Raw genomic sequence first — 72089 nt, forward strand, 5'->3', positions numbered from 1 at the left:
CATCATCCATATACCATCTCATAAACACAAAAAGGAGTGCGTGTCAAATGGCGCCACTACCGTTTTAACTTGTTTATGTTTAACGTTTTCTTTCAAGATTAGAACTTTGGGTCTTGAGGTAATTTTAGCCGGATCATCCATCCTTTTGAGAAAGAGAGAAGCTTGAAGGACATCTTGAAGACAAGATCTACCATCCAGGTTAGTCGAATCTTCATTCTTTTTATTTCATTCTTAGTATAGTTGCATCGTAGTTTAGTTTATTGCTTTTTAGTATAGTTGCATCATAGTTTAGTTTTATTGCTTTCTTAGTATAGTTGCATTGTAGTTTAATTTTATTGCTTTCTAGTATAATTACATTTAGGACCTTTTCAACAATTGAAGTTGTAAGCCAACACAGCGAAACATCAAACTCTAATGTTTTTTGTCTGAATCTTGACAAACGGACTATCATCTGTAGGTCGTGGTACTTAAGCAATCTAAGTGATTCACCATAACCCTAGAAGAGACAACTTTAGACAACGGGCGAGATACTAGCTGCAAAACCCAACCCAGTTGAAGGAAAGTAGTTTTACATGTTAGTATAATTTAGAATAGTTACATATTATTCAAGCATTGTAGGATAGTTTTTCGTCATTTTTCACATAACATTTTCTAGTGTATGCCCCGTCGTCCATATCATCGTCCGGTAAGAACACAACAGTGGACAAGGTTTAAGAACCGACTCACAAGAATACTAGACGAGATTGATAGAATGGCCGCATGCAATGATGGAGGTGTTATAGACACCAATAATCCTGAAGCTATCCCACCCATGCAAGCACAGCAGAGGAAGAAGCTGAGCGATTTCTATTCGCCAATCATTGGAGACCCACCTAGCAGTATTATTTTTCCAGAGACAGAATCTAACCAGTTTATACTGGGGACCTAGGGAGCGACTTCGTTTATACTGGGAAGATGGGGAAGAAGCGTGCAGTGAAACGATCTGACTGCAGCTTTGGGTCGCCACTCATAGCTAATTGTCTCCTGGAAGGGATTGTCTTGGAAGGTGATAAAGAGGGATTGTCTTGGAAGGTGATAAGGAAGAGCTAGAATGCCAAGATTTGGACAAGACTTTGAAGAACATGAACATGGCTTGCTGTTTGGTAAGATTTTAATCTTCTCTGGTCTCTTTCTATCTTATTGGCGAGAGTAACATTGCTGTTTCTATTTGTAGTTTCTTGCTGGATATCAGAAATTGAAGCACACGGCCCAAGTTATGGAAGCTGAGGAAAACGATGTGGGCAAGGTAAAGAAGGAACTGAAGGTTTTGAGAAAAATGCATCAGGATGTTGTATCTGAAAGGATGTCGATGGTTAGTTTGATGCTTGAATTGTAGGAAAGACTGAGTACAGTAACGGAGTACACCAAGCACTGCAAGTTGGTTGCATGAAAAGCTCAGCAGGCATATGACTGAGTGTGCCCAAATTATTTGTTGCTGGAGGAAACATACTTTCACTTGAAAGAAGAGCGTGAACGTGGGGCTCTAGGTACAAGTGTACTTGTCGTACCTGGAGATGCTAGTAACGTTCCGTCTACCAGTAATGTTCCTGCTGAGCGAGCTGATGTGCCTGGGAATGATAAGCATGTTACTCCTGGTGCTTGACCATTGCTTTTGGATATCTTCTTCCTTTGTGTAAGTTGTGAGGTTTTGAATATTTCTCTCTAGTTTCAGATTTGTAAGTGGTTGTAAAACAATAGAACTGGTTTTCTGGGCTTGCCTAGGCAGTTCACTTTTGAAATGGTTGGGGGGTGGCCCAGATACATTAAGAGCTGATACCCTGGCGAAACCTGGGCAGTTCGCGTTATTGATAACGTAGCAAACTGGTGTCCACATAAGTGGCCGTTCAGTTATTTTGAAGAACTAGTTTCCTGAGTGTGTTTAGGTAGTTCGTTTGCTTTAATTTGCACGTGATGGAATGCATGATGTTTACTTTCATCTGAATGCTTGTTGCATATTGTTTTAACATTTTCGCAGGAATTTGTCCTAGAAATATATATCCCGTTGTCTAGGAAGACATAGGATGCTATGAAGCATTTGAGCTCGATTGAGCGTACTGCTCAGGAGAGCGGTTTGACTGTTCTAGAGAACGTTCTACACTAAGTTGATCCTAGAGTTCTATATATTCAACTAGTGAGAAATGTTGGAGCTACGAAGCCCTTGAGCTCGAGTGAGCGTTGTAGCTTAAGTAAGCATGCTGCTCTTAGAGAGCATTCTACACTAAGTTAATCCTAGAAATGTAGGTTTTGAACTAGTGAGAGGTGTGTGAGCTATGTAGCCCTAAGCTCGAGTGAGCGTTTGGTCATTCATAACGTTTGATCTTTGGAGAGCATTTAAGTTCGTTTGAATATTTTGCTCTTAGAGAGCGTTCTGCACTTAGTTAACCCTAGAAGTATAGGTTTTCAACTAACGAGCAGTGTTAAGGCTAAGTAGCATGTTAGCTATGTAGCCCTGAGCTCGAGTGAGCATTTTGATGTGGAGAACGTTTAAGCCCTATAGAGCATTTTAGTTCGAGTGAGCGTTCGCTCTTAGAGAGTGAGTTTTGCGTCGACTTGATAACACTGAGGGATTGCAGTGCATTGATGCAAGAAAAAATTATGTGTATAAATACTAAGAGTAAGAACTCATGGAAATGAAATTTTTTATTGATAAAATTTCTTTAACAAGAAAGTATTCCACGGACGTGGAAGTGCCTGTCCATAAGGGCATTCCCATGTTGGTGCCAATTTCGAGTCATCTTTAGTCTTTTTCAATACTAGGTCGCCAGGTTGAAAACTTTGAGGGTTAACTCGCTTGTTGTATGTCTTCCTCAAAGTATCTTGGTAGGATGCCACTCGAATGGCTGCTAGGTCGCGGTGTTCTTCCAGTAGGTTGACTTCTCTTGCGAGAATGGCATCATTCTGATCAGTTTCAACGATCTTTGAGCGGGCTATTGTAACTATCAGTTCAGTAGGGATGACGACCTCAGTGTCGTAGCATAGTGAGAATGGTAACTCGCCTATACTAGAACGAGTTATCGTTCTATGGGCCCATAGAATGTTTTCTAGCTGCATTGGCCACTTGCTCTTGTTATTTTCGATCTTCTTTTTCAAGTTCTCCAACTTTTGCTTGACCATTGCTCTGAACGTACTGGGGAGTGGAGAATGCGTGAATGATCTTCCACTTAGCCAAGAATTCTTTAACTATTTTTCCTTTGAATTGGGAGCCATTATCCATCACCAGTGTGTGGGGGAGGCCAAATATGGTAATGATGTTAGTCTAAATGAAGCTTCTGACATTAGATTCTTTGACATAAGCCAAGGGAATGACTTCCACGCATTTGGTGAAGTAGTTTGTTGTGGCTAGGACGAACCGAAAGCATGTGCTTTTCTGTGGAATGAATGGACCCATGATGTCCAAACCCTACATGTGAAATGACAAAGGGCTAACAATGTTGATCAGTTCACGAGCTGGCTGGATGATGTTGTGGCCAAATGTTTGACACTTAATGCATTTGATGACATACTTTTTGGCATCGATTTGCATTTTTGGCCAGAAGTATCTTTGTGAGATCGCTTTGTGAGCCAGAGAGTGACCTTCTGTGTGATTGCTACATTCGCCTTTATAGATCTCTGCGTAAATCATCTGACCTTGTTTTGAGCTTATGCACCTCAAATGAGGTCCTCTGACGGACTTTCTGAACAGTTTGTCATTTACTAGGCAGTAGCAACCTGACTGGTAGCGAACTTGTCTGGCCTTGAGTCGATCTTCTGGTGCTTTGCCTAGTTTGACATAGTCTATGATAGATTGCATCCATGTTTGGCTCATCTGAGTTTCAGAGAGTGGGCATAGGTCACTGACTTCCAGGACGTGCTCAATTTGGTAAGCGGGTCTATCGATTACTTCGATGAGTACCTTTCTAAGGTCACAGTTAGGTGATTGGGTCGCTAGGTACGCTAGGCTGTCCGCGTGGAGATTCTCTTCCCATAAGAAATGGTGTATGGTGACTTTCTTAAAAGAAGGCAGTATTTGATTCACAATTTGAAGATATTTAGAAAGGTTACCTTCATTGGTGGTGTACTCGTTGGCGACCTGGCGAACGACCAGTTGTGAATTGCTAAAGACCTTCAACTCCTGGACATCGAGTTCCAACGTCGTGCGAAGCCCCATAATTAGGGCTTCATATTCAGCTTCATTATTCAAGGTCACAAAATCAATGCGAACTGATTTTTCCACCATGTTGCCATATGGTGACACTAGGACTACACCCACTCCGCTGCCACCTGGGTTGCTTGTTCTATCTATGAAAAATGACCATATAGATGCGTCCTGTTGTTTAGAGGTTGGGATGTCGGCCGGTGGTTCCCAGTTGAGATCGTCGACTGGGAAATCGGCTAAGAAATTTGCAACAACCTGTCCCTTCTGTGACGTTCTCGGGGTGAACTCTATGTGGTGCTCCCCGAGTTCTTCTGCCCACATTGCAATGCGAGTTGTTTTGTTGGCTTTAAGAAGGATCTTCTTCAGAGGTAGATCAGTCAGAACTTTGATTGGATACGCCTGGAAGTATGGCCTGAACTTTCTTGCAGAATAAAGTAGTACCAGTACTGCCTTTTCAATTGTAGAATAGTTTTTTTCATCTGGTAATAGCGTCTTACTAGTGAAGTAGATCGACTTTTCAGCGTTCTGTTCCTCTTTGAAGAAAACTGAACTGATGACGAAGTCAGAGACGGCCAAGTATAGCCCCAGCGTCTCTCCATCAATTGGTTTTGCTAGTACGGGTGGTGTTGTGAGGTAGTCTTTGAGAGTGGAGAACGCGTGGTGGCATTGCTCATTCCATGAGAATTGTTCACCCTTTTTGAGAATCTGTCGAAAGGGTCGGCATTTTTCAGATGCTCTTGATATGAATCGGTTTAGAGCTACTACCATCCCAAACAATTTCTATATCTGCTTCTTTGTTTTTGGATCTGGCATATCCAAGAAAGCTCAAATCTGATTTATATTTGCTTCTATCCCTCATTAAGATACCTGATATCCAAGAAATTTCCTGGAGGAGGACGCTCCGAAGAGGCATTTCTCGGGGCTGAGATTCATTTGAGTTCACCACAGTCTTGAGAATGTTTGTTCGAGATGACCCAAGTGATCTCCAGCTTTCTTGCTTTTTACCACCATGTCATCTATGTAGACCTCCATGGTATCTCCTAATATGTCTTGGAACATATCGGTGACCAATTGTTGGTAGGTCTCTCCAGCGTTCTTTAGGCCGAACGGGAGGGCGTTGTAACAGTAGATGCCTTGCTCTGTTACGAATGAGGTTTTTTCTTGGTCTTCTACTGCCAGTAGGATCTAGTTGTAGCCACTGTAGGCGTCCATGAATGACAGGAGTTCGTGGCCAGCGGTTTGGTCCACGAGTTGGTCGATTCTTGGTAATGGGAAGGCATCTTTAGGGGTTTCTTGGTTAACATTGGTGATGTCGACACATAGACGAACTGTGTCATTCTTTTTTGGGACTGCTACAATGTTAGAAATCCACTCGAGGTATTCCACTTTTCTAATGAAGTCTAAATTTTTTAGATTGTCGATCTTGTCGCTTATTGCTTTTTTGAACCTAAGAGAGAGTTTCCTAGGTCGTTGGTGAACTGGTTTAGCATTTGGGTTAACATTTAACTTATGATATGCAATATTATGGTCAATTCCAGGCACATCAATGTACGACCAAGCAAAAACAACTTTATTTAATGATAAAAAACTTACAAGTTGTGCCTTGAGAATATGATCAAAGTTAGCTCCTACATAAACGAACTGCTGGTCATCCTCAGTTCCTAGATTGACCTTTTGCTTCAGCTCGGTCTGAGCAGCCGCCTCAGTGGGCTGAGCGACCTCTGGGGTCTTAGCTTCTGGAGGGACGTTTTGGACTGAGCCCCTAGTGTTCTCCTTTGTTAGTTTGCTTCGGGGGGCCTTGGTCAGGGTCTTGACCTCAGAGATGAAGTCTTCTGCCAGCTTAGCTTTAGCGATCTCTCCCTTGTTTTTGAGTGAAACCCCAGTAGGCTTGTTGACTGAGAGGACCTGGTTGCAATTGTGGGCATCGAGCTGGTTGCTTCTGAGCTCCATCATGCCTCTGGGGCCAGGGAACCATAAAACCTGATGGAGTGTTGATGGAACTGCTTGCATCTTATGGATCCAACGTCGTCCTAAAATAGCAGTATATGATGAGTTGGCATCCAGAACGCCGAAGTGCGTGTTGATGCGGACCTTGTCTTCGTGCGACCCAACTGAGACAGGTAGAATGATGTCTTCTATTGGGTCGGCTCGTGAACCGTTGAAGCCATAAAGGGGGGCTATTGGATCTATCATGACTGACCTAGGCATGTTCATCTCCTTTAGAGTTTGGTAGAATAATATGTCACATGAACTGCCTGGGTCTATTAGGACGCACTTGACAGTCCAGTTGCTGATCTTGACATGAACCACTAAGGCGTCAATGCGTTACTGTGTGGGAGAGACACCTTGTTGAGATCGGCCTAAGTGAAAGTGATATCTCCTGAGTTACAGGCTGTTGCATGTGGGGCAGGAGCCGCTTGGGAGGAGAATTGGTAGACCTCATGCAGAGCGCCTACTCATCTCCTTTTCTCCTTGGAGGATGCGACAGAGTCATCTTGGAATATGATCATGTTGATTGTTCTGTGATTCTCCCTGTCAGAAGAGTGTTGGCAGCGTTCATGGTGAGAACGCTCATTGGAGCGCCCTCTAGCGTGTGAACGAGGTCGTTGGTGGTGGCATGGAGGAGATCGGCTTCGCTCTCTGCGAGCCATGTGCTTATGGTGCAGGTCGGCATCGGCTATATCAATATAGTGCTTGATATGGCCTACCTCAATGAGGTCTTGGAGGTAATGCTTGAGTCCGCAGCAGTCGTTGGTCTCATGGCACTTTGCTTTGTGGAAAGCGCAGTATGGCTTTCCTAGTGTGTCTTCTAGCCGCTTTACCTCAGGTCGGTAATAGGCCACTGATTTTATTTTCTCTAGTATGTAGCTTCGAGATCTTGTCAACACAGCGAACTCGCGCTTCGTGTGCATCCTGGTACCAAACTTCTGTCCCTGAGGTCTGGGTCGTTTGTTTAAGGACGGGGCAGCGTCTGAGATTGCTGCGACTTCCTTTTGTTCACCATCGTTATCTAAAGCTTCCTGTAGCTTTATATATTTGTACACGCGAATGTAGAAGTCTTCCAATTTTTCAGGACGCTCCTTCATGAGCGACCTGTATAGCCTGGTGCTTTTTCGTATTACCTTGGTGAATGCCAAGGTTTCAAAGGTGTCACATCCCAAATTTTGACAAAATTAGAAAAACAATACTTGTTCTCGACTCTTCGATTTTCGAGGTGTGATGCACTCTCCACTTCCAAAAACCCATCATCTATTTAATTACTCTAATAATTTGAAACCAATAAAATTTTTAAATAAACAAAAGTCCTCTTCATTACCAAAAACTCACAAAGATGATTAAATTACAAATCTCCTTTCAACAACTCTTTAATTATAATTACAACTGAAAATACTAAACAACATTTCCTCAATATCTCCTCTATTGCACCTCAAGGGAAAACAAAACATATCCTGTAATGAGACACTACGCGAACCACAAGCATCAATCAACCTTCTTCAACACTAATCATGTTCATTTTATGAACACACCCGACAAGCAAACATGCAAATCGGGTCAGCATTATAAACAATGCTGGTATGAGTAGCCCTAAAATACAAAATATACTTATACATATAAATACACCATCCATAAGGCAGTTAGTTCCTCCACCGAGGCGCCTTAACTTCCAACGACTAATACAACATTCTTAATTACAATAATTAAGGCAGGTAGTTCCTCCACTGAGGCGCCTTAGCTTCCAACTCAATAATAATAAGGCATTTAGTTCCTCCACCGAGGCGCCTTAGCTTCACACCGTACTAGTTCAACTGCATCTAATAATAAAATAACAAAACTAAAACTTACTTTATACTTACACTGGTGTAAGCCTAATTACAGAGTGGGTCACACCTACATAACTAATCAATTCAACCTACCCTTCTGCAGAATCATTGTGAATGCAACATAAATTACAATAAATCATTTATTAGAGATTTTATGTACACTTTGTTATATCATCACAATTATTGTTTAGAGTTTCTTCAAGTGTCTCTAGAATCACGTTGTCTGTATGTCTTACCTAGTTTCCCTGGCTACCACAATCGCTACCCAATGCCGAACATGTACATCCACATGCCTCCCATCATATAATAAACTACTCCGTTCGTAGTTACCCTAAGCGGGATATCGCATACCAGGTAACCCTCACACAAAAGCCATTATGTGAGTACTACCACTATTCGACATAAAATATCGCGCGTCTCGTTCTAATATTGCGAACGAGATAATCAAGCCACTATTCGGCTACGCCAGAAGGGCCATTCAGATTTACTAAAACGCCAGAAGGGCCATTCAGATTCACTGAAATGCCAGAAGGGCCAATCAAATTACACACGCCCTACACAGGGGATAATCACATGAGTTGTGGTAGCTAGGTTCTAGGATTTTCGTTACGTAATTTATTCAAATGTCATACATTAGTATCTCATAACCATTTCACTCTATCAAGTGCCAAATAAATTATTGCACTAAGTCACCATATTTAGAAATATCTCAATACATCTCATAACAACTTTCATTCTTTCACGTGCCAAATAAATTATTGCACTGAGCCACAATCCCGTGGGAAATATCCACAAATATTATACTACCTCATAGTAGCATCTCACAGATATAATGATGGAGCATTTACATTTATTTCTCAAAGATATTGCCTTTAATAGATATCTTAACATATGATATCATTTAACATAACAACAATTTCGACATACCACATAACGTCACAATTGCTCCAAACGTACCGCATAACATTTTTATAGCGTTTTAGGAAATATCATGTCTCTTAAAATTTCTATCTCATCATGTGTCAAAAATTGCACAATATCAATGTCAAATCTTTCTTAGATAATGACAACCAAATTTATATAAACTTCCACAGCATTCTACTATTGGATTAGTCCATAAAATTTAATATATCAAAATGTAACACAATAAGTAGTCAACAGTCAACGGTCCTAGACCGGTGGTCAACCAGGTCCTAACCCAAACTCATGTTTAAAACAGTTCAACCCATTGTCCTAATCCAATTAAACAAGACAAAGCCCCAAAACCAAGGCCCAAAAGTCTAAACACTTAAAGGCTCACCTTGAGCCATTCTAATTTATATGGACAGGCCCAAAATAAAAATAGAACTGGCCCAAATAAAAGAAATAGAAATTAGCCCAAACAACTAATGTGGTCCGGCCCAAACAACTAAAATGAAACTGGCCCAAAGAAACAAAACTTAGTTCCGGCCCAAAGAAACAAAACTTAAACACTTTGGCCCAAAGCCCAACTGAGGCCCAACTAAGAGGAACAACATTGCCACCACCTCTTTCTTCTTCCTCCAGCTCCCCACCTCCACCAAATCAGCCACCACAAACCTCCACACACCCCCATACAAAAACCAATCGAAATTAGTTAGGGTGAAAAACCACACAACTTTAATTCACCAAGAAACTCCAAATTTTAAGTTTCGAAATCACTCCCCCAACCATGGATCTGGATTCTCGACGCCATTAATGCATCTTCAAGCTCCCAACAGCCCCTATTCGACAGCCCTCACACACACTACACTACCCCACTATAACCAATCATCAATTAACCAACACAATCAACAAAATAACAGTTCAAACTATTGTACATGATGATGTTTGGGCGAGCCACCATTAACACTTCCTTCAAGCTCCAACAGCCCCCTCTCTCCAACCAACAACCAAACGTCAAACCCTTAATCCCCCGACATCAACCATACAATCAACCAAAACAAACTATATACAAGTTCAAATCATTTACAGGACGATACTTTCTTTGGGTTTTAGCCGCCATTAACGGCCCACAAAGCTTCGACAGTTCAATCCCACAGTTTCACAGCCGGCAAAACAATATGCTAACATCTACCAAGTTTAACAATAACGACAGGACGAAGAATAATGAAAGAAGAATGAACAGTAAAAATGAGCGAAAACATTGGACAATAAAGTTGTTTCTGTATGCAGGTGAAGTAGAAAAACTAACTACTCACCTTCGTATCACGAGAAAAAAAATATAGAGAATATGAAAGAAAAGCGTTCCCAAGCTAGCTAGAAGACGCACGAATCCGCCATGAAAATCCATATCACCAAGCAATAGAAATACTTCATGTATTCATTCTCTCTTTTTCTTTTTCTTTTTTTTTTTTCTAAAACAAACACAAAACATTTCCATATTTTCTCCCATAAATTACGGAATTATTCTCTCCATGTTTCCTTATTAATAAAATCTCCACACATTATTTTAAAACTTAAAAACTTTCCTATTAAATCATTTTCAAACCAAACAAACTATTTTCTCTCTTTTTTTCAAAAAGTCAAGCCCACATTTAATAGCCTGTTGACCAAGAAATAAATATCAAATTCCAAAATACTAAATATTGTTATGAAATAATGTAAAAATAATTTGGGGTCTTACAAAAGGACTCTTAGAGGTCGCTTTGTATGGACAGGAGGTCAGTCTTGAATCGCCCTAAGAAGGAGCGAATTGACTCGTCTTTCTTCTAAGACAACATGAAAAGTTAGTCTACATTGGTTTTCTTAGCTCTGTTGTGGACGTAATGGTTAGCGAATTGATCAGTTAGCTTTTCAAAGCTATCGACAGAGTTCGATTCTAACGAGTAGAACCAATCGAGAGCTCCTTTTTTCAGACTTATAGGAAATAGGTGGCACTGTAAGTAGTCGAACTCTTGCACACTATATAGTGCGAGGCTTTGGATGTAGCGAGCTACGTGTTGACCAGGACACGAAATTTCATTATACATTGTGAAGCACGACTGTATAAAATCGTGCGGGGAGGGTTTACTGAGTATCTTCAGTGTGAATGGGATGCTCAATAAGTTTTTAACATCTTCTGGATGATATGAGTGGCGCCCTTCTTCACAGCACTCTGGTCAATTTGTTGGGACAGCTCGTTGATTTGCTGATTTACTTCGTTAATGTCGTCTTTGGATGTGACTCCGTTGGGATTCTGGGCTGCCACCTGAGTTTTCAGTGCAGCATTCTCCTATCGTAATAGGGTGATGTTGTCATTCATGGCTGCCATCTGTGCGGCCATGACGTTCATTTGATCTTGGAGGCTTTCCATGCTTCGTGGGCTTGAAAATTAATGATTCTAGGAAGATGGTTGGAAGAAATGGAAATTTTGAGTAGATGAATTTTCAAGTAATTCGATCCACAGACGGCACCAATGTAAAGGATGTTTTTGGTGATCCTTACAAATGTAGTTTTGATCAAGGGATTGGGATGATTGGATTGAATTTGACCGAGTTCGTATGGACGAGTTGCCTATGTATCAAGTTCTCTCTCTCTAGGGGGGAACTTTAATCAAGTCAGACGTAGTTCTTCATTCTCTTTATATAGGCAAGGTGCATGCACCTCTCGCCTTCCTGCATCAGGTCAGATCTAGGTCTTCAGGTCACTTATGAGCCATGATAGCGAGTTATGAAGAACCAATGAGCTGCGTGCCTGAATCTTTGGTCTTGATGGTTGTAATAAAGACATACGTTACGAGCTGTTATGGAGCGAGAGGAGTGAGCGCTGTGGAGGTCGCTTCTTGGCGAGATCGTCTACTTGACTTGAGTCACTTTGAAGCGAGCTCGCAGGTCGAGTACTAGAGATCGGTTGGTGGTGACATCGCTTTGGACGTGAGTTAAATAGGTTTCTTACCTTAATCGAGTCACTATGAAGCGAGCTCTGAGGATGAGGACACGAGGTTGGTTGTTAACTCTACTGTGCTGGACACATGTTTAATATTTACTGGAAATGTATATTACTCCCTCACAGTGGTAAAACTATAAACCAATTGAACTATTATTTTTTTGCTTGAAACTTGTATTTTATATTTTGTACAACTGATTTGGATTGTGATTTTGATTATTTTACTAGCTAAAATGGTGAACACACTGGAGAAATACTTAAACAAATGGCAAGCAACCATTGATCAACAAACTGTTAGGGTTTATACCAATACCAATCGATTCCCCCACTACACATATAACTTATATTTGAACACAATTCAACTCCAGACAAATTCTAAATATCAACTACAACCTATACTAACATGGCCAACTCGCTAAATTAAACAACTATTAACAATAAATAATAATGTAAAGCAGAATTAAAGCAAACCACAACACAAAGATATACCATGGTTCGGCCAATGGTGCCTACTTCCACAAGAGCTAATTCTTTATAAAGTGGGAAAGAAAATTGCAATCTCTCTTTTCAGTCTCTCACCTTACTAGATCACTCTTATCTCTTTACAGGGTTGTCTCTCTGTAAAGGTTATCTCTCAATCTTGATAGCTTTCAAGTTTGGGTTTTCTCTGACTTTAATTTGTGCTGCCTCTCGTGTGTTTGCTGGGTGTTAGGTTTTGCCAAAAACTCTAACTCTTATTGCAAACTCGCAGTCCCAATTTTCTTCTGAAAATAGACTTGGAGTGCGGTCGGCCTGGGCATGACCAAAGTCGGCGCAGTCTCGGCCGGTTCTTGGAAGTCTTCCACGGCATGAGCACGGGTCGCGCCTTGGTCAAGACCAATCTGAGCGCGGGTCGCACTCAAACATTTCCACGCATAATGAAATCCTTTCCACCTCATGTGAGGGATAAAGCCAACAATCTCCCCCTCCCGAACAGTGAGGGGGGCTTCCTCCATGCAATTTCCAAATCAACAGGAGGAGTATGCTGCCATTCTAGAAATAGCACAATAAACATCAAACTTACCTTTCGGTAAGACTTTGGTCATCATATCCGACCCGTTCTTGTCGGTATGGATCTTCTCGATATACAAATGCTTGTTTTCGAGTACTTCTCTAATCCAATGATAACACACGTGTATATGCTTGGATCTAGAATGGAAACTCAGATTCTTTCTCAAATGGATGGCGCTCTAACTGTCACATGAAACTACAAACTATTTCTGCTTTAGCCCTAGTTCGTCGAAGAACCTCTTCATCCATAGCAACTCTTTGCAACACTCAGTGGCTGCAATATACTCGGCTTCTGTAGTGGAGAGGGCAACACACTTTTGCAACTTTGATTGCCAAGAAACTGCTCCCCCTACAAAAGTAACCAGATAACCGGAGGTAAACTTCATCGAGTCAACATCACCTGCCATGTCTGCATCAGTGTAGCCTTCAAGTAAGGGCTTATTTCCACCAAAGCACAAACATGATTTGGAAGTGCCTTTGAGATATCTCAATATCCACTTAACACCTTCCCAATGCTCCTTCCCCAGATTTGACAGAAATCGGCTTACAACGCCCACGTCGAAAGCTATATCCGGTCTTGTACACACCATTGCGTACATCAAGCTGCCCACTGCGGATGCATAAGGAATCTTTTCCATCTGACTCTGCTCATGCTCACCCTTTAGACACATCTCTTTGGTCATGCAGAACTGGCCACCAAGCGGACAACTGACTAGCTTTGCTTGATCCATGTTGAATCTCTTCAACACCTTCTCAATGTAGCTTTCTTGAGAAAGCCACAACTTCCCACTCTTTCTGTCACGAGTGATCTGCATCCCAAGTATTTGTTTTGCTTGACCTAAATCCTTCATCTCAAAGGACTTACTCAAGTCTTTCTTCAGCTTGGATATCTTGTTGATGTTTGGGCCAACTATCAACATATAATCCATATACAGTAATAGCACTATGAAATCCCCATCTGGAAATCTCTGAACAAACACACAATGATCGGAAGCAGACTTCTTGTATCCTTGCTTCGTCATAAAGGAATCAAACTTTATGTACCACTGTCTCGGTGCTTGCTTCAACCCATACAAGCTCTTTATCAGCTTGCATACTAAGTGCTCTTTGCCTTTGACCTCAAACCCCTCTGGCTGGTCCATGTAGACATCTTCTTCAAGGTCTCCATGAAGAAAAGCTGTCTTAACATCTAGCTACTCAACCTCTAGGTTCATACTTGCGTTCATACCCAATACCACCCGGATAGAAGTCATCTTCACTACAGGAGAGAAAATCTCATCAAAGTCAATCTCTTTCCTTTGACCGAATCCCTTCACAACAAGGTGAGCTTTGTGCCTTGGGTGAGGATTGTTCTTCTCATGCTTGACTTTATATATCCACTTATTCTTGAGAATTTTTCATCCTTGCGGTTTCTCAACTAACTCATAAGTGTGATTTTTATGCAAAGAATCCATCTCATCATGCATGGCCTTCAACTACTTTTCTTTATCTGTACCCCCAAGTACACCTTGATAGTACATTGGTTCTCCACCATCCGATAGTAGCACGCACATATGTGGTGGATACCTGGTTAAAACTAGTCTCTCTCTGTCTGACCTCCTTGCCCCATCTGCTGGTGCCTCAGGAGGATGCACTTCTGCTTGCTCTGGTGGTGGTTCATACATCTCATCTGCATCTTCTATACCAATAGGTTCTATCCCATCATGAGCAATAGGATTCTCATCATGAGCTTCAAGCTCATAGTTCTCTGTATTCTCAATGCCTTCTGCACGTTCCACACTAGGAACTTCTGGTTCTGATTCAACAAGATCATTGGTGAACGCCTGTAGCTTCTCACCCTCCTCAAAGTCTACTATGGTTTGGTCTTCCAGGAACATAACATCTCGACTTCGGATTACCTTCTTGTTAATTGAATCATAGAGTTTGTAACCAAACTTTTCATCTCCATAACCCAGAAAAATGCACTGCTTGGCTTTGTCATCAAGCTTGGATCACTCATCTTTCGGAATATGCACAAAGGCCCTACACCCAAATACTTTCAAGTATCCATAATCAACATCTCTACCTGACCATACTCTCTCTGGATAGTCACTATTCAGAGGCTTCGACGGCGATAGGTTGATAACATGCACGGCTGTAAGCATTGCTTCTACCCAGTAGGTTCTAGGTAGCTTAAAGTGAGACAACATGCATCTCATCCTCTCTACAATGGTACGGTTTATTCTCTCTGCAATTCCATTCTGTTACGGTGTCTTGGGAACGATCTGCTCATGACGAATCCCATAACTCTGGCAATACTCTTCAAATGGCCCAATGTACTCACCCCCATTATCTGAGCGAATACACTTCAACAACTTCCCAGTCTCTCTTTCCACCATGCTGTGGAATTTCTCAAACATGCCAAGTACTTCATCCTTGGTCTTCAAACTATAGGCCCATATCTTTCTTGACGCATCATCAATAAAGGTCACAAAGTATGAAGCTCTCCCGTGGTACTTCACTTTTATAGGACCACATAAGTCTGTGTGCACTAGTTCAAGGACACTATCCTTTCTATGAGACGGGAATCTTTGGAAAGACACCCTGTGTTGCTTTCCTACCAAACAATGAGTACATGTATTTAAATGTGTACCTTTAATGTCTGGCAAGGCCTTTTGCTTAGCAAGAACTTCCATCCCTTTTATGCCCATGTGACACAGTCTCTTATGCCACAGTTCGGAGGAAGCTTCTTCTTCTGCCGCACTCACTTCTGCTTTACACAAACTAGCCTGTGTTTTGTAAAGAGAGCAAGTTTTCTTCCCTTTGGTTGTTACAATGGAACCTCTGCTCAGTTTCCATACCCCGTTACCAAACGAGTTTACAAAGCCATCGTCATCTAACTTTCTAACCGAAATTAGGCTTAACCGAATGTCAGGGACATGTCTTACATCATTGAGTGTTAAGGTGTAGCCGACATTGGTTTCTACATGAACATCTCCAATGCCTATAATCTTCGAGACGCCACTATTACACATCCTCACTTCACCATATTCACCACAGCTGTAGGTAGTGAAGAATCTCATGTGCGGTGTGACGTGATAGGATGCTTCTGTATCTATCACCCACTCTGTATCCTGACATGAGGTACTAAGACAGCACACACCACAATCTGACACAATTCCCACTAGGTCGTCGACTAATGCGGTAATATCTCTGCCTGTATTTCCGTTCCTCTGCACCATGTCTTCATGAACACAGTTATTCTTCTCATCCGTCTTCAGTGTTCTACACTCATATCTGAAGTGGCCCTTGGTGGCACAATAGTAATATTGCCTCTCTGCCTTAGGAGTTCTAGCTTCACCCCTAGATTTACTTCTGTCATCACCTCTAGAACGATATGGTTTTCTGTATCTACCTCTCCCCCGTTTCTCTGTGACAAGGATCTCTGAGTGTAAGGAGCTGCCTTTTGAACTCCTTCTAGTCTCCTCATTCAACAAAGACGTGGTAGCCATTTCCATGGTAACGATTTCATCCTTGGCTTCTCCGTGTAGAGAGACTACTAATGTCTCCCAACTTTCGGGTAGAGAGCCTAATAGAAACAAAGCCTCAACTTCGTCTCCCAAATCAATCTTCATCAAATGCATCTGATTGATGGTATTCTGTAATTCGTTAAGATGCTCAGACATTGAAGAACCTTAATTGGTACTTCGTGTCGGCAAACTTCTTAACGACCAGCACTTTGTTTCCACCCGACTTCCTCTCATAAAGGTTTTCGAGTTTCTTCCACAAGCTGAAGGTTGTAGTCTCTTGGGACACATGGTGAAAGACACTGTCGTCAATCCATTATCGAATGTATCCAATCGCTTTTCTGTCAAGCTTTTTCAACTCAGCCTCATCAGTCTTTTCTGGTTTTACTCCCCCATTCTCAATGGGTAGTGTCAAGTCCTTGTAGTATAGCAAGTTTTCCATCTCGGCTTTTCAGATGGTGTAGTTCTCCCTATTCAGACTCGTCATGCGAGTGTTCATGGACTTGTCCATCTCTACAAGTTATTTAAACTCAAATCTTCTCTCAGGAGTTTTGTCAAACACCTTCCAACCAAGATTTGGATAACACCCTAGGCTAATCTAACCAAGGCTCTGATACCACTTGTTGGGGTTTATACCAATACCAATCGATTCCCGCCCCCACTACACAGATACCTTGTATTTGAACACAATTCAACTCCAAACAAATTCTAAATATCAACTACAACCTATACTAATATGCCCAACTCGCTAAACAACTATTAACAACAAATAATAATGTAAAGTAGAATTAAAGCAAACCACAACACAAAGATATATCGTGGTTTGGCCAATGGTGCCTACTTCCACAAGAGCTAGTTCTTTATAAAGTGGGAAGGAAGATTACAATCTCTCATTTCAGTCTCTCACCTTACTAGATCACTCTTATCTCTTTACAAGGTTGTCTCTCTGTAAAGGTTATCTCTCAATCTTGATAGCTTTCAAGATTGGGTTTTCTCTGACTTTTGTGCTGCCTCTCGTGTGTTTGTTGGGTGTTAGGTTTTGCCAAAAACTCTAACTCTTATTGCAAACTCGCGGTCCCAATTTTTTTCCCTCGAAATAGAGACTTGGGGTCGCCCTCCAAGACCAAGTCGAAAAGGGTCGCCCGACCGGTTTGGAAGTCTTCCACGAAATGGGCGCGGGTCGCGCCTTGGTCAAGGCCAATCTGAGCGCGGGTCGCGCTCAAGCATTTCCGCGTAGAATGAAATCCTTTCCTCCTCATGTGAGGGATAAAGCCAACACAAACTCCTAGCACATCAAGAGATATATGGAAGCGGTGAAGCTCAACTTATTCCCAAGCGAACTCACAAAAAAATTGACTTGTTGAACCGTGCCATAGATCCTGGGTTGCGATACCCATGTATGGAGTGGTGGTTTCGAGAGACCATATGATTATGAAAGAAAAAAGAAAAATGGGTAGGAAGAGGAACTAAAAAAAAATGAAGAGAGAGAAGATTATGATAGGAGCGCCATTTTAGTTAGCATGGCTAATGGTGGTGGTGGAGAGGAGGAAGAAGACGTTGGAAAGGTAGCCAGTTGCATAGGTTGTTTTCCACGTGGAGCCTTTTTATTGCCTTGTGTCACATTTGGAGTGTAACACATTGTAAGTGTAAATGTGTTACACTATAATAATTTCCCGTTGATTAATATTACCACCAAAGTGGTGGGCTGTGCAACGGCGCCATATCAGACCATTCACTTAATTAGCTCAACTCACCCATGCCAATAGAACACTTGGCGGACAAGTCAAAAGATTATGGAACAATTATAAGCTCAGTGACAAAACGATTAAGATGCTATGCCATACTACTGTAGTTCTTTTAAAAAAATTGAATTGAATCAATTGAATTTGAACTGCTCTGCAGTTAAACTTGGTATATCACTACAAAGAATGCCTAATGTTTATTCGTAGTTTCGTACATCATATTCCTGTGTATTCAAATGTAAAAAAAAAAAAAAGTATAGGGACAAATCTTGCTTGGGGTGTGCATGGTATTATTGACTATAGAGCTTGGAACCGAGACGTGGGGTGAGTAGCACTTGCAATGGAGTTCCCTTGTAATTGGTAACACTAGAAGTTTCGGTCATGTCAACTTTAGCATTCATTGGTGTCGCCAAATCGAAGCTATGAAGGAGACGAGCAAGCACCAAATGGATGACATTTAGGGCAAACAATAGCCCAGGACACATCCTTCTACCAGATCCAAAAGGAATGAGCTCGAAATGCTGACCCTTAACGTCCATTTTCGAGTTGCCATGGAGAAATCTTTCCGGTCGAAATTCTGAAGGATCAGACCACAAGGTTGGGTCTTGTTGCACCTTCCAAATGTTGACTAGTAATCGACTTCCTGCTTTGACATGGTAGCCACCAATATTGCAATCTTGTGTGGCCTCACGTTCAATAAGAGGCCCAACTTGGTATAGACGCATCGATTCTTTTACAATGGCTCCAAGGTAAACCAAATTGTTAATATCTGAGTCCTCAACATTTCTATCCTTACCAACATGTTGGTCTAATTCATCCTGGGCCTTCTTCAGAATATCGCGATTGTTTAGTAGTAGAGAAAGGACCCATGTTAAGGCCACTGAAGTTGTGTCGCTCCCCCCAAGGATCACTCCCACGCATATAGATTTGATGAAGGTTTCAGGATCAGTGCCATGGAGCTGAATCTCTTCCATCATCGACAAAGTAAGATCGATAAAGTCTTGTTCACCATTTTCGGTATTGCCAGACACTCTCTTTCTCTTTTGTTGATGCTCGTCCACCCAGGAACCGAATATGGAGTCAAGTTCCTTGGCTGTCTTTTTTCATTGCACCAACATGACCAAGCATGTAATCCAACCATCCAAGTGATGGAAATATATCTGAGATCACGAGGTTTCCCATGAATTGAGCGGCATCATCAATCACTTTTTTGAAATGCCTGGCCTCATCATCACCTCGCCGTGCCTTGGTCCCATAGTTCTGTTTACCAGACACCATTCTAGTCACCACATTTAGTGTCAATTCTTCAAACCATTTGTTCATCTCTACCATGACCGAACCCTGCCCAACTTCATGACCAATAGCACCATCAGTAACAGTACATGTTGTGTCGTTTGAAGTTGAACAGAGTTGGTATAGCTCATTGAAGAAAGCGTCCACTTCAGAAGCTCGGACTTGCTTTTGCATCTGAATCCTTTGGCTAGTGAGAAGATTAGACTTAGAGACCTTGCGCATTTCAACCCAAAGAGGTCCATAAGGTGCAAAGCCAACTGATGCTTGGTCATAGGTCAAGAGCTTCATTGCCATGTTGCTGGGACGATTCGTGAAATATTTATCGTTGGTAGTGAAACACTCCTTTGCCAGCTCCCAGCTACTGACTACGAGTTCTGGGTGTGGTCCTATTCGGATCATAAAGGCTGGTCCATACTTATCGGCCAATTTTCCAAGAACATGATGAGGCAGTTCACCTCCCATTAACATTTGGAGATGACCAAGAATGGGCTTTGCGCCACCAGCTACTGGTGCTACATTCCTTCTTTTGTAATTGGTAGTGCTACTTTTGCTTGGTGCTGATTTATACCAAAATTTAGTATAAAGAACAAATATAGCAAGAAAGGCTAATACAAGTTGAAGAATCATGTTGGAGAATTCGATTAGTTGAACTTTTGTGGTGAAATACCTAGACTTGATAATAAATGTTCTAAGATGAGAATAATGAATATGATTGTGATTCAAGTGAAAAAGATACTAGGAATGAATTTGAATGTGGTTGAAGTACTTAGTTTGATTGGTTTATATAGAGGTGTATCAATGTATCATGCATGCTTTCAGTCAATAAAGAAAATGGGAATAAAATAATCAGGGTTAAATAATAAATATCATTCAAGTGTTTCACGTTGAAAGTTTGGTATATAGAAGTATTGAAAAAAAATATCCTTTCTTAGAAGTTGCTGGTGACTTTTGTTGTCGTTTCTAAAAGAAATGGAAATTTTTTTGTTATGCACGTTTTTCAAATATTCGTTTTGAATACCCTCGTTCTTTGGAAAACTAACTTGGGAAGAAGGTCCATAATCCAAAGCGCCCCGACTCTGTAGTCCTGTGCAATCTGACTTTTACAGCGTGATAGTCTATAAGGATTTCAAGTAAATTAAAGGCTTATTTCCTGTCGCAGGAAAAGTATTCATTTAGGCAAATTTTTCTTTTTCGGAAACAAGAATGAATGTCAGCGAAGCTTCCTACTCTGTGCTGCCCATCAGTTTCTTCTGATGAATATGTCACAAACTAACCTAATGGCTTGAACTCGATTTAGTTTGGGTTAATAGAAACATGGCAGTCGATGGTATCCTGTGTCCAAATCTCTGTTTGTGGATCTTAAACGTGGAGAGTTTTTTTTTTTGAATTTTGATAAACGTAGAGAGTTATTTCCCCAGTATCCTCCAATTGTCATGTATGCTTAGAGTTGCAGTGCCCGTTATGTATTTCAGTAAGAAAAAAAAAACTCGTTCCCAGTACACAGCAAGTTTTTTGTTCTTGGTATGTTTAGTGAATAGGATTTGACACCAAAAGTTTCGATCAGTTATCTCCCTTGTATCTCCCACATTCACATAATTATTTACTACATCTTGTACATAACTACATACTCTTTTTCTACTCCATCGCAAAAAAGTAAAGAAAAGAGAATATACCGAAGCCACTTTCTTGTCTTTCCAGTTTTTTTTTTTTTTTTTTTTTTGGTTATGACGTTGAGGCAGACCCCTACCTATTGATTAAACTTCAAAGAGTTACATACCTCCCCAAAAGTACGATCATTAGAGGGAGAATCCTGACTACAATAAATAATAATAGGCTCGAAGCCATACAATCATGAGAAACTCATGAAAATAACCCACTCGGGTACATACACAAAGACTTAACAACATAAAAACTTCTAATGTCTGCCGCCAAACAAAAGTTTATCCCTTAAGATCGGGTGATCATTCCTTCGGTGTTTATGTGCGTGCTCAAAGTCATAGAAAAAGGTCCCACATTCACTGAAGAGTATGTTAGACCAAGAGTATCATCTGAAATTTCCTTGATATATCCATCAAGGTTTTTACCTTTATATCTTACCTTGGAAGCTTGCTTAATCATAGCTAAGGTAGGACTAATTTCACCAGCTAAGCGCCCCCTGACCAACCACACAAGGAGAGGGTTTCTTGCTAGTTCTCTTTGACTTTACCGTAGTCCATTCCTCATCAGCTCGAGTTTCCCTCTGTACTCTTGACCTTGTACCATGTGGAGAGATAGGTTGTGCTTTATATCTCGTCTGCTGTTCTATGGGAATACAAGACTGCTCACTAATCAAGAGGTTCTGGGAATCATTTGTACCTATAGCAACATCCACATGTATTGTAGCAGAATCCACTTGAACCACAACATCCAAGTCTACACTACAAATTTCAGAATTCATGTGTATAAGAGCAACTTCTTGATGAGGTGGCTCATTCTCATGCTGCTCAACTTGTACCTCCACATGTTGTTGGCTATCCGCTACGACAATTGGAGCCACCTCACAATCCCCATCTCCACGATTAATTTCCTGAGTACAAATTGATGGATGATCTGTAGGAGCAGTACCAAGATTCCCTGCTTGCTGATCATGTGAAGCTTCTACAGAGACCTCTTCACGATTAATGGGAGCTGATGGATGGTCTGCAGGAGCAGTACCAATATTCTTAGCTTGTTGATCATGTGAAGCTTCTACAGAGCTAACACTGGTTTGCCCCTGTTGAGGAGTTTGCTTAAGAGCCCAATGTTGCTTTTGTTTGTTCTTATTTTGTCTCTGGGGTCTCACTGGTTGCGCTGCATGTTGAGGTTGTTGAGCTTCCTTGTTCATTTGGCAACGATCATCCGAGTGCCCAAAAGTTTTGCAGATGCTACATTTTGCAGGAATCCAATCATATTCTAAGCCAATATCCACTTTATTCTCTTTACCCATGTCAACCGGGATGAAAGATGGGAATTTTAACTCCAAATCAATGACCACACAGATGCGTGCATAATTCAATCGCTCTCTCTTTGAAGTAGCTTCATCCATACAAATGGTCTCTCCTAGGATGCTAGATATAAAGTCGATACCGTTTTTTGTCCATAGCTGTTTGGGCAAGTCAACTTTAACCCAAATAGGCACCGAGTTAATCTTGTTTTTGTGCATTTCAATCGACTCCGACCAAGGTCGCACTACAAATATCTTGCCGGCAAGAAAGAGGGGACCATGCTCTATGGCAATTTGTCGATCCTCAACACTGGAAAACTTGAAGTAGAATAAGCTCCTATCAACAAGAATAGTGAAACTTCCTTTGAGTTTCCACTATTTAGTAACAGATTCCTTTACAAAAGGGTAGGAAAGCCTCTTCCCAACAAAGTAACCCACCACATAGTCACTCCAAATAACAACTCCTTCATCAATAATTTCTTGTGGAACAATAGCAATACCATCTGAGAATGATGGAAATACCTTATGCAGGTTCGGTTGTAGCTTTGTGTTCTTGCTGGAAGAGAATAACGAGCTCCATGAGGGAGTTCCAGCGCTTGGTGAGCTCAAACTCTGATCTGTATGATGAGAAGGTAGATCTGTTACAATCAAAGGAGAATCCCGTGAGTTAGGTGGATCTGCAATCTCTCCATCTTCCATGATGTTTTTGGGTAGGAGTCAACGGCAACTAACCATCAGATAGTACCGGTCAAACTCGAATTGGTATTGGAGTCAAACTCGTAAGTAACAATCGTGGACTTACCTAGAAGTTGGAAACACTCCCTAAGCAATTTACTGAACTGGAACTATTACATGTTTTAAACTTTAAAATTTGAGCCATCAGCTAACACCTTTGTATATATACTAGGGTTTGCCCGTGTCGTATGTCACTAAACAACTCGCCACACCTTCGGCGCATGCTACCTAGTACTTTTACATGCCCATGAACATTCTATAAACAGCCCTAAAGCTGAAATTTTCTAAAGAAATAACTTCAACATTCAGTAGAGGAGAACTTCAACAATCAACCACATTTCCATGTACATATTTTAATATTTACCCCAAAACATCACCTGGTAACTTGATTATCGGAAGAAAAAGAAAAATAAGCATCGGTGACTTGAGTGATTAGTTCCAAACATATAAGATGCAATTGCATTTATTGCATTTGTACCATTGACACACAAACATTAATGTGCATGCAAATTGGCAAATTGCAACCTTAATAGAACTTTTATTACAATACAAACAGTGGAATTTTCAAGTACCGCAAGACCTTGAAAATAGGAATAACGTTATCCTATGTTACTCCATAAACAGCACCTGCCAGCTATTAACTGCCAAAACTCTCTAGAACCCCAAGGAAGACCTGCTGTAACTTTTGACTCTATACTACAAGTTTACAAATGACAAAACTCACTACAAAATAAAGAAAATGATGGTCATCAGCAAACAACTCAATCATCTAAGTCACTCTAGGAAGTACGAACTGTACAAGACCAAACAGAAAATAAATGCTCATACTTCACAATGTATAACCAAAATTCAGAATATAATATAAACTATTACAAAAGCAAAGGGTTTAGAAAGACAAAGACAATGTACTCTGTAGGGGATTTTTCGAGTTTTCCCTGATCTTCTTCTGTGTCGTGTGATCTTGGAACCTTTAAATGAAGGGAGAAGGGATGAGATGATTGTGAGATCAGGGTTGAACCGTCTGATGGCTGCCTATGTATCTCCTCGTTTATTATGGAGAATCAAACTCTATTTTGTGTAGTTCCTAAGAGTGAATCCCTTTTGTTTATATAGGAAGAGCTACGAGAGTCCTAGGGTTAGGGTTGTCTTCACCGCTTGTGAGTTCTCATCCATCTTTGGACTCTACATTCCTATTAGGATTCCTCTTCTTATGGAAGTCTGAATCTAGACCATATCTTAAGAGAGGTAAGTTTCCTTGTTGATAATAATGTCCCATCATGTATGGGAAGATTATATCTCAGAAGGAAACTCCTAAGATATGTCATCAAGATTCCTTCCTTATCATCAAAGATCGCCATCTTTAACTTCCTTCTGTTCAGGAACTATCTATATCAGTTCCTAACGACTGGGTAATTGTTATGCTTAAAGGTGGTCAGTCATATGCTTGGCACATGTATACTAAACACTCGTGCTGAGCACGAGATCACTTACTCACAGAACTGATCCGATGGTCCTCGTCTCATTCTGGACATCTATAGTCTTAGGTTAATTCTCATACACGTGTCATCTGTTATGTGACTGGAAATCCCCCCTACATACTCCATCCTATAAACATGTCTTAGGAAGCTAAGCTTGATGTTGCATGAAGGATTTTGTTTCGGTCTGCATAAACAATGAATCATCACATCTCTAAGCAATTACTTCAGAACATTTTGGAGAGACCTTGGATGTTCTTGAGAAATCAAACATCTTCTTAAGCGCTCTAACATAAGCTCGGATGCTAGCCTGGAGACAACAATATATCCATTCCTGCCCGTCCCACTGTCGAGAACAAACAATTATATAAATAAGGGGAAGGCTATTAATGTAAGGGGGATTTCCCATCATTGACTAGATGACAAGTGGATGGGAAATAACCTAGGACTATGGATATCTAGAATAAGACAAGAACCATCGGATTAGGTCTGGGAATAAGTTATCTCGTGTTTATCACGAGTGTGTCGTAAGCATGTGCTAGTCACGTGACGACCCGCCTCTGAATATACCAATTCTCTAAGTCGTTAGGAAATGATAAAGACAGTTCTTGAACAGAAGGAAACTGAAGAGGGCGATATTTGATGGTAAGGAAGGAATTAGAATGACATATCTTTAAGAGTTACCTTTTAGATCTAATCTTCCCATATGTCATAGGATATTATGACCAACAAGGAAACCTACCTCTAAAAAGATATGGTCCAGATTCAGACTTCCATAAGGAGAGGATTCCTAATAGGAAGGCAGAGTCCAAAGATGGAAGGGAACTCACAAGCGGTGAGGTTAACCCTAACCCTAGGACTCTCAAGGCTCTTCCTATATATACCATAGGAATTCACTCTTAGGAACTACACAAAATAGGGTTTGATTCTTCTAATAAACAAGGAGATACGTAGGCAGCCGCCAGGTGGTTCAACCCTAAACACTAAATCATCTCATCCCTTCTCTATCAAGAAAAAGATTCTGAATCACAAGGCAAAGAAGAGGATCAAGGGATACTCAGAAAATCCCCTATAATTAACATGCACGACAAAAAATAGAGAAATACATCAACTTTCCACACCTAAACGTCCGATTGACTGTTTGTAGTTTGTACAGTAACAACATGACTTCATGGAGTACTCAAGAAGGGTCACATGTACCTACAATGGTAACGTGTATTCAAATGCTAAATTCCGAAAAGCTAAAGAAAAAATAACAAGGCAGAGCAAACCTACAAAAACTGAAAAGTTTTCCAACATCCCTAACTTAACCCCATGAAAATGGTCCATCAAATTGGTTGCATATTTTTTAAATATGAACCTTAAGTATCTTCACAGAGGTGATAGGAATTTCATCAAAACAGCCTCTAGCAAACCTAACCAGCCTAACCCTAAATATATTCGAGTGGGCTTTAGATCAACTATTTGTGATCTTTTCCGTAATGTAATAGCCTTCTATACTATTATAAGATTGTTACTCAAATCCAAATTGACTTTACAATGAACCAAGTAAAAAAAGAGTTCAATTCAAATTCCAAAATAAATAAACATGAAACATTCGTCCGAATTACATAACCCATGAAACAAGAAAACAATCATAGTTGTGATATATAAACAATCAGCTTTGAGATGCATTGTCTAAAGATTGATTGATAACATTAAAGCATATGACCATTTTCTAAATTTGAAAGCAATATAACCAATTAGTTGCATATGAGACTTGATAGACCATACCAAGAAGAATTGGTAGACTTAAACTAATTAATAGCGGAAATAAAGAAGAAGGTGGCCTAAGCTCAGAAAGTATCCAACGAATACAATAGAAGAGTGAAAAGCTCACAAAGTATCCAACGAATACAAAGTTAATTTGATGAGCTCCAAGCAACTAAACAAGGGGATATTCATTTCCAAAAAATAAAACAAAAATAAAATCAAAACTCAGGAACCACATTAACAAAAATATTGATTAAATGTTAGGCATGTAACAACGAATACTTCTAAAGTTCATACATCATAGGTACATTTTAAAAACAAAACTAAAACTGAGATTGAAAAGTAGATACCCAAGTTAATTAAGGACGCTGAATCATGTTGGATATGAGAAGACCCATACGAATTCTCCGTCTCCATGAATAGATAATAACATAACAAAAGAAAAAGCAACAAAGTAATTAAATAGATCTGACAAAGAGATTGAGTGGTTAAATAGATCAAGGGGAAATGGAAAATCAAAGAGATTGAGTTATAAGAGAAGAGATGTTACCTATTTCACTTTACCTGAGAATCAACAGAGATCACTAAGTTGTAGTGATTGTCCAAGGTCCCATCGCCACGTTCATGGATGAAAAAAATAAAAAAAAAAATAAAAAACAACACAAGCTAGTTTTGTCCGTTATGTGAGTGTGAGGGGACGAAAGAGCAAGGAAGGAAAAACGAAAAAATAAAAAGGAACATACCTGAGAATCAGCAGAGATCACTAAGTTTTGAAGATATGAGATTTGAAGTTTTTTCATTCAGCTAAAGACCATATAAACAGACATCACCATTCAGTAGGAACTGAAATAGATTTGTACATAACTATAAATTCAGCTGCTATAAGATCAAAAAGAAAAAAATTAGGGAAAAAAATCACTAACCAATGTGTGCAAACAGTTCTTCAACGCAATACTGACAAAATATAAATACACTCCAACTCGCAAAACCTACATAATTTGAATGAAGCAAATTAACCAAGTAAGAGCAAATACAAATGTATCAATTTGATGACTATAAATTCAATGAGAAACTACTCAACACATGACTATAAATGAAAAGAACTTACGGATTATAGTAAGACTCCTGGGTAAACAAAGTAAACGAAAAAAACATTTTGATAAAGTCTGAAAGTTTGGTTCCTGTTGTATATATTAAAGGTATTCTTTGCTTTACTTTAGCGACTGAGTTCCCCTTTTCGAGTGGTAGTGCCTATACCTGTTAGTGCTTCGGCTAGTTAGTATTTGTATTGATGAGAGTGAGCTCTTTGTGCAATCAAAGTTGCCTCTGAAAGTGGTAAGCGGGCTAAGTTGCTTTGCTCGGTTATCCGCTCTCCGACTTTGGTTAAGCAACTAATTTCCTCTCGAGCTGATAGAACCTTTTGCGGCCCACTCTTGTTGGTTTCGCCTTCTTCAATTTAGAGATCCCTTCTAGTTGTCCTTTTTAGCCAAGTAGCTGCTAAGAAAGCAATCAGTTCGCTTTTCGCTTTTCGGTTGGAATCGAAGCTGCGGATAGATCATTAAATAAGATAGGTTGCAGCGGATAAATTGTTGTTGATCTAAACCCCCTCTTAGTTATCATCTCATATCTCGTCTGATCGTTTTCAAGATCGTCTAAACTGTATGTGAGACCTCTTCCTTGGATTAGAATCAGTTCAACAGTCCATGCGAGGCCAGATCTTCAAAGAGGTTCATCTCTGGCTAGCGCCTCTCAAGATCAATTAAATGGGCAGTTTCCTAGAAGAAAAAAATGTAGAAGAAGTAATTTCTATGTATTCTTCTCTCTATTAGAGGTACTATATATATACAATACTTTAGGTTACACATAACATATGGAAACAATCAAGAAAGATATTGCTACATATTTGTTTCCTTAACACTCCCCCTCAAACTCGACTGTCTTGGAGAGACGAGGTTGGAGCATAGAAGTTGAAAACGATGCTTTGGTGAAGATATCAGCAAGCTTATCTAGAGAGGGAACAAATTGAACTTGGTGAGTCCCAGCAATGAGCCGCTCACGAATAAAGTGATAATCCAACTCAATGTGCAGTGCTTAGTCCGACCATGAAACACTTGGTTAGTTGGATGTCATGCATGTAAGTTGCACTTAGGTTATCACAGAGAAGAGTAATAGGACCCGAAACTAGGAGTTGGAGCTCTCTCAGCAGGTGAGCTACCCAGATCGTTTCAGCACACACATGAGCAAGTGATCGATACTCAACTTCAGCACTTGACCGCGAGACAGTAGGTTGCTTCTTGGCAGTCCAAGAAACCAGTGTGGATCCCAAGAACACACAAAAGTCAGTGGTAGGACGACGAGAATCGGGACAACCTGCCCAGTCAGCATTAGAATAAGCCCGAATGACAAGTTGATTAGGAGAGTGACGAATCAATAACTGTTGCTCTAGAGAGCCCTTAAGATACCGGAGAATACGTTCGGCCGCAAGTAAGTGGTGAGTGTGTGGAGTACTCATAAACTGGGCCACATATATGATGAACTGCATACGCAATGTCAGGGGGAGTGAATGCCAAATACTGAAGAGAACCAACAAGCTGACGATACTCAGTAGCATCAGGTAAATGATCACCACTCGAGTTAGAAAGCTGGGATTTAGCACATACAGGGGTGCCAGAAGATTTACATTCTGTCATAGAATAATGTTGTAGTAGATCAACGATATGATGTACTTGGTCTGTGACAGATGGAGACCGGTAGGAGTGGAGGTGATCTCAATGCCTAAAAAGTATGAGAGAGAGCCAAGGACTTTAATCTCAAATTCTACTCCAAGAATAGAGATGAAAGAGGATAGCATAAGTGGAACATTTCCAGTCAGAATAATATCATCAACATATAGTAACAAAACCATTATTTCTAATGAACGACGAAAAACAAACATAGACGGATCTACTCGGCTCTGAAGAAACCCATAATGAAGAAGAAATGTGCTGAGACGCTGAAACCAAGCTCGAGGGGCCTGGTTAAGACCATAAATAGCTTTATGAAGTCGACATACATGATTAGGACAAGTATGATCAACAAAGCCAGGTGGCTGACTCATATAAATTGCATCATCTAGAAAGCCATGGAGAAAGGCATTATTAACATCCAACTGTCGCAAGGACCAACCATAAGATACAGCAAGGCTCAAGACTGTCCAAATAGTAGTGGGTTTCACCACTAGACTAAATGTCTCGCCATAATTAATGTTAAGCTGTTGATGCATGAAAGCCTTTGGCCACTAACCGAGCCTTAGGTTTCTCAATAGATCCATCCGATTTCAGCTTGAATTTGAAGACCCATTTGTTTGGTACCACATGTTCACCTCTGGGAGGAGGGACTAGAGTCCATGTCTTGTTCTTCAGAAGAGCATTAAACTCATCTGTCATCGCTTGACGCCATTTAGGATACCTAACAGCCTGTGAGTAACAAATGGATTCCTCAGTGGAAGAGGTAAGCTGGGCAGCTAGAGCACGAGGAAGAGGGTACCGAACAGTACCATCAATGCGAACTTTTAGCCGGTGAATGCCATCCATGTGATGAGTGACCATAGTATGTCCAATAGGAAGTGGCCCAGACCCTGGATTAGAAGAGTAGCCATCTGTAGTGGCGGTAGGCGACTGAGAGGAGCCTGAATCAATAGCCACAGGAGAACTAGTAGTCTCAAAAGATACTGGAGGGGGCACAATCACTGTAGCAGGAGTAGGAGCAGGAGCAGGCCAGAACTGAGAGGAACCTGCTCAGAGACCGAATGAAGTACTGGAACCAAAACCCAATCTGTAGATGCATCAGTAGAGCTTGAGGGCGAAGACTACTTAAATGGAAAAGTTTGCTCATCAAAGCGGACATGCTGAGATATGTATACTCTTCCAGTGGAGTGGTCAAAACACTTGTACACCTTATACTGCATGCTGTAACCTAAAGTATTGTGTATATATAGTGCCTCCAATACTCTAGGTTACACATAACATATGGAAACAATCAAGAAGGATATATAACTACATATTTGTTTCCTTAACAAGAATCAGTTCAGCAGTCCACGCGAGGTCAGATCTTCAAAGAGGTTCATCTCGGGATAGCGCCTCTCAAGATCGATTAAATGGGCAGTTTCCAAGAAGAAAAAAATCATACATCTTGAATTTTGAGCAGATCATGTAAACCCCCCTTATAATCAGAAGCACGTGCCTGAAAAGGGCTGCCTGGACGATAGAGTGGTAAGTGGTTGATCACCCCTTTGTTTGAGTGTAAATGCAGAAGGGATCTTTTTTCCCTATCCACGCCCGTGTGATTGAAAAATCCATTCAAGGGTGCTGCTTTTGCTCGGAAAACCTGGTTAGGTTGAAATGCTACTGGTGGTTGGTGCTCCCTAGTTGGTGCAACAATGAATCTAACCGGGAAAAAACTTAGAAAGAGGAACATGCTATGGCATACTACTGTAGTTCTTTTAAAAAGATTATGGAACAATTATAAGCTCAGTGACAAAACGATTAAGATGCTATGCCATACTACTGTAGTTCTTTTAAAAAAATTGAATTGAATCAATTGAATTTGAACTGCTCTGCAGTTAAACTTGGTATATCACTACAAAGAATGCCTAATGTTTATTCGTAGTTTCGTACATCATATTCCTGTGTATTCAAATGTAAAAAAAAAAAAAAGTATAGGGACAAATCTTGCTTGGGGTGTGCATGGTATTATTGACTATAGAGCTTGGAACCGAGACGTGGGGTGAGTAGCACTTGCAATGGAGTTCCCTTGTAATTGGTAACACTAGAAGTTTCGGTCATGTCAACTTTAGCATTCATTGGTGTCGCCAAATCGAAGCTATGAAGGAGACGAGCAAGCACCAAATGGATGACATTTAGGGCAAACAATAGCCCAGGACACATCCTTCTACCAGATCCAAAAGGAATGAGCTCGAAATGCTGACCCTTAACGTCCATTTTCGAGTTGCCATGGAGAAATCTTTCCGGTCGAAATTCTGAAGGATCAGACCACAAGGTTGGGTCTTGTTGCACCTTCCAAATGTTGACTAGTAATCGACTTCCTGCTTTGACATGGTAGCCACCAATATTGCAATCTTGTGTGGCCTCACGTTCAATAAGAGGCCCAACTTGGTATAGACGCATCGATTCTTTTACAATGGCTCCAAGGTAAACCAAATTGTTAATATCTGAGTCCTCAACATTTCTATCCTTACCAACATGTTGGTCTAATTCATCCTGGGCCTTCTTCAGAATATCGCGATTGTTTAGTAGTAGAGAAAGGACCCATGTTAAGGCCACTGAAGTTGTGTCGCTCCCCCCAAGGATCACTCCCACGCATATAGATTTGATGAAGGTTTCAGGATCAGTGCCATGGAGCTGAATCTCTTCCATCATCGACAAAGTAAGATCGATAAAGTCTTGTTCACCATTTTCGGTATTGCCAGACACTCTCTTTCTCTTTTGTTGATGCTCGTCCACCCAGGAACCGAATATGGAGTCAAGTTCCTTGGCTGTCTTTTTCATTGCACCAACATGACCAAGCATGTAATCCAACCATCCAAGTGATGGAAATATATCTGAGATCACGAGGTTTCCCATGAATTGAGCGGCATCATCAATCACTTTTTTGAAATGCCTGGCCTCATCATCACCTCGCCGTGCCTTGGTCCCATAGTTCTGTTTACCAGACACCATTCTAGTCACCACATTTAGTGTCAATTCTTCAAACCATTTGTTCATCTCTACCATGACCGAACCCTGCCCAACTTCATGACCAATAGCACCATCAGTAACAGTACATGTTGTGTCGTTTGAAGTTGAACAGAGTTGGTATAGCTCATTGAAGAAAGCGTCCACTTCAGAAGCTCGGACTTGCTTTTGCATCTGAATCCTTTGGCTAGTGAGAAGATTAGACTTAGAGACCTTGCGCATTTCAACCCAAAGAGGTCCATAAGGTGCAAAGCCAACTGATGCTTGGTCATAGGTCAAGAGCTTCATTGCCATGTTGCTGGGACGATTCGTGAAATATTTATCGTTGGTAGTGAAACACTCCTTTGCCAGCTCCCAGCTACTGACTACGAGTTCTGGGTGTGGTCCTATTCGGATCATAAAGGCTGGTCCATACTTATCGGCCAATTTTCCAAGAACATGATGAGGCAGTTCACCTCCCATTAACATTTGGAGATGACCAAGAATGGGCTTTGCGCCACCAGCTACTGGTGCTACATTCCTTCTTTTGTAATTGGTAGTGCTACTTTTGCTTGGTGCTGATTTATACCAAAATTTAGTATAAAGAACAAATATAGCAAGAAAGGCTAATACAAGTTGAAGAATCATGTTGGAGAATTCGATTAGTTGAACTTTTGTGGTGAAATACCTAGACTTGATAATAAATGTTCTAAGATGAGAATAATGAATATGATTGTGATTCAAGTGAAAAGATACTAGGAATGAATTTGAATGTGGTTGAAGTACTTAGTTTGATTGGTTTATATAGAGGTGTATCAATGTATCATGCATGCTTTCAGTCAATAAAGAAAATGGGAATAAAATAATCAGGGTTAAATAATAAATATCATTCAAGTGTTTCACGTTGAAAGTTTGGTATATAGAAGTATTGAAAAAAAATATCCTTTCTTAGAAGTTGCTGGTGACTTTTGTTGTCGTTTCTAAAAGAAATGGAAATTTTTTTTGTTATGCACGTTTTTCAAATATTCGTTTTGAATACCCTCGTTCTTTGGAAAACTAACTTGGGAAGAAGGTCCATAATCCAAAGCGCCCCGACTCTGTAGTCCTGTGCAATCTGACTTTTACAGCGTGATAGTCTATAAGGATTTCAAGTAAATTAAAGGCTTATTTCCTGTCGCAGGAAAAGTATTCATTTAGGCAAATTTTTCTTTCTCGGAAACAAGAATGAATGTCAGCGAAGCTTCCTACTCTGTGCTGCCCATCAGTTTCTTCTGATGAATATGTCACAAACTAACCTAATGGCTTGAACTCGATTTAGTTTGGGTAAATAGAAACATGGCAGTCGATGGTATCCCCAGTGAATAGGATTTGACACCAAAAGTTTCAGTTATCTCCTTTGTATCTCCCGCATTCACATAATTATTTACTACATGTTGTACATACTCTTTTTCTACTCCATCACAAAAAAGTAAAAAAAAGAGAATATACCGAAGCCACTTTGTTGTCTTTCCAGAAGTTGGAAACACTCCTCCCTAAGCAATTTACTGAACTGGAACTATTACCTGTTTCAAACTTTAAAATTTGGGCCATCAGCTAACACCTTTGTATATATATATATATTATTTTAAACTGATAAATTGATTAGTTCAATCCTCTATTATGGAGATTCCTCGTAGATGCCGAATGGGATGTACTGTCTAATACTCTAACGATCCACTTACAAATTAATACAACACCACAACATCATTCGTTCCCTGACAATTATATCATTGAATGCGATATGGTAAACAGAATAGCATAATTACAGTCTAAAGTCTAAACTAAATTAAAATGTACAAACACCGGATAATAACTTCTAGAAAATATTTTGGTAAGATGATTCTCAATTTCTGCTTTCGTCTTTGCCAGAGTTGACTTCATTCTGTCAGTCTGTTTTCATCATTTGAATCATCTTCCTTTTCTGTTTTAAGTTCCTTCTGGTTCAATTCAAGCTTCAGCCTCCTGAGTTCAGCGTCCTTCTCTTCCAGACTATGTTGCAAACAGAGCACCTGTAACATATATTTAAAATCTTTCAGTGCCAGAGAAAAAACTACCAAATGGAATTGAAAGTGATTATAAGTAATTAGTAGGTGCTTAATTGATACTTGTCCAAAGTGGAAGACATTTTTATTTGTTTTGGCAGCAGAGAGAATTCTTAAGCATCCCAATAAAATTTTAATCAAGCAATTTAACCACCTCAGGCTCAGATGCTAACTAGTGTTCAACAGAATGGGACACCACAGATAAGTTGGGAAGCTAAGAAAATGCTAAAGATGGTGGTACTATTGAGATTGAGATGTGCTTAAACAACGACAAGAAAAAGCTAGTAACATAGATATAGCATCCAGTAAATCACTTTTCTCATTAATCGCAATGAAATGTGTTAAAGCCACCACTGCACACAAATATTTATTATTTAAAATGCGCTCATTAGACAATATATGTATGATCAAGTTAACTCCAGATAATTATATGAACTAATAAGAAGCTGTTGGGGATAGTATCGAAAAAAATGAAGCTGTTGAGCTAGCACAGATGCTTACCATTTCATTAGATCTCTCCACATCATTTGTCAATCCTTCCATGTAATTACAAATTCCTATTAAGACGACACAAGAAAATCGAAATAAGACAAAGTGCAAGATATAAAATGGATAAACTTAATGACTGGATAACATATTGGGTTAAGTATTCCCCACTAGATGGGAAATTACGGTCTCCCTCCCAAATACACAAAAAAACACGTCAACCCAATTTGACTTTTTTTTTGTGTGTATTTGGGGAGACCCTAATTTCCCATCTAGTGGGGGGAATCCTAATTGGCTCATCTAGTGGGGGGGTAATACTAGTTAACCCTAACATATTATAAAGAAGCAAAAGACAAAAAAGGGACAAGTGTGGGACATTACTTTCATTGAAGTGGTTTCTAGTGTCAACTTTCAGTATACTAATTTAAAATTTTCAACGATCTAAAACCTGTTTCCTAATTACAAGAATCGCTAATCTTCTGACAGCTGTTGTAAAAACATTAAGGGTCACCAACGCTCAAAGAATAAGCTAAAAAAAAAATAGTCCTGGCTGAGAGAAGAAACAACCAGATTTTCACTATTAAAGGAATTTTTCTGTTTTACCTCTACACAGTGAACCCCATTAAAACCTATTTTGTTTTTCTAATCTACAACCCCCCCCCCCCCTTCCCCTCTTTTGTTTCCCTCCTCAGTTCTCAGAATCAATTTATTAAGTAATACTAGTAGTGAGAATCCAAGGTGAGCAAAAGCAACAATTAAGCACTGCAGCAATTTAAATATGGTTTGTGGTGCAACTGAATTAAAAACACCAAAGATGGCGGATGTTTTTCTTGGACTCAAAAGACAGATAGAAGCCGCAAAAGAAAAAAGAGAATGGATTCATATATCTCCTTTGTTTCATTTGCAGCCCCTTTCATGGGTTGTTCCCATCACCATATGTTTCAATACCAATAGCGGACCTACATCTAAACCACACATGTATGGAATTAGAAGACCTACAATCAGATATGACTACCTAAGGATTTAAATAAATAGAATATAAGGTAGCAGAATGGCCACACGAGGAATAGCTGAATTCCAAGCAAACAGACAAAATGAGGACCTGATCTCTACAGCAGGTACTGACAGTGAACCAAAAGCATGTTGCATAAAAATACTAAATAACATACAGGACAGACATGGGTATACCAACGTCAAGTGAAAAGAAGCAGCGGATTTTTTGGAATATAAAGAAAGAAGTCACGGACAAGAATGACTCGCGACAAAAGTAACCTAAACGGCTAAAACATTAATACCATGAATTATATGTCGGGACAAATGGCATTTCTGTTTGGACTCCTAAGGCGAAATATAATTGATCCCTTTCATGGCAATTCAAAAGAAATTGTGGGTAACAAACCAAATGAAAACAACATAAAGAAAAGACCAGGATGAAAATATCAACAGCTCTATCCTCGATCTTTAAGGGGTCTCCCAGAATGATTCGCATTCAATCTTCCCATGAGTGCACCAAGGCCAAGACTATCCCTATCCGATACGCTATTCCAAAAGCCTAGATCCCAGTCAAGATTCCCTTTATGAAGCCATGAATAGGGAAATCCATAAGGGCAGAGATGGTATGAAGTCTGGAAATACCACAAACAAAGGTTTGTCCTTGTCTCACCAAAATATAAAGCTTTCCCTGTTCTCCAAGCTATATTTCTCTATTTAAAAACCCTGGAGGCCCTTTCAAAGGGCTCTTCAGATCACACGGCCATGGGGTGCACTACTATTGCAACCCAGGTTATACTGTCTAAATCTAAGTTTAATCAAAACGGTCGAGTGCTTAACATGTTCCTCACTCAAAACCACAAAGCCACCTGCTTAGACTAACCTCCAGCATCCTCTAATCACCAGACACCCATGCGGCATATTGACCACTTGACAAGGATCTCCTGCACTACAGAAAAAGTTCATACACTTCGCAAACAAGGAACTAAATTTCCGAAAGTTCCATGAAATTTTAGTTTTCAGTGGCCATCGAAACTTTCCGTATAAGTGAACAGTTCATTAATAGTTTGACTGATTTTTCAATATTTTCCGAAAATTTCATGAAAGTTTCTTTTCCAGTGCTCCTCAAAACCTTCATCGAAACCGAAATTTAGTACCTTGTTCGCAACACTCTAATATCAATGACAAAGAGCACGCTAAGACCAAATAATCATAGAAAAGAAACATGTCGAAGCAGAGTTTATGAGTGGTCTCAAAATAAGTATGAGAAGTAAATTTTTCGTAAACAGATGATACAACTACAAGTGTTCTATGGATCAGACAAATGACATTGCAATCTAACACTAACACAGAAATACCTACATGCATCCAACTAAAAATAAGTACTTTATCACCCACACTAACACCAACAATTTCTTTAGATAGATTAACTGAAAAGATATCAGATGGAGGAGTTTCACAGGGGCATGGATTCGGAAGAACGGTTTTTAGTGTATTTCAGTTCAGATGACAAAGGAAAGTTAGGAGTGTGAATTACGGTCACCTAAGCGGTTCCCTTGTAAAAATCATTAGAATGATGGAAAAAGTACTAGTAAAGCTGCACTAGAGTAACTAAACGAATGAAAAGTGCTGACCTTCAAATTGACTCCTGAGCTCCGCATTTTGTGATTTTTGCGAAGCAAGTTTCATTGCCAGCTCATGAATCTGTAGAGGATCAAAGATTCACGCCAAAGTAGAAATCAGAATTTGTAGTCCAATTTGACAACACTTGGAGACACAAATAGTTGTAGAGAGAGACAACATTGGAGAAAAATTCAACAATCAAGTTTTTTAGCTTCACCTGGTTACATATTAGTTATAATAATCTAGTTCCAGGTAAAATGTGTGTGGGCCTCTACAAAAAAACAGAGAATCAAATAGATTCTACTATAACCTTTCAGGCCAACCTATTTCAGCAATATTGATTAATACAACTACCAAAGAAAGGGTGATCAAAGATAAATAGGTAACTGGATGCTCCTACCCCACTATGCCTGGCTCTTTACCTTAAGAAGATATAGGTATAAAGATTTAGGTATGAAGCGTGGGAAACAATGCAAGAAGTGTATGATACAACAGGTAACCTTAAGGAGTGGCGGCAAAACTCACAGACACAAATACACAAACAACTATCATCGACATGAACTTAAACATGCAGTAGCTCTAGGCTTCCCACCTACCTTTCCTTCAGAAGCCAAAGCTCCAATCTCTTCATTTTCTTCCTGCAAGGTTCTACATTTAGCCATTAACATCTTTCCCATCCTGCTTTGTGTGGTAAAATTCACTGCAGCGACATTATCCTGCAATTCCTTCACTTTCTTTTCCTTCTCCTCCACCAAAGTCTGTGAAATTGAAAGCAAAATAAGCAAGTGCCTGGTAGAGTCATTCATACAATTCTCACATACAGCAGCAATACAAACACCGCGTAGGCATGCACAACAGAATACATTCAACTTCCAAAGGACACACACAATTTTTCAATCTATTCCCTCTCCTACAAATGAAAGCTTTAAATATGGATCTAGGAAAAAATCAGGCTAAGACTAAAGAGGTCGAGGTATGGCATTCCTTAAATCTTAAATCACAATGTGACCCCTTACAGATATGGGTCAAATGAATGAAAAAATTGAGGGATTAGTAATTAAGAAGTGTAAAGACCAAGGAACTAGTAATTAAGAAGGGTTTTTCTAATAACTTCCCTACAATAAGCCCAACCACCTATTATTGGCCTTAAAAAAATTGCCCGCAATTGTGAGAATGGAGCATGTACCTTTAAACGCGTGAACTCCTCATGTATAGCTGGATCAAGTAATAACCTCCTTGCCTGGCGATGTTGACCAAAGAAACAAAGTTAGACGCTCACATGACAACTAAATGGATCATGCAGAAGCAGTTCCAATGTCTGCAGCTTGAGCAAATTACAATAAATCACATTATGTATCTGAGAATTTCCTGTTTGAATACATGCCTGATCATTTGCTTAAGAAAAGTAGTCAAACAACGTTTCCCGTCATGGTTGCACCATAAACAAGAAAATGTCATCTGTGTTATGAACTATTGAGGGTATATGTTCCACAGTGAAATACTGAAATATAAAATAATTGAAGCTCCACATTTAAAATCATCGCTAGCTCCAACATACAAACCTAACCTATGTCAACTCGTACAAACCATACAAAGTAACACATACATCACACAAAACTATTATGTGATCGTGTTAAAGCTGTGTGATACACATAAACTAACACCATATGGTCGGATTTCATTTGCAACTTTCCCACTAATATGACTATAGCAACTTGCTCCTGCGGTCTGCTTAATGAAGTAGAAGCAGGTCGGGACCTTCAATATAAGAAAGATTCCCATCATCATGACATTCAAATTGTTGAAACAACTGGTCAAAAATTGAAACCCAGAGAATGAAGTTATGCACGCAATAACTAATTTCTTTTGCATGGGAAAATCGTACGAAGGAATTGCATTCAGTTCTGCCTGCAATACACCGAAGGATCATAAATCACTTAGTGCATGGTTCAATATCTTCCCCACGTCATGACGACAAAGTCATACCATATCCATGAAAAGTGATCTCATAATAATAGGACCCACAAGACATTTCGTAACAGTTAAATCTACAAGTCGTTCTATTACAACATAAAACCTACAAGTTTTTCTATAAGTGTACAACCCATAGAACAAATCATTAACATCTCATGATCCTACCACCATCAAATGCCGCCTACCATGGTTGTAAGAAAAAAAATTCTATGCTCCAAGGACTCCATTCCCATGAAAGCCTTCCTATAATTTTCACATTCACAAAATTTCAATAAAGCACCATGGTAAACCCTCATGTTTATACTACCCCCATGCAGCAACTCGTTCATGACTTGTGTGCAATCGTCTAGGGAAGGCCCCTCCTTAGCTTTTCCAGAGACGACTTGGTCTTTAATTAAACAAATTAGATCTCGGACTTCAGCCTTCATATCTACATCCTCACTAGTTGTTTTTCTCTTCCGCTTGCCTGAAGAGTGTGATGTTCCAATATCAGATTGAGCGCCTTGCTCTGAAGCAGTGGGGTCTCCAGGCGCATCAGTACGGCTGCTTTCATGCTCGCTGTGTGGAACATCAATTGGTAATTTCTTTCTCGCAGAAACCAATGCATTATCTCTATTTGCAACGGTTCCCTCAAACAAAGTTCGCAACTCATTCGCATATTCCAAAGGTTTGTTTCTGAATTTCTTCGATTTTGGGTATTGCTGTTTTCAGAAATACAGAAACACTAAAGTTATACACAATTTCGTTAAAAGAACCCAAGTCATAGTAAATCATGTATAGGTAAGATCTTATACCCTGATGACATCGTCCCAAACAGACTGCGGCCAGTCAAATGTCACAGTCGTAGCATTGTACTCATTCCCAGTTTTGTTAAGCAGGTATTTCCATGCCTGGTAACTCTTCCGGAGATAATCCCACTTGTTCTTAATGTCCTTTTGCTTGAAAATTAGACCAAACTCTTTGTGAATCTCCTTTTTTATCCTATCCCATGAAACAGATTTCAAGGAGTTTCCTTGATAACCACAAGTATTCACCTCTCTCAAGCACAATTCAATAAATCTCTTTTTCAATTGCGGGTTATTACCAAAACTACCTTTCTCATTGCCACTTGGCTTAGATTCTATAGTTCCAACCTATTACCAAAAAACACGTATCAAGTCCTTGTCTAAACAGTTTTTGCTCACCAGACGAGATTAATAAAAAACAAGGCAAAATGTTTGTTTACAACACATCCTTAGTCAAATGAAGTTATTTTGTCAACATTGCTAGGCAATTCTAATTAATGTTGTAATTGGTAACAACATTATTACATTGATAGATGCGATGCGTAGCAGATGATCAAACTTATGGGTGCTCTTTACAGCTCTACTACAAGAAATGTGCTGGTTGTGCATTAGGGAAGACCACCATGGCTCACAAGTGGGAAGACCCTATTGTAACCTATTATAAATTTAATTAAGTTCCTTTTTGAGTTGTAAAACCACTGGATTCTAAGGCCTGTAATATTGAGGGACTTGATGTGATAATAAGCTTCGATGTGATAAGTCAGGGGCTTGATGGCTTCCCTTTGTGTTTTTTCAGAAATGTTGCTCTTGGAAAATGAAACAATACACTGGTCATGGATTTCCAAGAGAGGTGCTACACTAGTTCACCTCAACACAATGTTCAAGCTTAACCCCCAAAATGATTTAAAACCTGTTATAGGCCCATTAGTTTGTTTGGGTCTATGTACAAGATCATCACAACGGTATTTTCCAATAAATTTAAGTGTTAGGGGCATCATTTCACATTTCCAAAATGCCACTGTCAAAGAAAGACAAATACTTTCTCGTTGCCTCATTGCAAATGCTAAGTCACATTGACATGGATATGTGTGTCAATGTCTGACACAGATACAGAGTGTCCGACTCAAAGACCTATATAAGTAGGACACGGGGACACAGCTAATTGATAAGAAAAATATTACTATCCTTCAGTTACACGACTACTTCTTGGGCACAAGACCTTACAAAGCGCCACCTTACAAATAGATAACTATGAAATGGTAAATCATGGAGTTGAAACTATGTTAATTGACTATTTTCTTAGTCTTCTAGTTAGAAATCATATATCCGACACTGATTTTTTAAGGATATGAAGTGTACATGTTACTTAGCAAATGAGATCCCTGATTCCAAGCATGGTATTTAAAGTTGATATGATGAAGGCCTTTCATCATGTCTCAGGGAATCAATGCGCACTAAAAAGCACTAGGCGGGAGGGAGCAAAAGTTAAAATGACAAGCAAAGTGGCAAAGCAGTAAATAAATTCTCTAAGAACTTTGTGAGAAGCCAAAACAAATGACATGCCTACACAACAACTAAAAAATCAACTGTAATATGTACCTGTACAGATGCAGGCTTCAATTGCGACTTGAGATCCCTGACCGCAGACTGGAAGTTCATCAATTAATTCTCAACTTAGTCAGTATGAACAACAAAATATGTTATTAATTAAAGTGATTATAAATTTCATCTCTTTTTTCATAGTTAAAGACAAAAATACCAACACTATCTTCATACTAAAGTAATGTTTTATAGCAACAGACCAAAAAAGCATCCCAAATCTTGCCCTAGATATCTAATATTATGTGTTCATGTACAGTTTATGTTCTCGCTTTCTCTCTCTCTTTTCTTTGTCTGTTTTTTACTTTATCTTTTTCTGACTTTAGATCTAAGAATAGAATTTAAGACCTTTTGCACTAACACTAGTGCGGTAGTGCCCATATTTGAACTTCAATGTTTTAAGCTTGCCTAACTACATCTTTCTAGACTTCATAACTGAAAAAGTGAAAAGTAGTACTTTTAACGGAATGGTGTCTCCCTATATAATAACATGACTGTAAATCTGTTGGCATAACGGAATTCCAGGTTCCAAGTGCGTGTCATGCAATTACACAAAAGCACATGCTGAATGTTTTTATAAAAAAGAAAAACGCCTATAAGCCTTGACGCGGAAGTCCTCCTTGAGTCTCGAAGCAAGCTTCAATTTCTTTTAAAAAACATATGCTTCAAATATTCTAGAAAAAATATAGCTAACTTGAGGCAAATAAAAATAAGCTAATGTCATGTGAAGAAATGCACTTAGACAAGCATAAAGTTATTGAGGTCTGTGAACTTTCGAGTTGCATTGAAGAAAGCTTGAAAAATGCAAGAGGCATAGCCTAGTAAGGACTACGAAACAATAAATATTTGTGAGGTCTTAAATACTCAAAAATTAATATCACATCCAAAATACTCATGGCAATGATTACATTGTATATAGAAATAGGCATAACACATATTAACAAGCATTAAAAGTATCCCATTAGAATTTTTAACCAGAAGTTGATAACAACAAGACATGTATAAACATCTTATGCACTAGTATGCATATAGATATGAACGTGACACCAAAGAATCACAAACTGGTTGCTTGTGAGCCAGTACGGTTTTTGTGCGCGACAATCGGACCTGAAACTCACAAATTTAAGAAGGGAGATGACAAGTTATCGCTTGTAATCACCCTGCAAATAATCAATAACGAGAACGCACAAAGAGAAAACCTTTCTCATACAAACACCAAGTTTATTAATCAACAACCAAGTATGGCCAAAGGCCTACAACTCAATATATAACTAAAGGAACTAATGAATTTAGAAATTAACTTTCTAATTCAGTTATAAAAACTAAAACAACTAATTTTCCTAATAAACCATAAACCTAAAAATAACCTATGCTAAAAACACCAAAATAGCAATCAAACATGCTTCTAAAACCCCTTAATAATATGTGGACCAATATGGGACTAAACCAAAGGTTTAGAACCCTAGAATACATCAACTCTCCCCCGGTTCAAAAAGTTAAGCCCTCGAACTTGCATTCGCTGGACACTTTCGAGAAGGACTTGCATCACATGTGACCACACCTACTACACGTGCATCACCATCATCTGAAGAAGGTTGAAGAATGACTTTGTTTTTCTACCAATTCAAAGAATAAGTATTGTGCTTCCCGCTGTAGATGACATTTCCTATCATACAACCATGGACGTCCCAACGGTAAATGACCAATATCCATATCAACAACGTCACACCAAACACGATCAGAATAGTCTCCAATAGAGAAAGGAACAGAACACTTCTTAGTAACTGCAATCTTAGAAGAATTATTCATCCACTTGAGATTATGTGGCTGAGAATGAGTAAACGTTTTCAAGCAAAGTTTCTGAACAATAGCCGATGACACCAAATTGGCACAACTTCCAGGATCAATCACTATCAATCACTACAGTAGCTAACTTACCACTCATGCTACATGAAGTACGGAAAATCTGGTCTCTCTGAGAAGGTGAGGAGCGAGGCTCAGTAGGCACAGGAGATTTTTCAACCATAAGCAGCGGAAAACATGTATCAGCTGGAGTTAAAGTGTCTTCTGTCTTAAAGTCTTGTGTTACAGCTTTTGTCACAAATTCACTCTCAGCTACCAAGGCTTTCTTAATAGGAGGCTTCTTGCAATCATAAACTTTATGCCCATATGTTCCACAATTGTTGCAATTACCATCAAACTTGGGTTTAGTATCAGTAATCTTAGAAGATGTACTAGAACTCCTAGTGCTTAAATTAGTGGTACTTTTCTTTACTCCCAACCATTTATCCAAATACTTAGCTTTATGTTGGGCATCTGCTAAAATGTCAGGATCATACACCAGGAGAGCATTTTGGATATTTGGCTTCAAACCATTGACAAAGCGGGAAACTCTAACAGATTCACTCTCTTGAAAACCACTACGAGCATAGGCAGAAGTAAAATCATCATAATAATCATCAACAAATTTCATACATTGGCGAGAGTTAAGTAGTGCTTGATGTTGGATGCTTTGGTAGTTGCAAGGAAGGAACTCTAGTCACATAGCTCTTTGCAAATCACCCCAATTGCGATAAGGTAACTCAACTCTTTCTGAAATAAGCCGCTTTTTAGTTTGCCACCATGCATGTGCTCTACTCCTGAATCTCGTAGCAATATTAGGAGCTTGTTTATCATCTGGCACATATCTGGCTGTAAGCACATCATCAACAATGCCTTCCTAATCCAGGTAGTCATTAACATTGGTAGTGCCATGAAATTCTGGGATGACTTCTACCTTAAAATTTTGCTCCCAACGTGTGTTGTTGCACATCATCTCTAAGTATTGGTACACACTGCTTGTGGTAAATTTGTTCGACAACGAGCATTAATGAGTTCACACAATTCAACAAAATTATCATCAATTTTTTTATCCAATGCGTCAAATTTCGCATTGTGGCTAGCAATATCAGCAGTCAAACCATTCAAATTTATCTCCATAGCTTCAAACTTCACATTAAGCTCCTCAATAGATTTAACACGATGAGTTGCCATTTTTTTTTTTTTTTTGGTAGATTGGTCTAGACGGACGGACAGACTATTTTGGGCTGGACTTAAAACAGATTGGGCTTTGGGGAAAAACAATAGCTGAGTTAATAAGCACTGAACTAGGAAGTGGGCTAAGTGGCTGACTAATTAAACAGAACGGGGTCTAAGTAATTAAACCAAAAATAGAAAATGGACTACTGTTTGCACGTAGTGTGAACTTAAAGGACAAGTTCCTAAAACCAGAAAAGGAAAAACACGAACACGAACAAACTTTGAGGAGGAGAATAGCTCGAGAAAGTTAAAACTACTTACCAGGAAAAAAAATGACAAACAAAAGGTTGTTGGTGCTGATTTTTCTTTCCTTATTACTGCCTTCTTCTGCTTATCTTTTTTTCTGGTGGTATAGTGAATCGAAATTGTGGCAGTGGAAAATAACTTGACAATGGAGTTGTGAGACGGAAGCGATTTGTGGGGGCACCAAAAACAGGAAGAATCTTATGAATCTGATACCAATTGATGCACTAGTGTGCAAATAGATATGAACGTGGCGCGAAAAATATAACTGAACTGGTTGCTTGTGAGCCACTACGGTTGTTGTGCGCGACAACCGGACTTGAAACTCACAAACTTAAGAAGGGAGATGACAAGTTATCGCTTGTAATCACCCTGCAAATAATCAATAACAAGAACACACAAAGAGAAAACATTTCTCACACAAACACTAAGTTTATTAATCAACAACCAAGTATGGCCCACCTACAACTCAATATATACCTAAATGAACTAATGAATTTAGAAACTAGCTTTCTAATTCAATTATAGAAACTAAAACAACTAATTTTCGTAATAAACCATAAACCTAAAAATAACCTATGCTAAAAACACCAAAATAGCAATCAAACGTGCTTCTAAAACCCCTTAATAATATGTGAACCAATATGGGACTAAACCAAGGGTTTAGAACCGTTTTTTTTTTTTATCGGTAAAACTCAATTTTATTTATTATAGATCCAAAGGTTACACATTACAAATTACATATAGATCTTAGGTAGAGTAGCTACTCGATCATACCCACTTGTACATTTAAGTTACAAGAGTATTCCAATCGCATAGAAAATCGACATAACCCACTCCCCGGAAGTTTGGACACACATTAGCCCACTCGAACAACAATTCTTTGACTTCTTCCACTATCTTATGTATCTTTTTCTCCTTGTACTCAAAGATCCTCATATTTCTTTCTTTCGATGAAGTCCACATAATAGTACTAGAAAGATGATCCGCAAGCCACTTGGACTTGTTAGACAAAGAGCCCGCAATCAAATTCTTCACTAAGGCTTCTCTAACATTTAATGGTGGATCCCAAGGCCTATTGAATGAGAAGAAGAAATCCTTCCAAACATCACTCGCAAGTGGACAATTGAGAAGAAGGTGATCAATACTTTCATCCACCCTTTTGCAAAGTTAACAAAGGGTTGGGAGGTTCATACCCCTTCGATTAAGATTATCAACCGTTTTGATCCTTCCCAAGTAAGTGAGCTAACAAAAGAATGCCACTTTGAACGGGATAGACATCTTTCAAATCCTTTTATGTGGGAAATTAAGGATCCTCTCCGTAGTGTTGAGATGTTGCAAGGTAAACTCGTTGGCCAAGTTCAAGTAAAAGGATTTTACGGTAAACCCATCTTTCTCCTCCCAAATCCACTTCCTTGAGTCAATCTCTCCAAATCTACTCCCCTCATGGTAAATGGACTCTAAGAAGGTCTCAAAGTTTTCTATCTCCCAATCATTAAGGCCTCTCCGAAGTGACACGTTCCACACCACCCCTTGATTACTTCTCTCCAAATAATCCGATATCAAGGCTTTCTTATTGCACGCCAAGCTATAAATGTCATCAAATTGCTCCCTAAGTGTGGTTTCCCCCACCCATACATCATCCCAAAATGAAATGGTCTCCCCGGTTCCGGGTAGAAAAATCACGCCTTTCTTAAACTTGTCCCATACGCTTGCAATGCTCCTCCAAAGAGTCCTCCCAAAAGGATTTCTCGATACCTTCAACGACCATTTATTAACCCCCTCTCCATACTTATCCACAACCACTCTTCGCCATAGATGTTCATCCTCCTCACCATATCTCCAACTCTATTTTGCTAGTAAAGCTTTGTTCATGAGCAAGATGCGTTTGCACTCCAACCCTCCTTCCTTTGATAGACAGAGCCTATCCCATTTAACCATGTGCATTTTATTCTTCCCTTCCTCCCCTCCCCATATGAATCTCCTAGATAGCTTCACTAAGTGCCTAGCGACACTTTTAGGAATCGGAAACAAAAAAAGATAATAATTTGGAATAATAGATAAAGTAGAGTTCACCAAGGTACATCTTCCCCCAATAGAAAGACACTTTGTTTTCCATCCCGCCAATCTACTTTCCACCCTATCAATTACCTTGGCCCAAATATCCTTAGACTTGCTTCTAGCTCCCAACGAAGGCCCAAATATAGTGTAGGAAAGACATCCACCTCACAACCCAACACCCTAGCAATATCGCCCAACCTTTCCACCACCCCCACTCCATAGATCCTCGACTTTGACAAGTTGATTCTAAGCCCAAAGGCCAACTCAAACCACCCAAGTAAGTATTTAAGTGCATTCGCATTATTCGTATTATCCATCGTCGCACTTCTGAAAAACATGGTATCATCCGCAAATTGGACGTGTGAGATGGATATAGACTCCATTCTACTTGAAGCTCTAAAACCATCAATGATTCCCCCTTCCACCAACATACTTGTCATTTTACTAAGTACCTCGGTAATCATGATAAAAAGAAAAGGTGATAGAGGATCACCTTGTCTCAATCCTCTAGAACTCCGGAAGAATCCATGTGGAACTCCATTGATGAGGGTGGAAAACCGCGCCATAGAAATGCATACACAAATCCATCTTCTCCACCTAGCTCCAAACCCCATCTTCTCCATAACAAAATCCAAGAAATTTCACAACACATGGTCGTAAGCTTTCATGATGTCCACCTTGAGAACCATACCTCCACCACCCAATTTTTCTTTCGAATTAATTATCTCATTTGCAACCAAAGAACAATCAAGTATTTGTTTTTTTCTAACAAATGCATTTTGGAAGCTTGAACCATAACCGCTTTCAACCTTCTAGCAAGAACTTTAGTGATGATTTTGTACAAAGATCCAAGAAGACTAATAGGTCTATAGTCTTTCAACTCTTCCACTCTTTCTTTCTTCGGGATTAGTGTAATAAAAGTTGTATTAAGGCGCCAATCTAGGTAGTTATCTCCATGAAACTCTTCTACCACCTTCATTACATCCTCCTTTAAAAAGTGTCAACACCTCTTGAAAAATGCAATAGGTAACCCATCCGGGCCCCGTGCTTTATCCCCACCAAGCATATCCACCGCATCTTTCACCTCTTGTTCAAGAATTGGAGACTCCAATCTTTCTTTATCTTCTAGCGAATGCTATCAAGGTTAATCCCTTCCACTCTAGGCCGCCATCGATGAGGTTCTTTATGAAGTTTCTCATAGAACTCCATCACATGATTTGCAATGACTTCCTTATCCTCCTCTAGCACACCCCCAATCCTAAGTTTTAAGAGATTGTTAAATCTTCCTCTAGTCCTTGCCATTTTATGAAAATACTTAGTATTTCTCTCCCCTTCCTTCACCTCCACCACCCTTGATTTTTGTCTCCAAGACACTTCCTCCATCAAAATAAGTGTATTAAGTAAATTTTTTATTTCTTTTCTTCTTACCACCTCCTCTCTAGTTAGTTTACCCCCTTCCTCCTTACGGTCCAACTCGGCCACTTCCTCCAATTTCAAACCAATTCTAATATCCACCCTACCAAAAGTCTCCTTATTCCATGTCTTGAGGCTTACTTTCAAACTATTCAACTTTTTCCAAAACACAAACCCTGCATTCCCATTGAAATGGAAAGACGCCCACCAACCTTCCATCAAAGGAATGAGAGCATCATCTTTGAACCACATCATCTCAAATTTGAAAAGCCTAGGCCCTCCTACTTTCTCCTCACAATCTAATAAAATTGGACAATGATCCGTAATAGGTTTCGGTAATGCATGCAAAGACTCTTTTGGAAACATCTCCTCCCACTCCGGACTCACAATAAACCTATCAATGTGACTCAATAAAGGATTACCCTCACCCCTCGAGAAAGTGAATAAGCCACCACCCATAGGAATATCAACAAGATAATTCCTATTGACAAAAGAAGAAAACTCCCTCATAAACCTATCTTCTCCGCTAACCCCCCTTCTTTTCCAAACAAATCTAATTGCATTAAAATCACCCCCAAGACACCACATGTCCCCGTTCCAAGCTCTTACATCCTCCAATTCCATCCAAAAATCATCTTTGAACCCGTAATCTACCGGCCCATAAATATTAGAAATCATACACCAAGGTTGGTCCACTCCCCATCTACAACGAACGGTAAGAGAGAAAGCTCCTTCCAAAACCTCACTCACCTCCACCACTTCCTTATCCCATAAAGCAATCATACCTCCGGACCTTCCCGTCCTCCCCAAAGAAGGCACGAAAGCAAAGCCCATATTCCCACTTCCCCATAGTTGTCTTGCTCTACGTAAACTCATACTATCCCATTTAGATTCTTGTATCATAAGAAAATTTACTCTCCACTTTCTCCTCATCCTCCTAATCCATCTTCTTTTCTCCTTTCCTCCTACCCCATTAACATTCCAAGAAAGAATAACCGGCTTTAACATGAGGAATGATCTCTCCTCATGTCTTTGTCAACCTCCTCTTCCGAATACTCATAATCAACCTAGTCTTCATATCCCGAATCCGAAGAAAGGTCATTATAAGCCTCCCAAGGATCCCCCTCAATGTTCTCCCTGCCCTTCTTTCTTCCTCCCTACTCTCCATGAGTTGAATGATCTTCTCTCTCCTCTCCTCAACCCGTACACCCCATCTTTCACCAAAAGATAAAAAGTTTTCTCTTTGTTCCCTCACCCTCTCACCTTCTACGTCTTTTTCATTGAAATCATTCATCACCGTCACATTCAACAGGAGAATTGTGGTCACCAACTTCCCTATTTTGCACCCCCTCTCCCTCATCAATAACACACTCACCAGTAACTCCCAAACATTTTGACAAAATGCGGCTAGAAACCCCTTGTTTCCTACACCAGGCATCTCCACTGTGCTTGCCACCAACTAGAGCAGATATCTGTATGGCAGCCTGAACTAGCGTTTCAGTTGTAGGTATTGCTCCTGGAATAAGCCCCTCATTAACACCTTCCTGAGTTCCTGCACCAAACTCCCCCATATGGGTTCGGTTTGCTGTCAAACCAGCCTCTGAGTTCCCCTCTTTACTTGCTTCTTCACATAGAAAATCCCTCCCACGTGACTCCTCTGAACTTCTCTGCTTGACCTCAACAAACCCAATTTTCACAGGATGATTATCTCCACCATACTTGTCCAAAACATTCATTAAGTTTTTCTTCTTCTTTCTCTCTTACACCTATATCCGAAATTTTTGTGATTCCCTCAAGTCTTTACTTGCTATTCTCTGATTTTGGCACTGTAGTAACAGCTGATCCACTTTCTCCATGATAGATTTCTCTGCACACCCTTCTCTAACCCATTTTCCTTCCAATCAGATTGCAATTTCTTACCTCCTTCTCCTATAGACGATAACTCCGACAAGCTCACTTGGTTCTTTCTCTGGAGTAGGATGAAGTGACTTAGAGTTGGCGTTAGAACGAGAAAGAGAATGAGAATGAACAGGGCTAACATGTTCCTGACTTGGGCCCTTTGGATCTCTCAAGTTAAGCCCGTTACTCACAGATGAATCTGTTGGATTTAAATTACCTTCATGGACCACCTCCTGATCTGTTCCATCGCATTGGGCAACCATTCCAGTTTCCAGTATAAGCCCATTTGCAAATCCCATCCCACATACATGATTCACCAAGCGGTTCGGTCCATCTTGCATATCAGGCCCACCTTCACAGATATTAAGTATTCCCGTGATTCCTTCACGTGCAAGACTTACAGTTGTTGGCAAATTCAAATTAAAGTGTCTTGCACGTGACTGAGTCTCCTCCACCAAAGAAAACTCTCCGACCACCGCTGCAGTACCCAATGGACTGCTACTACTGCTGGAAGAAGATTGTAAAACCCTATCATCACCACCAACCTCCCCTCTTTCATCAGATCTGTGTTGTCTTACTTCTTCCCTACCTATAGCAGCTGCTGGTATGCTTTCCGTGTCCACTGACTGACCATCAAGACCAACAACGCAATATTTCCTCCATCTTAGCGACACCCAAACCCCGTCTTCATCGAACACCACCTTTTTTGGCCGATCAAACCCTCTTCCTTTCTCTTTCAACATCATCTCCTTGCAGAAGTTGATTTTCTCTATCACACTCTCCCAACCTGGATCGCCACTAACCACCCTCACCTGCACTTCAGCTAGGGGTGCAAGTGGATATCCAAATATTCGAATCCGATTCGAATTTGTATATGAAAAATCGGATATTATCCGAAAATTTCGGATATCGGATTCAGATTTGGATAATTTTTTATGTCCGAACTGGTTTCGGATTCGGATTCGGATACTGCCATATCCGCATCCGAAAATATCCTATCCAATTTAAAATTTTAATAGTTATTATATATAATTTATTTATTTATTTATTATTGTATAAAATATTATATAAAATCATAAACTAATAATATAAAACTATAATAACAAAATAATAATAATAAATGACAAATATATATATTTATAATAGTTTTTATAGTGGTAAAATAAATTATTCAAAGCAAATAAAATTTTAATTAATATTAATTTTCGGATCGGATATTATCCGATATCCGATTCGGATAAAAAATTTAATATCCGTCGGATTCGGATTCGGAGTTCGGATTCGGATATATCCGAATCCAAACCTATCTGTTTGCACCCCTAACTTCAGCTATGATTGGTTCTTCATCTTCCCCACCCTTCTGGTTGTTTCCCTTACTCCTCCCTTCTGTCTCATCTCCTCCCACCTCAACCTCACCCTCCAATCTACTATTCTCTCTTTCAAGAACTTGTTCACCTCCCCGTCAAAGCAAAGCATGAAGATATGAGCCAGTCCTCCTTGGTATCTCCCTGTTCACCATTGTTTCAAGAGTTTGAGACCTTCTTCCCTTTTGCTTTGGATTCACATTTTCGACCCCCTCGGGTGTTAGGCCACTGTAGGACCTTGACAAATCCTTTAAGGAAAGTTGCAAAATATTTCCAGCCTGTAACATTCTTTCCTTCCTTCAGGCACACGAGAGAAAGAAGGCGCATGCGACCTTTGCTAGAACATGGGTTGATCGAAATCTGCACATACCTACCATTCTTGTTGGTTCAGTATTCCCACATTCACTACAAACTAAGCATCCCCTTTCTGTTAAGCAAAACATCATCCGTAGTTTCGTTTGCAACAAAGGACTGAAATCTGTTAGCAACCCACAAAAGTCGTCTCCTTTGCTAGAAACCCTTTGGTCCCGTGACTTGCTCTCCTCTCGATAATTCGATCAAGCTTCTTCCACTTATACCAGTCCACCCTACCTCAAATCTCTTCCACTCAATAAAGATCACCATCCTCTTAATAAATGACTCCTAAGAAACCTCTACCAGTTTGAAAGAGTAATTCTCAAGGGAACTCACGTTTCCACAACGATACCCACTGCGAAATTTTAGCAAACCAAGACCCTTCCAAATGCTTGGCGGTTAAAAAAGGTTTAGAACCCTAGAATACATCAACATCACCTATTTATAGATTGAAACTTATATGTGATTTCTAAACTTAGAAGGATAAGTTTGTTAAATAAAGCTTAGAATTTCACTTAATAAACAAATAAAAGAGCTGAAGAAAGGGCTTACGGCTTCATTGAGGCTTCATACCGAAAACACTTAAGGCATAGGAATTGAGGCATATGCCTCATTAGTGTCGATCGTAAGCCTCTTTAACTAGCATAGAGGCTATAGTATCGGTGTGTTTTTTCTTTAGCATAGAGGCTATAGTATCGGTGTGTGTTTTTCTTCATTAAGCTTGGGAAGCTAAGCCTCGGTGCCTTTTTTAAACAACGATGTGCTTATTTCTAAAATCATTCAGTAGAAAATCTGATGTTAAAATATGCTAATGAACACTAAAGGGCTATTTGTTTTTTTGGGTTAAGTTATAAGAGGGTCTTATAAAACCATGAGTTATAAGAGGGTCTTATAAGATGGTCTTATAAAGTGGTTTGTTTTTCATTTTAAGTTCCTCTTATAAGCACTTGTAAAAATAGAAAAAACAAATACATAACATCTTATAGATGGTTATTTGACAAATATAACCCTACTTTACATCAGATTTAACATGAATAGATTAATTTGAAACAAAAATATAGTTTGATTTTCGATTTCAAATCAATTTTGATAATTAGAATATCGATTTTAGGAAACTACTTTAGTTGGCAGTGGTGGTAGTGGTCTTAATAGCACGGTGGTAGTGGTCTTAATAGCACGGTGGTGGTAGTGTAAGTGATGATATTGGTCTTAATAACACGGTGGTGGTAGTGGTAGTAGTAGTAGTAGTAGTAGAAGTGGTGGATATCTTAATAGCGCGGTGGTGGTGATAGTCTTAATAGTACGGTGGTAGTGGTGGTGATGGTAATGATAGTGGAAGTGATGATATTGGTCTTAATAGCACAGTGGTAGTGATGGTGGTGGTGGTGGTTTTAATAGCACGTGGTGGTGGTGGTGGTGGTGGTGATAGTCTTAATAGTACGGTGATAGTGGTGGTGGAGGTGATGATGGTGGTGGTAGTGGCAAAGATGGTGGTGGTGGTTTTAATAGTTTGGTGGTAGTGGTGATGATGGTGGTGGTAGTGGGGGTGAATTGGTGATGATGATGGTGGTAGTGACAGCAGTGGTGGTGGTGGTGGTGGTAGCTGGTGGTGGCTAGGGGAATGGAATTATTTTGAGAAGAAGATAATGAAAATGAAAGAAGAGATAAATGAGGTTAGGGGTATATGGACAGGGTGTTTGAGTTATTTTTCAAGTTATAAGACTTATAGAATTGAAGTAGATCCAATTTTGGTACTTATTTAGGGGCCATTTGTTTTTGCCTCTTATAAGACATTGATGTCTTATAACCTCTTATAAGATGTGGCCCAGTGATTTTTGACATTTTTTTGGTTTGTTTTTTGCCTCTTATAAGAGGCATTCTACTAGAAATGTCTTATAAGAGGCATGATTTCTGTAAGTACCAAAATTGGATCTACTACAATTTTGTAAGTCTTGTAAGTTGGAAAAAGACACAAACGCCCTAAACACACTACCCTTTGCCCTCGTTCTCTTCTGCCTTCTCTAAAAACTCATTTCTTCCCAACCCAAGCCGCAACACCCATTGCCTCAATTTCTGCTCCACCGTGACGCAGCTGGTGCTGCTCCACCGTCTTTCCACTGCTGCTGCTCCACCGCGGCGCTGCTGCTGCTGCTGCCACCAATCAATCACGAGCTCATTTCTATTGTTGCTGCCACCGTAAGTATCTCTAGATCACCACTTGTTTTCTTTTAATGGTGTTAAGATTAATTTCAACAATCCTATCGAGGTAGTGAATGATAAGATTGGGTTTTGGTTAATTTCTATCAGCTATCTTAATATATGATAAGATTAATTTCTGTCTGTGAAGATCATTTTGCACACGGTAGTGAAGAACACTTCAGCTGTTACCTTAATATATGTCAGCCCTCTCAGTGGCTCGGTTAAAGCTTAAACTTCATAGTGACGTTGGAAAGCACTGGTTTTCATCTGAAAATGAAATCAGCCCACAATTATCATTTTGCTTTTGTAGATGGCTGGATTTGACAAATAGAAATATATTTTGTTGCTAGTTTCTTGATCCTATTATGATATTTGAAATAGTATGAGTTTATCCACTTCATTTATATCCACTTCAGTGAGGTTGGGTTTTGGTTCTTTTTGGAAATGGTAATTTGGGTATTGTTTATTTGATGTGTATTGAAGATAAATAATTGTTGGCTTGCCTTGAATGTGTCCTGTAAGTTTCCGCAATTGTTGGCTTGCATTGGTGTACTCATTTTCCTGCATTCTGTTATCCAGTCATAGACATTTTTTTTTAACAGGAGAAACAACAATATTTTGGTATCCAGTCATAGCCTGCAACATTTTACTGATATAAACAGACAATAGCTTTGTAGCTTCAGCATCATTTTAACTTGAGAAGTCCCTGATGAACTGCTTGTTTATCCTAAGTGCCTTTACTCTTGTGGATGTGTAATTGCTTAGAGAGAAGATTCTTAAAAGTGGAGTCTGCTCATTGTGCAAGCAAACACATTGCCAAGTGTCTTGTCAACATAAGCTGCCACCAATGTGTCTTTTGTACTCCTCAGCATACTGAGAAGCTCCTGCAACCTAATATTTGCTAGTCATCCTCACTCAAGTGACAAGGCTGGAGCCAGCATGCCGGTCTGCTAGAGCTATTTGTTCATGGAAATGTCGCTGACTAGATTGTGAAACGCGGGCAGCCTCAGATTTCTTAACAAATTGTTTATTAAAGTAGGCACATGCCGGCATTAAGATTTTAATTTATAGTGGCATATATAAATTTTAGGGAAGACAATAGGTTGGACTTGTCACGTAAGATCCAAGTTGGTATAATATGCCGGTTAGTTCTGATTTGTATCAATATATTCCTAATATAATATGCTGAATAATTTAATTGGATTGATATGTAAATCCAAATTACATAATGAAAATGCCCCGATAAGTTGATTTGTGTAGTAATGGTGTTGAATTTTTTAGCAAGCCGTGATTAATAAATTAACCTTTTTGGATTCAAATTTATAAGGCCTAAATTTGGTTTCTACTTTCTATAGATACAAGTATAGTGTAAAAGAGGTGTTGGGCTGGCTGGGACGAGCTTAACAAAAATACCAACATGAGCCCTATTCCGGTGGCTCGGTTATGCTTATAAACTAATGCTTATAAATAAGCAGTTATTTCGTTTATGCATTATTATTTAGATTTTCTAAGTGCTGAAATAATCTAATGAACTGTTTTTCTTTTTTGTTTTTTTTTAAGGTACTTGCTTGTTTACATTAGAACATATATATCATGGCTAATAATGTCGACAATACGACTGAGGGCAATACTGAGGGTAGTACTGAGAGTAGCGCGGCCAAGGTTCACCATGTATTTACCAATGTCCCTGGATTAGCTCAAGCTTTCCTAGACTTGTGTTTGGAAGAAGTTACGAAAGAGGGTTACCAAGGTTCATCCCTAAAACCTATTAGCCGGAAACGCCGTAAAGGGATACCTTGAATGATAAGTTTAAGTTAAACCTTGAGCAAAAGGCTTTCAAAAAATAGGTGGGATCTTGTGAAAAAAAGTATGTGGCTTGGAGGAATTGTGTTGGCAAGAGTGGTGGAGGAATCAATTTTGCACTTGGGAGTATTAATTGGCCAGAAGAAGTTTGGGCTGATGTTCTTCAGGCAAGTGCTATTATATTGCATAATTTGTTTTGTAGTAATTCAAATTTGTTTTTATTTTTATGTTAATTATGTTATTGAATTATTTTGTTTGGTCCAAATTAATATAGAGGAACCCATTTGCAATAATCTATAAGAAGAAGCCTCGAGTAATGCGAAGAGTTGTACAAGTTGTTTGAGGGCACTTTGGCTGACGAGGGGGATGCTTTGCTTATGCTACCGGGGAGGTTGGGTTGCCGATGATCATGTAGTGATTGATGACGATGATTCAAATATGGTGAATGATGATACCATTCCAATTCCGGACCGGATGTGGAGGTAACTGATTCTTATTGGGATAATGTACACATCAATACTCCTCCTCTGATTGCGCCAACCTAGCACCCCCACTTTGAACAAGGTGGAACTAGTAGTGTTGCTAGTGATGGTTCAAAAAGAAGAGAAAGAAGGTAGTTGATGAAGAGGAATCTGATGGTGTGCAAGAGTTAATTGGTGTAGTGAAGAATCTAGTGACACATATGGAGCTTGAAAGGATTGAAGTGAAGAAGAACATGGAGTCCTATTCTATGTCTATATGCATGGGTATTCGAATTATCTAAAAGAAAATGAGCGATGACTATGGATGTGTATATGGGTGCAATGGTGAAACTTGCTGCAAATAAGGAGTTTAGGAAAGCCTTAGTTGAATTGGAGGATATGGAGGATAAGAAGATTTTTCTCACAGGATTGGTTAGCATGGGAGTTTAACTTGGTGGGGATGTTTTAAAACATACTCGGTCTACTTTTTTTATTATGTTGTAATGTGATACTTAATTAGCTATGCATATGACAATGCATTATCATTTAAGTGGTTATGAAATCTACTTTTTTTATTATGTTGTAATGTGATATTTAATTAGTTATGCATATGACAATGCATTATCATTTAAGTGGTTATGAAATTAGACGTGAATTGGTACTATGTAATGGTATGCAAAGCAGGGTTATATTTGTCAAATAACCATCTATAAGATGTTGTATGTTTGTTTTTTTTTTTTTAAAGTGCTTATAAGAGGAACTTAAAATAAAAAACAAACCAGTTTATAAGACCCACTTATAAGACCCTCTTATAAGACCATGTCTTATAAGACCCTCTTATAACTTAAACCAAAAAAACAAATAGGCCCTTAATTGGAGCCTCTTATAAGACATTTCTAGTAGAATGCCTCTTATAAGAAGCAAAAAACAAACCAAAAAAATGTCAAAAATCACTGGGCCACATCTTATAAGAGGTTATAAGACCTCAAGGTCTTATAAGAGGCAAAAACAAATGGCCCCTAACTCTCCAACAAACCAACAAAAGAAGGTAAAAGCATATAAAAGTGTCCTTACCTTCAACTCTGCTATCTCTTGTTCCCGTTTTGCAAATGTTACTATGAATGCAGCTTCTTTTTTCTTGGCTTTATCAAGCTTATATTAAGAAAATATCAAAAGCAATATCAGGATGTGTGAATGAAGGTTCTTCTTTATACACCTTACAATAGTAACATGCAACCATATTACCTGTTCTCTCAATGACTCCTCTGAAGATTTTAAGGTCTGCAGGTAACTGACAACCAACCCAGGTTCTACACACACAGAAACATAACAAGTGCTCAAAAGCATAGCCAAGAGAACGACAATGGCGACACACAGTCAATTAAGTCGACCAAGTTTCCTTCGATTAGAAGTCATCTAAGTAGAATATATACACCAAAAGAAGACTCAAAAGAAAAAGGGCCAACCTGGTGATGTACCAGCTGGTATATATGGCTCATTCTCAAAAGCAGAATGCCACTTTTGAATCTCTGATCTTGCCGCTTCAAGCTCCGTCTGGGAAAATTGAGGAACCAGTAAGAGGACACAAGAAAAATGCACAATGTAACCTTAAATTAACACCCTTGGGACCAGGTAACTTCTACTAATTAAGCACACAGTTTTAATTAATCGGTATCGGCTAAATAGTGGCCATTAAGTTATAAAAATGCTTTTTACTTTTACTACCATGTTATGCATATTAATATATTATTTATGTGTTAGTGTGACGAAGTTGATGATAGTAGTTGTACTTTGGAGCTAATTTACTCAAAGAATATTATGAAAATCTGTGAATAGTACACCAAAAGGCAAAGTTAACAGTACGTACTTGGCATGTCGTAAGCGTATCTTTACAATTTTGAAGACTGCACCACAAGATGACATAAGATATCAGAACTAACACAAATAATGTAGAAAGCAAAATGATATTGAAATATATAAAGTTACCTCTCACGGAGTGACAATATCATTCCCGTAGCGACACCCGGTGCAGTTTCTTCCAATTTTCCCTTCATTGCAAAAATAATTTCAAGGTGGTCCATTTTTCTTTACTTAAAACAGTAACAAGTGAAATGAAATGAAATTTACCTTGTCTGATCCGAAGAAGTCATCGTCATCGTCATCATCAACAACTCCGAAGCTTCTTTTGGTACCTGCACGCCTGGTCCCACTTCCTGGGAAATCTCCACCACCAAAATCATCTTCCTGAAAATGATATTTCAGTCACCAAATTTATGAAATTTCGCGGAATTTTGATAGAGAAACTTACTTCTTCGAGATGAGTGCGAGTCGCCATTGCAGATTTCAAAACCCTAAAAAATAAATGTTCAATAATGTTTGATTTCGAGCTCATTACTGTAAAATGTAAATTAGCGCGAATTTGTTCATGGTCTGGGCCTATGTTTCTAAAATGGGCCTCTATGAAGGTACTTCGGCCTAAAAACATTTACACCTTCTGGTCACATGGTGACTCATGGTTAACCCGATATGTCTCCTTTGCACTTTCTGTTTGTGGGTTACATGTATTGACCTTAATTCGTGTATTTGTTTATGTGTTCTAAAATGAATTTCTGCTTCTATTAAAATAAAGCGTCATACTTTTCCAGTAACTAGTTGAAAGAGATTTGTATTAACCAAATGGATACTTGCTATGTATTAATCCAAGAAAAGTTTATCACATCATTTTCTTGAATTCCTATATGATCTATTGCTACTTCGTCTTTGCGAGATAATTCAATCTACACTTGTATATGTCACTATTCAACTATGTACAGTATGCAATGATGCTTTCGCAGCCAAATTCATCATGTATATATATGACAACTAACTAGCCACCTTATCATTTGGATTATTTGTTGTGTATTAATCATTGACACCATCATGGCCTCACCGTTTATTTGTCTTTCTATTCTATTTGATCATCTTAGTTTACGAATGGAATCTTAAGGCCCTGTTTGGTAGCCTGTATTGCCCAACCCATTCATGGGTTAGGGTGCACTATCCTGATTTTTATGTTTGGTTCCTATTTTTTGAGCCCAAGCCTGTAGACCTTAAGCTACTAGTTGGTTGGCCCAACCACAAAAGTATGAATAACGGTATCCATTGGAAAAGGTTGGATTTCAATCTACATCATAATAAATAAGAAAAGGACCGACAAAAAAAAAAAAAAAAAATTCTACTCTCTTCTTCTTCACCACTTCAACAATTTATTCCCCCCCACCACCACCACCACCATCTTCTCTCCACACCTTGCTTCTCTTACTTAAACAAAAATGAAAAGTGCAATATCTCAAAGCAAAACCCACCGTTTTCATCACAAAAAATCTCCATTTTATCAAATTTGAACATCTCTCTACTCACATCATCTCTTGATTTCTCCAATTTTGAAGATACAAAATGAAACCCACTTGATTTTTTTGATTTCCAAATTGTTGCTACTAAAGAAGTTTATGTAATATTTCTTTTGTAAATTTCTTTCAAGAAAATAGAAACATATATGTGGTTGTTTTGGTATATTAATTTGGGAGTTTGATTAACAACTGCTTTTAAGATTGCAATTGTATTGGGTTTTCTATTTGAAGTTTTTCATGATTATTTTGTGTGTTTTTTGACTTGGGGTGCAATAACTTTTAAGAAGAGTAGGCAAGAACCAAACAACTTGTGTTATTGATCATCTCTGGGACATGAACCACGAGAATTGGATACTCTAAATTTGGCTAAGTACCACCTAGTACAGCATAAGTTGTTACTGCCAAACAGAGCCTAAGGGAAACAGAAATCCCAAAACACAAGGAAAGCCCAAGGCAATGGAACAATCTAGTGGCATTATTAAGCCCTCGAGAATTACTATATATTATATACATAAGCAGATTCTGTTTACTATATTTTTTATACCATAGTTTATACCATACTCCTTTACAAAATAAATTAAGTGCTAATAATTTGTATATATGATCTACTAACTATATATAGCATTTTTACAAAAATTCATCTTATTTGGAAATTTCTAACGTAATTAAAAGTTGTTGTAAACTTTAAATTTTTTTTAACAATTCAAAATTTTCGATTTTACAATCATCTTTTGACATGGTTAAACATTATCAAATGAGGTGAAATTTTATAGAAGTAGTCTTCATGGTTAGTTGAACACAGCCACAAAAAACTAGTTATAGGTAAAGTTGTAAGACATGATATAAAATATGGTATAAAAAATGTGGTAACAACATATATGAGTTTTTAAAAAAAGTATAAGAGATATATGAGTTATATATGTGGTATAAAAAAGTGTAACAACATATATGAGGTTTTTATACCAACATATATGTGTAACAACATAAAAATATAATGCATGTAACTAGATACCAACATAAAAAAGTGTAACAACATATATGTGGTATAAAAAAGTATGGTTTATATATATATATATATATATATATATATATATATATATATATATATATATGAGTTTTTAACTAACTTCAATTCCTCCTCCAGGCCATTAACAACAAAATGCATGCAACTAGATCTCAAAACCAAAAAAACAAAAACAAAATAGTTGTTACAACTTGTCCTTCCAAAAAACATGATCCTAACTACCACTACATAACCGCTATGAAAATCTATACAAATTGCGAATAATACGCCAAGCTTTACAACGCATATTACACGGGATTTTTGGAAACCCAAAAGATTAAACTCTCATCTGAGAGAGAGCCTCTAGCTACTTCATTAAGTATGACTATGAGTTCTCTCGTGATGATGAGCTATTGTCTTCCTATTACTTGAGAAATATAGTCTTGGGTTTGCCGGAAGAAGATTCAAGTATCTCTCCCGAGTTGGAGCCGATGGTGCTGGCACCTATTGAGGAAGAATTGTATGTTCATATGATGAGTCCTACTGCCTTAACATGTATCTTTTTTACAAATTGTGTGATGTACGTGTCTTTTATATAATTTTTTGTAATCTATGTGATCTATTTACTCAAACAACAATAATTCAGAAATGAGAGGGAATAAGAGAGAGAAATGAATAAAGAGGGAAAGATAGCAAACAAAAAGAGGAACGTAAAATATAGAGAGCAAAAGAGAGAGTAGGAAAAATAGAAGTTTTACTCATTAATTGTCTCACGTACATTCAGTATGCCCTTTCATAGTATTAGGACAACCAATAGTATCCACATGCCTAACATACTAACATACTAACTCCTAACATACTATTAAGCCCTCAATAATTACTATATATATGAGTTTTTAACTTCCGGTTCCATTAACAATGAAATGCATGTAACTAGATCTCAAAACCAAAAAAACAAAAACAAAATGGTTGTTACAACTTGTCCTTCCGAAGAAAATGATCCTAACTATCACTACATATCCGCTATGAAAATCTATATAAATTCATGAAGAATACGCCAAACTTTACAACGCCAGACAAGGGATTTTTGAAACCCAAAAGATTAGACTCTCATCTAAGAGAGAGACTCGGCTACTTCATTAAAGTATGGTTATGAGTTCTCTCCCCGATGATTAGCTATTGTTTTCCTATTACTTGGGAACAGAGTCTTGGGTTTGTCGGAAAGAATATTCAAGTATCTCTCTCGAGTTAGAGCCGATGGTGCTGGCACCTATTGAGGACGAATTGTGTGCTCATATGATGAGTCCTACTGCCTTGATAGGTATCTTTTTTACAAATTGTGTGATGTGTCTTTTATATAATTTTTTGTAATCTATGTGATCTATTTGCTCGAACAACAATAATTCAAAATGAGAGGGAATAAGCTAGATAGAGAAAGGAATAAAGATGGAAGAATAGCAAACAAAGAGAGGAATGTGAAATATATAGAGCAAAAAGAGAGATTAGGAAAAATAGAAGTTTTACTCATTAATTGCCTCACATACATTCAGTATACCCTTTTATAGTATTAGGACAACAAATAGTATCCACATGCCTAACATACTAACATACTAACTCCTAACATATTATTAAGCCCTTGAGAATTACTATATATATGAGTTTTTAACTTCTGCCTCCATTAACAATAAAATACCTGTAACTAGATCTCAAAACCAAAAAAACAAAAACAAAATGGTTGTTACAACTTGTCATTCAAATTCCAAAGAACATGATCCTAACTATCACTACATACCCGCTATGAAAATCTATACAAATTGCGAATAATACGCCAGACTTTACAACGCATATTACAAGGGATTTTTGGAAACCTAAAATATTAGACTCTCATCTAAGAGAGAGACTCTGGCTACTTCATTAAAGTATGGCTATGAGTTCTCTCCTGATGATGAGCTATTACTTTCCTATTACTTGAGGAACATAGTCTTGGGTTTGCCTGAAGAAGATTCAAGTATCTCTCCCGAGTTGGTGCTGATGGTGTTGACACCTATTGAGGACGAATTGTGTGTTCATATGATAAGTCATACTGGCTTGACAGGTATCTTTTTTACAAATTGTGTGATGTGTTTTCTATATAATTTTTTGTAATCTATGAGATCTATTTGCTCGAACAACAATAATTTAGAAATGAGAGGGAATAAGAGAGAGAAGGGAATAAAGAGGGAAGGATGATAAATTAGAGAGAGAGATAGATTTGAGAGAATATTTACTTGATTGATTTCTAGGTCTCATACAATGGTTTATATAGAGATTACAAGTTCCTAAGATTGGTGTCAATCCTTACTATACACGTGAACAGAAATATATAAACAAATAACAAAGATTTGTACAGTTTTAGAAACAGACAGTGCGAGTTTGCTTACTGGAATAGAGGTGCGGGCGTGGTCGAGTTATACTATGTCATAGCGCGTGCGCTTTCTTACTTCTAATACTCCCCCTCAAGTTGGAGAGTGAATGTCAAGAACTCCCAACTTGTGAATTAATCTCAGAAAGGTGTCCTTGCCAAGAGATTTAGTGAAGGCGATAGCCACTTGATCTGAGGAAGGAACGAACGTAAGAGATAATAACTTGGCATGTATCTTGTCGCATAAGAAATGATTGTCCAATTCGATGTGCTTCATTCGTTCATGAAAAACTGGATTTTGAGAGAGATGGAGGGTGACTTGATTGTCGCAGAACATGTTCATCGGAGAAGGGAGAGAGATGCCTAAGTCATGCAGAAGATACTTCAACTATTGAAGTTCACACGCAAGGGTAGCCATGGAACGATATTCGGCTTCAACAGAAGAACGGGATACATTGCTATGTTTCTTTGTTTTCCAGGAGATAGGGCTAGAACCAAGAAATGTGTAATAACCACTAATAGAACGACGAGTAATAGGGTAGCCAGCCCAATCAGAGTCACAGAAGCCAGAGATGTGTAAAGAATTATTAGTGGATAAGAGAATCCCTTTGTTGATCGAACCTTTAAGGTAGTGGAGTATACAATGAGCAGCATCTAGATGTAGAGTCCGTGGGGACTGCATGAAACAGCTGAGATAATTAACAGAATAAATGATATATGGATGTGTAACTGTGAGATATAAAAGATGCCCAATCAAGCGATGATAGACAGTAGGATCCTGAAGTAACGTGTTATCATTGGTACGGAGGTTGATGTTTTGTTCTATAGGGAACTCAGAAATACGACCACCAGTGGTACCACAATTAGATAGAATGTCCAAAAGACATTTGCGATGTGTAAGAAATAATCCTTCTTTGGAACGAACCACCTCAATACCCAAAAAATATTTAAGACGTCCCAATTCCTTGATATAGAACTTTGCCTCTAAAAATTGCTTCAAGTTCTAAATGAGAGATGAATTGTTGCCTGTGATCAGAATGTCGTCCACATAAACAAGGACAAATGTAGAATTATAACCACGAATATTAGTGAAAAGAGAATAATCAGACTTAGACTGAGTGAAGTCGGTAGTGACAATAGTGGTAGATAGTTTGGCAAACCATTGCTGAGAAGCCTGCTTGAGTCTGTATAAGGACTTATTGAGGCGATAAATCCTGTGCTCCCCCTATTTGGCGAAGCAGGAGGTAAAGTCATATAGCCAGTTTCATCCAAATCGCCTTGGAGAAAGGCATTATGGACATCCAGCTGATGAAGGAACCAATGTCTGATAGCAGCAATGGAGAGAAGTAATCGAACAGTGACTAATTTAGCAATAGGTGCAAAAGTGTTATGATAGTCTTGGCTTTCGATCTGATTGTAACCCTTGGCAACAAGACAAGTTTTGTAACGTTCAATAGAACCATCTAAATGATATTTAATCTTGAAAACCCATTTACAACCAATAGACTTATGATGAGAGGATGACGGAACAAGAGTCCATGTGTTATTATGTTCCAAAGCTGCAATTTCAGCAGCCATAGCAGCTCTCCATTCTGAAATTTTGACAGTTTGAGAAAAATATGTGGGAACAACTGAAGAAGACACTTTAGACATAAAAGCTTTATGACAAGTAGAAAAATTAGTGTTAAAAACATAGAAAGTCATAGAATATGGAGTAGAAGACCGTTTTACCTTAGAGTCCAATTGGGTGAGGTTGGTCGAACGAGGGATTGTAGGTGCCTTGGTGAGAGTAGGGCAGTGATAATCTTTTATGAGAAGTGGTGGGGGGTGTCACACTCTAGTAGATCGAGGTGAGGTAGGAGGGTTGAGTTGTGTTGGCTGAGAGAGTTCCAAAATTGCATGTGACGGAGCTGACTGTGGTGGAAGATTTACTGGAAGGAAGGCGCGGGCGCACTCGATTTGCACTGGATCATAGGGTGTGAACGCTCTGACTTTAGGAGCTACAGGAGAAGAGTTAAAGTCAAAAGTTTCACTGTCTGGGATGGGTAAAGGATAAACAGGCAGATGGGATGGTGGGGAAGAGAAATGTTGATAGGGGAATGCATGCTCATGGAAAATCACGTTATGGGATGTATAAATTTTTTTGGAAGATAGATCATAAATGCGATATCCTTTCTGATTATAAGGATAACCAATGAAGATGTGAGGTTTACCTCGGTGATCAAACTTATTTTTAATGGAAGTGTTATGAGCAAAACATAAACAACCAAAAACACGAAGATGGGCAATAGAGGGAGGTGTTGTAAACAAAAGCTCATGAGGTGATTTTCCATTTAACAAAGGGCTAGGAATTTTGTTAATGAGATAACCTGCGGTGAGAATTCATTCACCCCAGAAAGATAATGGGAGATGAGCTTGAAAATGTAATGCTCGTGCAACGTTGAGTAAGTGACGATATTTTCTTTCAACAACAGCGTTTTGTTGGGGAGTAGCAACGCAACTACGTTGGTGGATAACCCCATGTTTGGAAAAAAAAAGTGTTGCATGTTATGGGATATAAATTCGGATCCATTGCCGGATTGAAGGACTTGATTTTATGAAATGGTCGTCAATGTTGCCATGGCTAGATATGAGCGAATCTATTGTAGAATGAAATTGAGTATGAATCATGGCAAAAAATAATTGTAAATGCATGGCAGTTTCAGATTTGACAGTCATAAGATAAATCCATGTAGCACGACTAAAGTCATCAACAATAGTTAAGAAAAAAGAGCATTGGAATGAGATGGTAAATGAAAATGACCGCAAATATTACAATGAATCATTTGAAAAGGTCTAATAGTTTTTATTGAACTATGAGAAAAAGATAAACGTGTTTGCTTAGCCTGCGGACATACATAACAAGTAGCATTATTGGAACTAGAAATAAAAGGAAACTGCTTAGCTAAAATCCGCAAAGGAGTGGAAGAGAGATGTCCTAAGCGGTAATGCCATAAAATATTGGTGGTGGAGTTGTGGGATAAGCAAACGGAAGCTAGTTGAAAATAGTAGAGTTCCCCATTAAGCCGTCCCAATCTAATCTCCTTCTTCGATAACTGGTCCTGAAAAGGTAAGAATCATTAGTGAACTTGACAGAGATGGGGTGAGACTTGACTAGTTCACTAATGGAAAGTAAGTTAAAATGAAAGATGGGAACAAACAGAACGTTGTCAAGACATAATAAAGGAGAGAGAATAACACTACCAACATGAGTGATTAAATGGTTGGTTCCATCCGGAAGTTTAAGAGTATAATGTGTTAAACAAGTATGATAATGAGAAAATAGATGTAACGATGAACATACATGATTGGTAGCACCAGAGTCGATGATCCATATGGATTTAGAAAAACACGAGAGAGAAATACCTGTCAGGTTTGCTTGTGAGGTGGTGCTACCTGAATCGAGCAAACTGAGAAGTTAGTTGTATTGTTATGTGGAGAAAACAGGAGAATTGGAGTCCGTAGAAACCGAATTGGCTTGAGCAAGCTTTGGGGGATAACCATGTAGTTTTTAACATGTACCAATATGATGTCCAACTCGGTTACAGTGATTGCATAATAGACGAGCGCGTGCCCGCTCTAGGCTGTTGCGAACCAGTGTTTTGCTGCGGAGGTTTAGACGGGCCTGATTTCAAAGAAGAAGCCCAATTGGTCTTTTGAAAGTGAGTACTCAAGGCAGCAACATTTGGAGCAGAATGAAGAGAGAGTGCATGAATCTCTTGTTGCTTCTCTTCCTGTCGGATTAAATAATAAATCTTGGACATACGAGGAAAAGGATCTATTAAGAGAATTTGACTGCAAAAGGATTGAAAACGAGCATCTAGGCTTTGCATGAATTTCATAGAACGACCATCTTCAATCTCTTTGGCAAAATTAGATGCATGATCACAAGTACAAGCAGGCATAGTTGACAAAAAACTTAATTCATCCCATAAAGATTTAAGCAAAGTGAAGTAAACAGATACCGGACGGTTGTCTTGTTTGAGAAGAGTGACAGAATCCTTCAGTTGAAAGACATTGGGTGCGTTAGTTTGTGAAAAGCGCTCACCTAGATCTTTCCAGATTTCGGATGTAGAGTCAGGATAGAGGATGCTTCCACGGATATCTGGAGTAACAGAATTAAGAATCTAGGAAGCAACGAGATCATCACATCGCGACCACTTAGCTTTCTCTTTGGGAGTAGTGGGAGTTATGACAGAGCCATCGACAAAACCAAATTTATTCTTTGCTTGAAGTGCTCTAGAGATAAACCACAGCCATGTCGGATAATTGTCACCAGATAATAAACGAGAGACGAGAACAGTGATAAGTGCTCAAAAGTAATGATTTATAACCCCAATTAAGTGTATGTTAGTCTCTATTTTATATTTAAATATTCTAATATGATGCAATTTGAGTTTTTGCAGGTCAAAGAACCTAAATGTGAAATATGGAGGGAAAAGAAGTCAAACAAGTCAAAAAGGAGTCACTGGGAATTACAGCTAAAGGCCTAGGGCAAAAACGTCATATTTGTCTCCATAAGTGTCAAACCTAATGGGACTCTAAAAGAGGATAATAATTGAGTTAGAAGAGTCTTCAATCTGATCTCAAAGCCTTAATTTTGACTTCATAGGAAGATGAGATCAACATGGAAAAGAAGTCAGAGTTTCACAAGAATTAGGAAACCGAAAAGCTATCGTTCGCAGCCTTAGAAAAAAGCATAGGGGGCAAAGTGGGCCATGTCCAACTTTGGTCCAACCGAATTTAACTTTTCCAGGATTGCTTCTAGAAAGATTACAGAGAGTTTGACACCAAATAAACATAGGATTCGATCTATATCCGCATCGAAAGCATGTAAGCCAATATATAAGGCACAAAAACCTCAGTTTACATCATCTAGGAAATTTAGTGTTTGCATCTTAGATCTAGAATTAAGAGAGAAGAAAGTTCAGACATTTTCACCATTAATAGCTATAAAGATTATTCATTTTCATATTGTGTTCATAACATAGTATGAGGGCTAATCTCCCTTCTCTTGGGAGGAAAATGAAGCTTTTTTCAGATGTTTTAGTTTAGTTCTTCTTCTATCATGTTTTAGTTTAAATCCCTCATTGAGTTTCTTCTTATTCGTTTATTGATCTAACGCCTCCGTGGAGGTTAGGAGGTCTTAGGGTAATTCAAGATTGTGTAGAGCCAAATACCACACACCCTAGATTCTTTTCTTCTAGTTTTTAGTGTTCTAGTGTGATGATTGGATTCTTTATGACACCTCAATTAGTTGTATGGTTAATGCCACATGTGGATTTTCCATGGCACCTAGAGTTGTATATTGAATGCCACTTAAAGCACAATTTGGTTAGATAGAAGATATCATTGAAGATTGAAGAAGTATTTGATGGAAAGATAGAAAACACGTTGAAAGCCACATATTATCATCATGGTTATGAGCATAAGGTTTGTAGGTATGGTGAGTTTCTATTGGTGATTTATATTAAGCATGATAGATAGATCTATTAGACTAATTCTATGATTTTGGTGGATTCATCTCTCCCAAGATATTCTTTCTCTTGATTCATATTCATATATTTAGTTTAGTTTAGTTTATGCATAGTTTACATCTCAAATCAAATCAATTATATATTCATCATTACTTAGCCACATCTTTTACTTGCATCCATTAGAGTAACTTAGATTAGGAATTTCTATTATCATCAACTAGTTATTTAGAGTAGGATTGATACCTTGCTAGCCACTATACTAATCAATATTTAATAGGCTAAGTAAGTTTTGCAAACAACCATGGGGCTATCGGAATGGTGCATAAAGAAAAGATCATTGGATCCCGGAGGAGAGTCATTGTTGATGGTGTTGGGTTCGGCCATCAATAATGGAGAGAGAGCGGAAGTTTTGAGCGGCTAGGGTTAGGGTCAAAGTTAGGCTGATACCATGATAAATTAGAGAGAGAGATAGATTTGAGAGAATATTTATGTAGAGAAAAAAGAGTTTTTTTTTTCTCTCTTTGACGTTTTTCTTACTTAGCCAAAATTTGGGTTGAGAGAAAGAAAAACAAGATATCTGAAACAAGATGTCAGCGCTACAAGGCGACTTTGTTTTTTCAAGGCGTCTTGTATGCGCTCCAATCAGATTTTAGCAGGACTTCACTATTTTCAAAATAGTATAAACATAAGTTTTTCTCTAAAAACTTAACCTATCCAAAACTAAGAAAAAAAAGAGATTTTAAGAGAGAAATTCTTAATGAGTTGAGTGTTTATTCTTTGTGAGTGAATTGAGAGCTCTTGTAATCTGCTACTCTGGATATCTAGTAAAGCTTGAAACTCGCCGGTGGATGTAGGCACATTGACGAACCACGCTATATTCGTGTCTTGTGGTTGGTTCTCTTTTTGCATTATTATATTTATTTTATATGCTTGTTATTTGATATTGAGAAGTGTTGGGATAGTACTTGGAGGGTGTTGAAGTTTTGTCTAGTGAGAAAGATCAATCATTGTGTAGGGTTGATCTATTTATAGTGAATAACATTGTTTCCGTTGTTAGTTATTCACAATAATTGGTATCAAAGCTTAGGTATATGATAAGCACCCAAAACTGTATTATAAAAACCCGTAAAACATAACATTTCGGGTCAATTTTGTGCTTAATAATCATAAAATAATCGCGATCTTCGCTTTTTGCGTTGGAGCAACTAATGTAAAATTATGATAAAGCCAAGATTTAAGCACGGAATAGGGAGTATACACATGCCTTCCAATCAAGCCCATGTGAAGCCCAACAAATCCGGACTAAAGCCCAAATACTCAAATAGTACAGAATCTAGTCAGAAACGGGATTACGTGCACAGAAACGTCAAACTTCCAAAGCTCATATCTTTTGAACCAGGACTCCGAATGTTACGAGTGAGCTGCTCTGACGATCAGTGCGATGAACTCTACGCATAGGCGGGAAGTTGTAAAAATTCCAAAAGACCGGACTGCCATTGGACACTGCACGTGGACCAACTAGGCAGGCCCATAAGATTTGATGAGTCATTATGCAAGTCAAGACAAAGGTATAAATAATTGGTGCAAATTTGACATCTTGCATGAAGTTAATGAGTTGGTTGGATTTAGGTGATGATTATCTAAAAAAATGAAAGGTGTCAAATGGGGGTTAGTTGTGGATAAGTGAAAAATAAATGAGAGGAGAGTGTTTCACGTGGGAGAAGAGAAAAAGGCTCTCTTATGTAAAGGGGGGCTGATTTTGGGAGTTAGCTAGATTTTACTTCCTTGACTTTTACTTTTCATTTACTTCCATGTCTTTACTTATTATTTTTAGTTTTTAGTTTTAAGAAAAAAATCTTGTAACTTGTTAATGGAGGACTACACCTTCTAGTTCTTGAATAAAAACTTCTGTTTTCCTTAGATAATTAGTTGGCTTTGTATTCATTTCTTCTTTCTATCTCTTTTTACTTATCTTACTTGTAGTTTTAATCAAATCTTAGGATCATGAGCTAAAACTCTCCCAAGGGGAGGGTTAATGATGCTCATGTGAGGATCATGCTACAAATTTAGGATTCCATAATCACTACTTAAAAGACTTAGGTTCTATTTTTCATCCTGCCCCAAAATGACAAAGATTGACAAATATCTGATCAACTGTTGTAAAGTAGAACTAGGAGTTGGAATGATATTTCGAGATGAAATAGCATTTCAATTCCACATGCTAGCATGATATGTTTAGAGATAGGTATATTATGTTAGGGATTTGATATAGTAGTGACCTGTTTCTAAAAAGACTTGTAGCTAGGCCTTTGCATGAAAGTAGGATTAATCCTTCCCTATCTTTCTCTCTTTTCATTAACTATAAAACAAACTTACAAATTTTAGATAACTTGTGTAAAAAAAAATCTATCTATCAAATCCTTCTCACTTAGTTCTCCAAGGTATAGATTTCAGTTGTGATCATTTAGATTCTTGTCTTAGAAGTTGGAATGAAATCCCTACTCAAACTAGATTGTCATTCTAAAAAAAAAAAACAGTGAGTAAGGAATTATTGAGTTTTAAAGACGTAGTAAGTAAATTTCTAAAAACACTAAAAAGCTAAGATCAAGATACCTAACCTAGGATTTTGAGTTTTGGTGAAGAATCATAGTGATCAAAATTTGTGAAGACAAGGTGTTCGATAAAATTCCTAAGTGAAATATTTTTTGAATTATTGTGTGTGACTTGAAAAATGGCTCCCAAGATGTCAAATGCTAGATTTGAAGTAGAGAAATTTAATAGTAAGAATAACTTTGGGATTTGGCAAGTTCAAGTAAAGGACATCCTCATCCAACAAGGTTTGCATAAGGCTTTAAAGGGGATTAAATCAAAGGCAGCGAGTATGAGTGATGATGATTGGGAAGAGTTTGATCTATAGGCTTGTTCATCAATCCGGTTGTGTCTTGCTAATGAGGTCATGTATAATATGATGGGAGAAAATACCGTTGTCGGTATTTGGCTCAAGCTAGAATCTATGTATATGACCAAGAGCACGACGAACAAGATGTACCTTAAAAAGTGTCTTTATCGGTACATGATGGTGGATGGTTCAACAATGCAAGAGCACGTTAGTGAGTTCCGTCGACGCCTAGCGGATTATTTGAATGTTGGTATGAAGATGGATGATGAAGATCAAGCGACATATTTAATATTCTCTTTGCCCAAAAGCTATGAACATCTAATGACTACTTTTATGAACATAGAAAATATTGATCTTGACGA

General features: G+C 38.7%; 3 protein-coding genes and 1 pseudogene across 4 annotated transcripts; all 4 read right to left on the reverse strand.

Moving 5' to 3' along the window:
- Positions 1–2679: 2679 nt before the first annotated feature.
- LOC147523659 (uncharacterized) lies at positions 2680–3153 on the reverse strand. Its single transcript, XM_086571859.1, has one exon. The coding sequence runs from the start codon at positions 3151–3153 to the stop codon at positions 2680–2682; it is 474 nt and encodes a 157-aa protein (XP_086427985.1).
- A 15315-nt stretch (positions 3154–18468) lies between these two features.
- On the reverse strand, positions 18469–19152 carry LOC147523660 (protopine 6-monooxygenase-like). Its single transcript, XM_086571869.1, has one exon. It carries the CDS (start codon positions 19150–19152, stop codon positions 18469–18471), a length of 684 nt encoding a protein of 227 aa, XP_086427995.1.
- Positions 19153–19258: 106 nt separating this feature from the next.
- LOC147523661 (protopine 6-monooxygenase pseudogene) lies at positions 19259–20098 on the reverse strand (annotated as a pseudogene).
- Positions 20099–33781: 13683 nt separating this feature from the next.
- FIP37 (FKBP12 interacting protein 37) lies at positions 33782–58986 on the reverse strand. Of its 2 annotated transcripts, XM_086599334.1 has the most exons (13): positions 58828–58982; positions 58647–58763; positions 58506–58567; positions 58387–58423; positions 57986–58073; positions 57765–57829; positions 57594–57671; positions 41645–41692; positions 38473–38526; positions 37883–38044; positions 37298–37367; positions 34689–34744; positions 33782–34154 (listed from the first exon to the last, which is right to left on the reverse strand). In XM_086599334.1, exons 1-13 carry the CDS (start codon positions 58909–58911, stop codon positions 34023–34025), a joined length of 1053 nt encoding a protein of 350 aa, XP_086455460.1. In that variant the 5' UTR covers positions 58912–58982; the 3' UTR covers positions 33782–34022. The 2 variants fall into 2 exon arrangements, with proteins under 2 accessions (XP_086455460.1, XP_086455456.1); XM_086599330.1 differs by lacking the exons at positions 33782–34154; positions 34689–34744; positions 37298–37367; positions 37883–38044; positions 38473–38526 and adding exons at positions 39256–39961; positions 40055–40393 and having other exon boundaries at positions 58828–58986.
- Positions 58987–72089: the final 13103 nt, after the last annotated feature.

The sequence above is a fragment of the Coptis chinensis genome, chromosome 1 (genome assembly GCF_015680905.1).
Source record: "Coptis chinensis isolate HL-2020 chromosome 1, ASM1568090v1, whole genome shotgun sequence".
NCBI classification, from domain to species: Eukaryota; Viridiplantae; Streptophyta; class Magnoliopsida; order Ranunculales; family Ranunculaceae; genus Coptis; species Coptis chinensis.

Bases quoted from the DNA above. Each gene is read 5' to 3' on its own strand.
- LOC147523659 (XM_086571859.1), bottom strand. From the start codon at position 3,153: ATGGTCAAGCAAAAGTTGGAGAACTTGAAAAAGAAGATCGAAAATAAC.
- LOC147523660 (XM_086571869.1), bottom strand. From the start codon at position 19,152: ATGGAAGAGATTCAGCTCCATGGCACTGATCCTGAAACCTTCATCAAA.
- FIP37 (XM_086599330.1), bottom strand. From the start codon at position 58,911: ATGAGCTCGAAATCAAACATTATTGAACATTTATTTTTTAGGGTTTTG. The intron at 58,568-58,646 runs GTAAATTTCATT...TTTGCAATGAAG, and splicing joins ACTTCTTCGGATCAGACAAG to GGAAAATTGGAAGAAACTGC. The intron at 57,672-57,764 runs GTAATATGGTTG...TCTTAATATAAG, and splicing joins AGGAGTCATTGAGAGAACAG to CTTGATAAAGCCAAGAAAAA.